Consider the following 71,373-nt stretch of genomic DNA (forward strand, 5'->3'; position numbering starts at 1 on the left):
TTTAAATTGATTTGGGGTAGGGGTGGGGATGCAATTCGCCTGCTTTGCCTAGGGCACCAAAATAACTCATCGCAGCCCTGGGGCGACATGTCAGGCAGGAGCAGATAGTCTGGCTGTCCATAGAGCCCTGGCTGAGAAGATCAAAGGACTTTGTTGAGGAGAGAAGTGTGTCGGGGAAGTGTGTCCAGGTGACAATACACACTTCTATATGATTAGTTTGGGGTCAGAGGCTAGGAGACACATGAAGAGGAACTGAAGATGAGACTGTTGATGAGTCGTTCTTCTTTGGACACATCACCACAAAAATGGTTGAACATTTACATATCAGATGAGGAGGTTTGAAAACCAGCAATTGGAAGACCTCATGATACATCAAGTGGCAAGTCTAAATCTAATGGGTGCGTGTTCGTATCATGTCAGGGTCAGCTGTCCTTCCGGTTTATTCCTTTATGTGCAGATTATTCAGAAATTGCACCATCCTAGTTAGCAGGTTGTGTCTGATATTGCTGGTCAGCCCTGTTTTAGTATTTCCTATTGTAATTTCTGGTTTATTTTCTGTTAAATAAAAAAAAAAAACTGTGAAAGTCAAAAATTCTGGGAAAATAGAAGAGATTAATGGGGGGGGGGTAATTACTCACTAAAGTATTCAATGTATATTAAATATAGAATATCTCTACGTTTCTATATTCTTGTGAAGAAGAAGAAAAGAAAGAGAAGTGTCCTGTGAAGTGAGTCCAGGTGGCGATGGAGACGTAATGTAGCCAGCCTGGTTACTTTACAGCTGAAGGTCTGGAGTCACAGAAAGAAGACATGGAGACAGGGGTGGACTGGACAATTATTTTGACCCGAGCCCCCTGCTTGCTCCCAGCCGGCTACATAACTATCTAATGCTGGGAGCGTCAGGTAACTATGTACCAGCGGGTGGCCACAAACCCCCCTCCTGAATCCAACTGTATTGCAGCCCATGACCAGAGAAGGGGAGACGATGGCTTCCTGCACCACAGTTCAACCTCATAGGCTTCAGGCTAAGTGGCCTGAAGCCTATGTGGCAATATAATAGACTACAGGCAGTCGTGAGGCAATGATGATATCATGACCGCCTGTGCCTGGCCGCATACGGCACAATGACATCATCACAACCGCATGAACCAGAACAAAGACCTGTAAGGTAGCAGAATGGAAGAGTTTGCAGCCTGCACTGCAGAAGATGAAATGTAATGGAACAGATGAGTATCCGATTCTTTTTTGTACTTGCTATGTGGGCATTACTAAGAGTACTATAGGGGGCATTACTAGCAGCACTATAGCAAACATAGGACAGTGGGGTAAATATAGGGGGACATTACTGTTTTACTAGTCAATGGGGTCACTATAGGGGCATTACTAACAGTACTATGGCAACATTACTTGGCAACTATAGGGGCATTACTAGCATGAGTATAGCAGGCATAGCTCATTGGGGGCACTATAGGGGGCATTACTCACAGTACTATGGGGACAATACTGGGCAACTATAAGTGGCATGAAAAAGAAGCGATCAGCGTCCATTTTATGGCCACAAGACCCGGACGCTCCCATTGTTCTATGTACAGAATGTAATGTAGACCTTTTTATTCAGTAGAACAATAAGTCTCCAGACGTATGACCTCAAGTTAGTAATAAAATGCAGCCAAATTATGGATTATCTGTCCAGCAGGAGAATCATTTAAAATGGCTCTTAATTGTAGAAAAGTGCAAAATATTTTATTACAGTAGACATCTTGGACATGGTTTCAGTAGTTTGAGATTGCGTTGACCCGTCCATGTTATTTATACGTTCGGAAGCCTATACCACTTGTAAAAACTGAACACAATATAATTTGTGACTATATGTAGTCACAAAACCAGAAGAAATGCCAAGCAAACTTGGCCCAGGACTTTTATCGCATAATTGGGGAGGGTGTTATTTCAGTAGGAGGGACAAATGGCAGAAGCTGTTGAACTGTGATGTTATGTTGACACTTCTCCATTCTTCTATCACCTCTCCATGCCTCCACAAAGTGTGACTAAGAGACAATGAGAGGCAACATCATGGATGGGACAGCAAAAGGTCTGCAGGTTCAAGAGGATGTTCCTAAAATTGTGATCTTGGTTGGAAAGTTTCTTGAAGATCCATCCATATGAGGATATAGATGGGTATATAAATTGATGGCAGATGGGCACCAACTAGCCCATGATTCCTTGTCAATATAAAAAATACAGACCAGGATTTATTTTTATTATTTTACTTATTTTTTTTATTATTGTATTCCTTTTCTATATAATGGAGCCAACCTACACCTTTGGAATCATATATGCAAAGACATGTGAAGCCATTGAATGTATGGCTTGGTGAATGGTGTCTGAACCAAGGGTTTGGCTTTGTGTCTCATGTTAGCTCTCGTTGGAATGGAAAAGAACTGTACAAGAAAGATGGTTTGCATCTTTCTCTCAAGGGAACGAATGTCCTCAGTGAACAGTACCAAGTATTTGCTTAGGAGCATTTAAACTAGGAAAGGGGGGCAAAAGAGTGATAATCCAGCAGTCCGACTGCCCCCCGGAACAATGCCAGAAGATGCCAGTAGCACAAAGGTTAAGAAATGACAAGCTCAGATTCTTGTCTACAAATGCTCGCAGTTTAGGGAATAAGATCAATGAACTTGAGGCTATAATGGCATCTGAGAATATAGATGTAGTGGCTGTTACTGAGACGTGGATCAATGGGAGTAATGACTGGGATATAACAATATCAGGGTTCTCTCTATACAGGAAAAACAGAGAAGGCAAGAAGGGGGAGGGGTGGCCCTGTATGTGAAAGAAAGCATTAAATCTAATTTGATACAAGTTAGCGAGACCAATTTAGAGTCAGTTTGGGTTACCTTGCAGCTTAATAATCATAAGGTAACTCGTGTAAGTGTGATATATAGACCACCTAGCCAAGTCAAAGAATTAGATGATCTTGACCCCCAAGAGTGCTCCACCCTTTTGACGTCTCTAATACTTTTCATGAAACTTTGATGTCAACATGTCCTTCCGAGGTCTGTCTGAAGCCAATTAATGGAGATATCACTTACGGTTATATATTGAGATGCAAAAGATTTCCGTAGGACGTTCATTCTCATTGGACGCCTTCTCAACATATTGAAATATTTTTTTAATTTTCCTTATAAGTAAAATATTAAATATTCATAAGGCTACATACACACGACGGCCGTTGAAAATGGACACAATGACCATTCTGCATCCATGTGTGCATCCATTTTCTGGCTGTTTGCACCTGTATTTCATGGTCTTTATTTATTAATTTTTTCGCATCCAAACTTCCTCTGTACATCTCACAGTGACCCCAGTATGTAAAGGGTGGCCCACGAAACAGTAGCCTGCCTCTAATATCTCCAAATCAAACTGTAATAGTAAATATGTCTTAGTTGTCCATAGGAACCAATCAGAGCTCATCTTTCCTTTTTTCAGAGCCCTGTAGGAACTGAAAGCTGAGCTCTGATTGGTTGCTATGGGCAGCTAAGACTGATTTATTATTCAGTTTTATAAAAGTGGCCTATTGTGTCAGAAAGAGGGTGTTCTCCCTGGAACAGTGAATAGTGAGTGTGGAAGGCCATATGAGAAGCAGATCGATTAAGGAAACGCAAGAGACCTTTGCCGACAAGTACCCAGGAAGAAAACCACCAGCTAGCCGTTGTATTCAGGGTCTGGTTAGGAAATGGCAGCAAACATGAAGAAACAGAGGCTTCCATCAGGATGGATGAAGTTGTGCATGAAATTGCAGCAGATTGCAAGTAGACCCGCAAAAATCAACTAAAAGACTGTCTCGGCAAGTTGGTGTATCAGGAACAAGGTGTCAGCGAGCGCTGAAATCTCTGAACCTGAAACCGTACCGAATAACGCATGTGCAGGAACCGAAGGAGTCTGACAATTACTGGACCTGGTTGCTGACTATAACACCACTTCACCTCCAGAAAATTGGCATTTGGAGTGCAGTGTCAGAAACACAAACAGTTTTCTTTAAATCAGCTGGGAATTGGGAATACCGCAATTTACCTGGACATCTCCGAACAGTTTTATAACCAACTAACACCAGAAGAAAAAATGTCCTGCTTTTTCCAACAAGATGGGGTACCATGTCGCACCTCACGGAACTCAATGGCACGGGTTGAGTGAATTTCCAGTAAAACTGAGCAAATAGGAAGAAAAAGATGTACACAATTATGTCAACTGCATAGTGAGACTTAAAAGATTATCTCATTGCATTGGCCGGGAATCAAACCCGGGCCTCCCGCGTGGCAGGCGAGAATTCTACCACTGAACCACCAATGCCCTGAATGAATGTTCTCTTCTCCTTTGAGGAGTTCAGGACATTAGTAAGATGTTACAGCACAAACGATATGTGCTCTTCATAGCATAGGACGGACCTTGAGGTTCAAATGTACATGATGTGCTCCTTATGTCCCCTGTCAGCCCCTTAAGATATACCGTAATAACTGTGTTCTTTATATGGTATTTTACATACTGTGGGCTCTGTGTTATAGTAGTTATATCCTAATACATAGGAGGCAGTATTATAGTAGTTACATTATTGTACATAGGAGCAGTATTATAGTAGTTATATCCTTGTACATAGGAGCAGTATTATAGTAGTTATATTCTTGTACATAGGAGCAGTATTATAGTAGTTATTTTCCTGTACATAGGGGCAGTATTATAGTAGTTATATTCTTGTACATAGGAGGCAGTATTATAGTAGTTACATTATTGTACATAGGAGCAGTATTATAGTAGTTATATCCTTGTACATAGGATGCAGTATTATAGTCGTTATATTCTTGTACATAGGAGCAGTATTATAGTAGTTATATTCTTGTACATAGGAGCAGTATTATAGTAGTTATATTATTGCACATATGAGCAGTATTATAGTAGTTATATTCTTGCACATAGGAGCAGTATTATAGTAGTTATATCCTTGTACATAGGAGGTAGTATTATAGTAGTTATATTCTTGTACATAGGAGCAGTATTATAGTAGTTATATTATTGCACATATGAGCAGTATTATAGTAGTTATATTCTTGTACATAGGAGCAGTATTATAGTAGTTATATTCTTGTACATAGGAGCAGTATTATAGTAGTTATATCCTTGTACATAGGAGCAGTATTATAGTAGTTATATTCTTGTACATAGGAGCAGTATTATAGTAGTTTTACTCTTGCACATAGGAGCAGTATTATAGTAGTTATATTCTTGTACATAGGAGGCAGTATTATAGTAGTTATATTCTTGTACATAGGAGCAGTATTATAGTAGTTATATTCTTGCACATAGGAGCAGTATTATAGTAGTTATATCCTTGTACATAGGAGGTAGTATTATAGTAGTTATATTCTTGTACATAGGAGCAGTATTATAGTAGTTATATTATTGCACATATGAGCAGTATTATAGTAGTTATATTCTTGTACATAGGAGCAGTATTATAGTAGTTATATCCTTGTACATAGGAGCAGTATTATAGTAGTTATATTCTTGTACATAGGAGCAGTATTATAGTAGTTTTACTCTTGCACATAGGAGCAGTATTATAGTAGTTATATTCTTGTACATAGGAGGCAGTATTATAGTAGTTATATTCTTGTACATAGGAGCAGTATTATAGTAGTTATATTCTTGTACATAGGAGGCAGTATTATAGTAGTTATATTCTTGTACATAGGAGCAGTATTATAGTAGTTATATTCTTGTACATAGGAGCAGTATTATAGTAGTTATATTATTGCACATATGAGCAGTATTATAGTAGTTATATTCTTGTAAATAGGAGGCAGTATTATAGTAGTTATATTCTTATACATAGGAGCAGTATTATAGTAGTTATATTCTTGTACATAGGAGCAGTATTATAGTAGTTATATTCCTGTACATAGGAGCAGTATTATAGTAGTTATATTCTTATACAAAGGAGGCAGTATTAAAGAAGTTATATGCCCTGAATGAAAGTTCACTTCTCCTTTAAGGAGTTCAGGACATATGTGAGACGATACAGGACAAACGATGTGTGCTCTAAATAGCACATGAAGGATCTTGAGGTTCAAATGTACATGATGTGCTCTCTATGTCCCCTGCCAGCCCCTCAAGGTACATACCGTAATAGCTGTGTTCTTTGTATGGTATTCTACATACTGTGGGCTCTGTGTTATAGTAGTTATATCCTTGTACATAGGAGCAGTATTATAGTAGTTATATTCTTGTACATAGGAGCAGTATTATAGTAGTTATATTCTTGTACATAGGAGCAGTATTATAGTAGTTATATTCTTGTACATAGGAGCAGTATTATAGTAGTTATATTCTTGTACATAGGAGCAGTGTTATAGTAGCTATATTCTTGTACATAGGAGGCAGTATTATAGCAGTTATATTCTTGTACATAGGAGCAGTATTATAGTAGTTATATTCTTGTACATAGGGGCAGTATTATAGTAGTTATATTCTTGTACATAGGAGCAGTATTATAACAGTTATATTCTTGTACATAGAAGCAGTATTATAGTAGTTATATTCTTGTACATAGGAGCAGTATTATAACAGTTATATTCTTGTACATAGGAGCAGTATTATAGTAGTTATATTCTTGTACATAGAAGCAGTATTATAGTAGTTATATTCTTGTACATAGGAGCAGTATTATAACAGTTATATTCTTGTACATAGGAGCAGTATTATAGTAGTTATATTCTTGTACGTAGGAGCAGTATTATAGTAGTTATATTCTTGTACATAGGAGCAGTATTATAGTAGTTATATTCTTGTACATAGGAGCAGTATTATAGTAGTTATATTCTTGTACATAGGAGGCAGTATAATAGTAGTTATATTCTTGTACATAGGAGCAGTATAATAGTAGTTATATTCTTGTACATAGGAGCAGTATTATAGTAGTTATATTCTTGTACATAGGAGTAGATCTGAAATAGTCTAAATCCTAGGTCTGCAGTCTGCAGGGTGGGGGAAACAGACTCCTGTGTATCATCCTGAAACGCTTTAACTGTTACAGTAACATATAAAGTGACGCTGAGATAAAAAAAATATAGCTATTTCTATTATGTAGGGAGGTATTATTTTGTGGATGCTGTATGTCTTATATTTTATTTCCTGGACGTCCTACGGCAGCACAATAACAAATGGGATGTTAGTCCCCTAGATACAACCGAAGAGACAGATTTCTTAGCAATAACACTTAATTAGTCAATTACTCAATTATACCTCCTATACAGGTCAGACTCAGTGAACCACACATTGTATTTAGTTTATCCCTCTAGGTACTGAAGAGACAAAGCCTCTGGGTGCTTGCATCCGATTTGTTTTTCAAACGTTTCCCAGGTTGTACACATGGGGAGTTCCCTGTCCCTCGACCTGAGGCTTTACCAAGTGGTTGTTTTGCACCCTGGTCACACAATATAGCTGTGGCTGTGGTTATATTCCAGTCTACTGGTAAAATACCGGCCTGTAAACAGCTTGTACAAGCGCTCCAAGGATGAGGCCGGACGGATCAGCTGGCCCTCTGCTCGCGATCCGACGCACGCGTCTCACGGTCAGAAGAGCTGGAGCCGTGCGCAGAGTGACGCCGCACGCCACCGGGGTTTCCCAGGCTATAAACCTCTGGCACGCTTTACCACTAGCACGCTCTGCTAGTCTGCCATCCCCTCTGTCTTCTCCTAATGATGCCAGCAGGAAAAGAAAGAGACTGACTATGTTTAAAGTGCCAGCAACCCCTGCCTGATGAAAGCTCCTCTGGTTTATGCACTGATTGTAAAAGCCAATCATCATCTATACAGTCTCAAGCTGGAGATTTTCTCACCTGGTTTCAAGGCCAATTAGTTGAGATTTTTGAATATTTTGTACACATAAATCTAGAAAAAAAATCAGCAGTTTCCCCCAGTTTCTGTGTCTGATCCTTCATCTGTCCCTGAAGGGGAAATAGTTTCAGAGAATTCGGATTGTGACGACTCTGAGGAATATTATTTATTGCATAAAGAGAAAGTTAATGCCCAATAAAAGCTGTTAAAGAGACTGTAGAATCAGACAAAAATGTTGATAATAAGACAAAAAGAGAAAAACTTTTATTTTTCCACACTGCAGTAACAAGGTTTTCCCTAGTCACCCTGTGCTGAAGGAATTGCTCCAGCAAGATTGGGATAGGCCTAAAAAGAAATCTGACACAGGCGCAAGATTTAAAAATGTGTATAAATTGGATGAGAAATTCAGAGGATTGGGCTAAAACCCCTAAAGTAGACCTTGCCATTTCAAGGCTTTCAAAAAAAGTGTTTTTTCCTTCTGAAGAAGCATGTTTATTAAAAGATCCTATGGATAGAAAGGCAGAGTCCATGTTGAAAAAAAACTTACGCTTCCTCAGCCGCCAGTTGTCAAGCAGCATAAGCTTCTATCGCAGTGGCCAGAGCACTTTGTATCTGGATCAGTCAGCTTAATCTTGATTTGGAGGAAGGGGTTTCTAGAGAAAATATTTTAGCAAATATTCTATTAATCAAATCAGCCTCTGAGTTCCTGTGTGATACACTATTAGATGTGTCAAAATTCGCCTCAAGATCTATGGCCTTGTCTAACGGGGCCAGAAGGGCCTTATGGATAAAACTGTGGCCTAGGGATGTCCTGTCCAAAAATCACTTCTGCGACCTACCTTTTCAGTCTGGTTCATTGTTTGGACCTCAGCTGGAAAAAATATTGGAATCTCTAAGCGAAGGGAAAGGTGTTACATTTCCAGAGTACAAGAGGAAGTTTATCCATTTCAGATCCTTTCGTAATCAAAGGAGAAGATCCCCGAGATGCAGAAGAAATAGAGAGGCTGATCATCAGAGAAGATTCAGAGGAAGAGATCAAGGAACCTCCTTCAAAAAGAAGGGTGCTGGCCAGAAACCTGCTGTCCTATGACGCCAGAAGAAAACCAGTATGAGTAGGCGCAAGACTACAAACATTTTTTTCCCCAGTGGTCAAAAACCTCATCAGACGGCTGGGTAACTTCAATCATACAGAGAGGATATTCTCTAGAATTCAGAAAGTTTCCTCCAGATCATTTTTTACTCAACAGGACACAAGATCCTGTTATTCCTATACTAATTCAAGAATTTGTAAAAAAAAAAAAAGGGGGGCATTGGAAGATCTTCCCATTTTGCAAAAAGGAAAAGGAGTCTTCTCAAAAGTATTTGCTATTCCGAAGCCAGGAAACAAATGGAGATTAGTCATAGATCTGACCTTTCTCAACAAATACCTTGTGAAACGGAAGTTCAAGATGGAGACGATCCAGACAGTAATAGACCTCCTACAAAAAGAAGACTACCTAGCAACGATAGACTTGAAGGACGCCTATCTACATGTACCTATACTCCCCAAGCTTCGGAAGTATCTGAGAGTAGCATTATGTTCACACAAAGGGAAAAGACACCTTCAGTTTACATGTCTCCCCTTTGGGATATCATCGGCACCTTGTGTGTTTACAAAGATTACAGTAGTCCTGTAAGCAGCCCTCAGACTGAGGGGAATCTCAGTAGTTCCATATCTAGACGACTGGCTAATAAGAGCATCCTCCAGAGATCATCTGAGGAAAGACCTGCAAGCAACCACTTCTCTGATACAACAGTACGGGTTCCTGATAAATCACAAAAAGTCCCACCTGGAGCCGACTCAAACAATAACTTTTTGGGGTTTTGTGATAGATTCTTGCAAGATGAACATCAGATTGTCCACTCCAAGGATACAAAAGATTATCCAGGAAATTTCTCTTCTCATTACTCATCCAAAGATGTCTGTCAGGAATGCCATGAAAATTTTGGGTCTCTTGACCTCATCAATAGACGCTGTTCCTTGGGCCAAAGCTCATATCAGGTCCCTACAAAACAATATCTTGTCAGTATGAAACAAGTCACAAAACACTCTGGACAAAGCTCTACTCCAGCCACTCGACAAGATCTAAAGTGGTGGCTCATGCCATCTCGCCTAACCAGTGGGAAGAGTCTGACATTCCAATGTCATCCAATATGAAGGAAATGAGAGCTGTCAGACTGTCTCTCTTACATTTTCAAGATCACCTAAGCAGTTGTCACATTCAAGTACAATCTGACAATCTGACAACCATCTATTATATTTCAACAAACAAGGCGGTACCAGGAGTCCCCAGTTAACGGCAGAGTGCAGGCAATTGATGAATTGAGCAGAGACTTATATGGCAGGCATATCAGCCATACACATCAAAGGGACTCTCAACATAATGGCAGATTGCCTCAGCAGAGGGAAAGTCTATGGTTTTCAAACAAGTGGTCAAGCAGATGGGTCAGCCGACCCTGGATGCTATGGCAACACAACACAATGCCAAGGTAAAAAGGTTCTGTGCCCTCTACCAATCTCACCAGTCGGTGGGAATAGATGGTCTCTCTAGCCATGACCCTCTCAGGGGGCAGATTGTGGAAACTACCGTTACTGCAAAACCTTCTAACTCACATATAACTGACACATCCTAATCCACAAACATTACATTTTACGGCTTGGAGGCTGAGCAGAAAAAACTACTCGACTTAGGCCTCTCCACAGAGGTGATCTATACAATCTTTATCAGCTAAAAAGCCTAATACAGTAAAAGTTTGCAACAGAGTTTGGAAAATTTATAATAACCGGTGCTCGGTCAATTCAGCAGACACAGAAACAGTCCTTCAGTTCCTACAGGATGGTGTAAAAAAATGTCTCAAACTAAACACCTTAAAGGTACATTTTACCACTATTAATGCACAGCTGCAAGGAAGATTCTCTAATCACAGTCTAATTAGATCTTTCTTCAGAGCCTTGAACATCCTAAATCTTACAGTCCAACCTCCTCTTCCATCCTGGGACTTATCTGTAGTTGTTACAGCATTGACCAAACCTCCATTTGAACCTTTGCAAGAGGCCCAAATACACTGGTTCTCCCTAAAAACATTCTTTTTAGTCGCTATCACCTCAGCCAGGAGAATTAGTGAGCTACACACATTATCTTACAAAGAGCCTTATCTGAGAGATCAAGGTGACTGTCTGGTACTTCGTACAATGCCAGTGTCACAACCAGACAGCTGAGAAGCTCTGACAGAGGCCTTTCAGAACCCCCTCCTTGAGTTTCTGTGTTGTGGTATTCAGTTCCTCCTCTCGTTAGCCTCTCTCAGCTGTCATGTGTTGGACTAATTGCTTCCCTTTAAATTCCTCCCCAAAATGCTTTTCTGGGCGGCTTATACTACTTCCTGGAGTGTGTGTGCATGCTGACTTTGTTCTCCTGTTTGCTACAAAGCTAAGTGTTGTACCTTTATCTGTTATTTTCTGTTTGCTGGATCCCAGGTGACCCTGACTCCCTCCGTATCTTGTGTAGGGAGCCGGTGGTCGTGTCCCCTCTCTATTGTAGGGTGCTCAGGGCTTTATAGTCAAGGTTCCTGGATATGCAAACCTCCACCATTAGGATCTTTGCATAGGCTGAGCAGCCAGGGAAAGTGCCAGGTCTTCTGCAGGGGTCTCCCTTGGTTCCTTAGCTTTTGGATCCAGCGAGTCATATATGCATGTTGCTTTGTCCTTGTTTCCTGTACACCGTCCGTGACATTATAAGCCGCCATAACCGTCTCAAGCATGGATCCGGTTTCACTTTTGGCTGAACGCTTCCAGGGTCTTTCATTGGAGGTAGCTGATCTCCGTAAGACTTTTTCTCAGCTTCAAGTGACCGGTTCAGCTTGCGTTCATGGAGTTTGCTTCTGAGCCTAAGATCTCGCTCCCGGATACGTTCTCCGGGGGTAGTGAGAATTTTGTGCGTTTTAGAGAGGCTTGCAAACTCCATTTTCGCCTTCTTCCCCACTCCTCTGGTGATGAGGAACGGAGGGTGGGGATCATTATATCGCTGCTCAGGGGTAACGCTCAGTCCTGGGCCTTTTCGCTGCCGGAGGGGGCACGGCCTCTCCGTTCAGTGGATGAATTCTTTTTAGCCCTGGGTCAGATATATGATGATCCGGATCGTATTGCTCTGGCTGAGTCTAGACTACGTCTATTATGCCAGGGTAAACAATCCGCAGAAATATACTGTTCAGAATTTCGGAGATGGGCAGCTGATACTGGTTGGAATGATGCTGCGCTCCGAAGTCAATTTTGCCATGGTCTTTCAGAGGGATTGAAAGATGCATTTGCCTTTCATGAGAGGCCTATTTCTTTGGACTCTGCTATGTCTCAGGCCGTTCGTATTGACAGGCGTCTTAGAGAGAGAGGAGAGATGTCCCCTTCCTGTCATACTCAGTCCCAGGACAGTGCAGCGGTCCCATTCTGTGCGCAGGGGTCTCAGTCGCTGTCAGCCCCTTCTGAGCAGGAGCCCATGCAGCTGGGGTTGATTGCTTCTTACAATAGAAGATTCAGCCCGCATGGGAGGGTTTGTTTTTGTTGTGGAGGTATAAATCATTTGGCAAATATTTGTCCCTCTAGGAGATTCAGGCAGTTTTCTGGGAGTAATAAAGAAACAAACAGGAAAAAATCTTTTAAAAATGTTCCGTCTGTTACTATTGGCAGGGTTGAGGCGGAAATTGAAGGTTTTCCATTTGCTTGTAGTTCCCGTTTTGTCCTGCCGGCTAGGGTGGCGCTAGAGAGCAAGAACATTTTTTGTGAGATTTTTGTGGATAGTGGAGCAGCGGTCAATCTCATTGATAATCAATTTGCGATAACTCATGGTTTCCAGGTGCGCACTTTGGGAAAGGATATTCCTGTTTTTGCTATCGATTCCGCTCCACTTTCTCAAAAATCATTAAAGGGCATAGTTCACAATATCCGTTTAATTGTGAGTGATGCTCATGTTGAGGATGTGTCATGTTTCGTTCTTAGCGGTTTACCTACCCCTCTGGTGTTGGGGCTGCCCTGGCTCACTAAGCATAACCCCACCATTGATTGGCAAGCGAGGCAAATTAATGGTTGGAGTGACTTTTGCAGAGAGAATTGCCTCATGACATCTGTTTCTGAGGTGGCTACTAAGACTGTACCATCTTTTCTCTCTGAATTTTTGGATGTCTTCTCTGAGAGTGGAGTTCAGGATTTGCCCCCGCACAGGGAGTACGATTGCCCTATTAATCTCATCCCAGACGCCAAGCTGCCTAAATCTTGTTTATACAATCTTTCCCAACCTGAGAGGATCGCTATGCGTGCTTATATCTCTGAGAGTCTGAGAAAAGGACACATACGACCCTCGAAGTCACCTGTTGCCGCTGGTTTTTTCTTTGTTAAGAAAAAAGATGGTTCTTTAAGACCTTGTCTGGATTTCAGGGAGCTGAACAATATCACAATTCGTGACCCTTATCCGCTTCCTCTGATCCCGGACCTGTTTAACCAGGTTGTTGGGGCTAAAGTCTTTTCCAAATTAGATCTAAGAGGGGCATACAACCTGGTCAGGGTCAGAGAAGGGGACGAATGGAAGACGGCCTTCAATACCCCTGAGGGCCATTTTGAAAATTTGGTTATGCCTTTTGGTTTGATGAATGCCCCAGCCGTTTTTCAGCATTTCGTGAACAGCATTTTTTATCATTTGATGGGAAAATTTGTATTGGTGTATTTGGATGACATTTTGATTTTTTTCTCCCGATTTCAAAACTCATAAGGAACATTTATGTCAGGTCTTGCTCATCCTGCGGGAGAATAAATTATATGCGAAACTGGAAAAATGTGTGTTTGCGGTTCCAGAAATTCAATTTCTGGGGTTTCTTTCTCTCCGCTTCTGGTTTTCGCATGGACCCCGAGAAGGTCCGCGCTGTGCTTGAGTGGGAGCTTACTGAGAATCAGAAGGCGCTGATGCGTTTTTTGGGCTTTGCCAATTATTACAGGAAGTTAATTTTGAATTATTCTTCTATTGTTAAACCACTCACTGATATGACCAGAAAGGGGGTAGATTTTTCTTCTTGGTCAGTAGAGGCGCGTAAGGCTTTTTCTGATATCAAGGAGAGTTTTGCTTCCGCTCCCATCTTGGTGCAACCTGATGTTTCTTTACCCTTCATAGTTGAGGTTGATGCTTCTGAGGTGGGTGTGGGGGCGGTCTTGTCTCAGGGTTCCTCTCCTGCCAATTGGCGACCGTGTGCCTTTTTCTCAAGAAAACTCTCCTCCGCAGAGAGAAATTACGATGTGGGAGATAGGGAATTGTTGGCCATCAAGTTGGCATTTGAGGAATGGCGCCATTGGCTAGAGGGAGCCAGACACCCTATTACCGTATTTACTGACCATAAAAATCTGGCCTACTTGGAGTCAGCCAAGCGTCTGAACCCGAGACAGGCCAGATGGTCTTTGTTCTTTTCTAGGTTTAATTTTGTTGTCACGTTCCGCCCTGGAGTTAAGAATGTGAAGGCAGATGCCCTGTCACGTTGTTTTCCGGGAGGCGGGAATTTTGAAGACCCGGGTCCCATTTTGGCTGAAGGTGTGGTGGTCTCTGCTCTTTTTCCTGAATTGGAGGCAGAGGTGCAGGCAGCCCAGTCAGAGGCTCCTGATCTTTGTCCTCCTGGGAGGTTGTTTGTGCCTCTCGCTTTAAGACACAAGATTTTTAAAGAACACCACGATACGGTCCTTGCTGGGCACCCGGGGGTAAGAGCCACACTGGATCTCATCACTCGGAGATTCTGGTGGCCTGCACTTCGTAAGTCGGTTGAGGGTTTTGTGGCAGCCTGCGAGACTTGCGCTCGTGCCAAAGTCCCTCATTCACGGCCATCAGGTCCTCTCCTTCCCTTACCCATTCCTTCCCGTCCTTGGACACATCTGTCCATGGACTTCATAACGGACCTGCCTCGTTCCTCGGGGAAGACCGTGATTCTGGTGGTGGTGGACCGTTTTAGCAAAATGGTGCATTTCATCCCTTTTCCTGGTTTGCCCAATGCTAAGACGCTGGCGCAGGCATTTATTGATCACATTGTCAAATTGCACGGTATTCCTTCAGACATAGTCTCTGATAGGGGCACGCAGTTTGTTTCCAGATTCTGGAAGTCTTTCTGTTCTCGCTTGGGGGTTCGGTTGTCATTCTCTTCTGCTTTCCACCCACAGTCGAATGGCCAGACAGAGCGCGTCAATCAGAATCTGGAGACATATCTGCGCTGTTTTGTGGTGGAGAATCAAGAGGATTGGTGTTCTTTTTTGTCCCTTGCTGAGTTTGCTTTAAATAACCGTCGTCAGGAGTCCTCTGATAAGTCACCATTTTTTGGTGCATATGGGTTTCATCCGCAGTTTGGGACTTTCTCGGGAGAGGGGTCTTCTGGTTTACCTGATGAGGACAGATTCTCCTCCTCTTTGTCATCTATTTGGCAAAAGATTCAGGATAATCTAAAGAGCATGAGTGAGAGATATAAGCGTGTGGCAGATAAGAGACGTGTGCTTGGTCCGGACCTGAATGTTGGTGATCTGGTGTGGTTGTCTACCAAGAATATCAAATTGAAGGTTCCCTCCTGGAAGTTGGGTCCTAGGTTTATTGGGCCTTACAAAATCCTGTACTGTCATCAATCCTGTTGCATACCGTCTTGATCTTCCTCAGACTTGGAAGATCCATAATGTTTTTCATAAGTCCTTATTGAAACCTTATGTTCAACCCATTGTACCCTCGTCCTTTGCCTCCTCCTCCGATTATGGTTGATGGGAATCTTGAATTTCAGGTCTCTAGGATTGTGGATTCTCGTCTTGTCCGCGGTTCTCTTCAGTACCTTGTTCATTGGGAGGGGTATGGTCCTGAGGAGAGGATGTGGGTCCCAGTGACGGACATTAAGGCCTCTCGTCTCATCAGGGCTTTCCATAGGTCCCATCCTGAGAAGGTGGGTTCTGAGTGTCCAGAGTCCACTCGTAGAGGGAGGGGTACTGTCACAACCAGACAGCTGAGAAGCTCTGACAGAGGCCTTTCAGAACCTCCTCCTTGAGTTTCTGTGTTGTGGTATTCAGTTCCTCCTCTCGTTAGCCTCTCTCAGCTGTCATGTGTTGGACTAATTGCTTCCCTTTAAATTCCTCCCCAAAATGCTTTTCTGGGCGGCTTATACTACTTCCTGGAGTGTGTGTGCATGCTGACTTTGTTCTCCTGTTTGCTACAAAGCTAAGTGTTGTACCTTTATCTGTTTTTTTCTGTTTGCTGGATCCCAGGTGACCCTGACTCCCTCCGTATCTTGTGTAGGGAGCCGGTGGTCGTGTCCCCTCACTATTGTAGGGTGCTCAGGGCTTTATAGTCAAGGTTCCTGGATATGCAAACCTCCACCATTAGGATCTTTGCATAGGCTGAGCAGCCAGGGAAAGTGCCAGGTCTTCTGCAGGGGTCTCCCTTGGTTCCTTAGCTTTTGGATCCAGTGAGTCATATATGCATGTTGCTTTGTCTTGTTTCCTGTACACCGTCCGTGACATTATAAGCCGCCATAACCGTCTCAAGCATGGATCCGGTTTCACTTTTGGCTGAACGTTTCCAGGGTCTTTCATTGGAGGTAGCTGATCTCCGTAAGACTTTTTCTCAGCTTCAAGTGACCGGTTCAGCTTGCGTTCATGGAGTTTGCTCTGAGCCTAAGATCTCGCTCCCGGATACGTTCTCCGGGGGTAGTGAGAATTTTGTGCGTTTTAGAGAGGCTTGCAAACTCCATTTTCGCCTTCTTCCCCACTCCTCTGGTGATGAGGAACGGAGGGTGGGGATCATTATATCGCTGCTCAGGGGTAACGCTCAGTCCTGGGCCTTTTCGCTGCCGGAGGGGGCACGGCCTCTCCGTTCAGTGGATGAATTCTTTTTAGCCCTGGGTCAGATATATGATGATCCGGATCGTATTGCTCTGGCTGAGTCTAGACTACGTCTATTATGCCAGGGTAAACAATCCGCAGAAATATACTGTTCAGAATTTCGGAGATGGGCAGCTGATACTGGTTGGAATGATGCTGCGCTCCGAAGTCAATTTTGCCATGGTCTTTCAGAGGGATTGAAAGATGCATTTGCCTTTCATGAGAGGCCTATTTCTTTGGACTCTGCTATGTCTCAGGCCGTTCGTATTGACAGGCGTCTTAGAGAGAGAGGAGAGATGTCCCCTTCCTGTCATACTCAGTCCCAGGACAGTGCAGCGGTCCCATTCTGTGCGCAGGGGTCTCAGTCGCTGTCAGCCCCTTCTGAGCAGGAGCCCATGCAGCTGGGGTTGATTGCTTCTTACAATAGAAGATTCAGCCCGCATGGGAGGGTTTGTTTTTGTTGTGGAGGTATAAATCATTTGGCAAATATTTGTCCCTCTAGGAGATTCAGGCAGTTTTCTGGGAGTAATAAAGAAACAAACAGGAAAAAATCTTTTAAAAATGTTCCGTCTGTTACTATTGGCAGGGTTGAGGCGGAAATTGAAGGTTTTCCATTTGCTTGTAGTTCCCGTTTTGTCCTGCCGGCTAGGGTGGCGCTAGAGAGCAAGAACATTTTTTGTGAGATTTTTGTGGATAGTGGAGCAGCGGTCAATCTCATTGATAATCAATTTGCGATAACTCATGGTTTCCAGGTGCGCACTTTGGGAAAGGATATTCCTGTTTTTGCTATCGATTCCGCTCCACTTTCTCAAAAATCATTAAAGGGCATAGTTCACAATATCCATTTAATTGTGAGTGATGCTCATGTTGAGGATGTGTCATGTTTCGTTCTTAGCGGTTTACCTACCCCTCTGGTGTTGGGGCTGCCCTGGCTCACTAAGCATAACCCCACCATTGATTGGCAAGCGAGGCAAATTAATGGTTGGAGTGACTTTTGCAGAGAGAATTGCCTCATGACATCTGTTTCTGAGGTGGCTACTAAGACTGTACCATCTTTTCTCTCTGAATTTTCGGATGTCTTCTCTGAGAGTGGAGTTCAGGATTTGCCCCCGCACAGGGAGTACGATTGCCCTATTAATCTCATCCCAGACGCCAAGCTGCCTAAATCTTGTTTATACAATCTTTCCCAACCTGAGAGGATCGCTATGCGTGCTTATATCTCTGAGAGTCTGAGAAAAGGACACATACGACCCTCGAAGTCACCTGTTGCCGCTGGTTTTTTCTTTGTTAAGAAAAAAGATGGTTCTTTAAGACCTTGTCTGGATTTCAGGGAGCTGAACAATATCACAATTCGTGACCCTTATCCGCTTCCTCTGATCCCGGACCTGTTTAACCAGGTTGTTGGGGCTAAAGTCTTTTCCAAATTAGATCTAAGAGGGGCATACAACCTGGTCAGGGTCAGAGAAGGGGACGAATGGAAGACGGCCTTCAATACCCCTGAGGGCCATTTTGAAAATTTGGTTATGCCTTTTGGTTTGATGAATGCCCCAGCCGTTTTTCAGCATTTCGTGAACAGCATTTTTTATCATTTGATGGGAAAATTTGTATTGGTGTATTTGGATGACATTTTGATTTTTTTCTCCCGATTTCAAAACTCATAAGGAACATTTATGTCAGGTCTTGCTCATCCTGCGGGAGAATAAATTATATGCGAAACTGGAAAAATGTGTGTTTGCGGTTCCAGAAATTCAATTTCTGGGGTTTCTTTTCTCCGCTTCTGGTTTTCGCATGGACCCCGAGAAGGTCCGCGCTGTGCTTGAGTGGGAGCTTACTGAGAATCAGAAGGCGCTGATGCGTTTTTTGGGCTTTGCCAATTATTACAGGAAGTTAATTTTGAATTATTCTTCTATTGTTAAACCACTCACTGATATGACCAGAAAGGGGGTAGATTTTTCTTCTTGGTCAGTAGAGGCGCGTAAGGCTTTTTCTGATATCAAGGAGAGTTTTGCTTCCGCTCCCATCTTGGTGCAACCTGATGTTTCTTTACCCTTCATAGTTGAGGTTGATGCTTCTGAGGTGGGTGTGGGGGCGGTCTTGTCTCAGGGTTCCTCTCCTGCCAATTGGCGACCGTGTGCCTTTTTCTCAAGAAAACTCTCCTCCGCAGAGAGAAATTACGATGTGGGAGATAGGGAATTGTTGGCCATCAAGTTGGCATTTGAGGAATGGCGCCATTGGCTAGAGGGAGCCAGACACCCTATTACCGTATTTACTGACCATAAAAATCTGGCCTACTTGGAGTCAGCCAAGCGTCTGAACCCGAGACAGGCCAGATGGTCTTTGTTCTTTTCTAGGTTTAATTTTGTTGTCACGTTCCGCCCTGGAGTTAAGAATGTGAAGGCAGATGCCCTGTCACGTTGTTTTCCGGGAGGCGGGAATTTTGAAGACCCGGGTCCCATTTTGGCTGAAGGTGTGGTGGTCTCTGCTCTTTTTCCTGAATTGGAGGCAGAGGTGCAGGCAGCCCAGTCAGAGGCTCCTGATCTTTGTCCTCCTGGGAGGTTGTTTGTGCCTCTCGCTTTAAGACACAAGATTTTTAAAGAACACCACGATACGGTCCTTGCTGGGCACCCGGGGGTAAGAGCCACACTGGATCTCATCACTCGGAGATTCTGGTGGCCTGCACTTCGTAAGTCGGTTGAGGGTTTTGTGGCAGCCTGCGAGACTTGCGCTCGTGCCAAAGTCCCTCATTCACGGCCATCAGGTCCTCTCCTTCCCTTACCCATTCCTTCCCGTCCTTGGACACATCTGTCCATGGACTTCATAACGGACCTGCCTCGTTCCTCGGGGAAGACCGTGATTCTGGTGGTGGTGGACCGTTTTAGCAAAATGGTGCATTTCATCCCTTTTCCTGGTTTGCCCAATGCTAAGACGCTGGCGCAGGCATTTATTGATCACATTGTCAAATTGCACGGTATTCCTTCAGACATAGTCTCTGATAGGGGCACGCAGTTTGTTTCCAGATTCTGGAAGTCTTTCTGTTCTCGCTTGGGGGTTCGGTTGTCATTCTCTTCTGCTTTCCACCCACAGTCGAATGGCCAGACAGAGCGCGTCAATCAGAATCTGGAGACATATCTGCGCTGTTTTGTGGTGGAGAATCAAGAGGATTGGTGTTCTTTTTTGTCCCTTGCTGAGTTTGCTTTAAATAACCGTCGTCAGGAGTCCTCTGATAAGTCACCATTTTTTGGTGCATATGGGTTTCATCCGCAGTTTGGGACTTTCTCGGGAGAGGGGTCTTCTGGTTTACCTGATGAGGACAGATTCTCCTCCTCTTTGTCATCTATTTGGCAAAAGATTCAGGATAATCTAAAGAGCATGAGTGAGAGATATAAGCGTGTGGCAGATAAGAGACGTGTGCTTGGTCCGGACCTGAATGTTGGTGATCTGGTGTGGTTGTCTACCAAGAATATCAAATTGAAGGTTCCCTCCTGGAAGTTGGGTCCTAGGTTTATTGGGCCTTACAAAATCCTGACTGTCATCAATCCTGTTGCATACCGTCTTGATCTTCCTCAGACTTGGAAGATCCATAATGTTTTTCATAAGTCCTTATTGAAACCTTATGTTCAACCCATTGTACCCTCGTCTTTGCCTCCTCCTCCGATTATGGTTGATGGGAATCTTGAATTTCAGGTCTCTAGGATTGTGGATTCTCGTCTTGTCCGCGGTTCTCTTCAGTACCTTGTTCATTGGGAGGGGTATGGTCCTGAGGAGAGGATGTGGGTCCCAGTGACGGACATTAAGGCCTCTCGTCTCATCAGGGCTTTCCATAGGTCCCATCCTGAGAAGGTGGGTTCTGAGTGTCCAGAGTCCACTCGTAGAGGGAGGGGTACTGTCACAACCAGACAGCTGAGAAGCTCTGACAGAGGCCTTTCAGAACCTCCTCCTTGAGTTTCTGTGTTGTGGTATTCAGTTCCTCCTCTCGTTAGCCTCTCTCAGCTGTCATGTGTTGGACTAATTGCTTCCCTTTAAATTCCTCCCCAAAATGCTTTTCTGGGCGGCTTATACTACTTCCTGGAGTGTGTGTGCATGCTGACTTTGTTCTCCTGTTTGCTACAAAGCTAAGTGTTGTACCTTTATCTGTTTTTTTCTGTTTGCTGGATCCCAGGTGACCCTGACTCCCTCCGTATCTTGTGTAGGGAGCCGGTGGTCGTGTCCCCTCACTATTGTAGGGTGCTCAGGGCTTTATAGTCAAGGTTCCTGGATATGCAAACCTCCACCATTAGGATCTTTGCATAGGCTGAGCAGCCAGGGAAAGTGCCAGGTCTTCTGCAGGGGTCTCCCTTGGTTCCTTAGCTTTTGGATCCAGTGAGTCATATATGCATGTTGCTTTGTCTTGTTTCCTGTACACCGTCCGTGACAGCCAGGTTTTATTCCGAAGGTGGCATCCAGTGCCAACCTTAACCAGGAAATCACTATACCTGTTCTATATCCTGATCCTCAGGACATGGAGCAAGAGACTCTGCACACTCTGGATGTAAGGAGAACAGTCCTGATGTACTGTATGTGGAAAAAACTAAGCCCTTCAGATCCACAGAGAGTCTGTTTGTTCAGCATCTAGGCCCAAACAAAGCGACCGTATTACGATGGATATGATCCACCATCCAAAATGTTATGCTCTCAGTGATCGTATGTGCCCTCTAAAAATAAAGGAACACTCTACTCGCTTAACCGCCACATCCTGGGTGGAATTGGGCCAAGTATCTATCCATCAAATCTGTTCAGCAGCTACCTGGTCTTCAAGTTCAGCATTCATGAAGCACTACAGACTGGATATGCTACAAGCAGAAGGGGCTTTTTGGGGGAAAAGAGTGTTAGAGCTGGCTTCTCCTCTCTCCCTCCCTGATCTCATTGCTGTACAAATCCCATATGTTATTGTGCTGCCAAAGGACGTCCAGGAAAACAAAAATTTACTCACCGAAATGTTCATTTCCTGTAGTCCGTAGGCAGCACAGCTTTCCCACCCTTAATACACCTTTATTGCTGCATACAAATACAATGTGTGGTTCACTGGGTCTAACCTTTATAGGAGGTATAATTGAGTAATTGACTAATTAAGTGTTATGGTTAATAAATATGTCTCTTCGGTTGTACCTAGGGGACTAATATCCCATTTGTTATTGTGCTGCCTACGGACTACAGGAAATGAAAATTTTGGTGAGTACATTTTTGTTTTATGCACATATTTAAACTGAGAAAAATTGGTTAGAAAAGTGGCCTTGTTGCCCACAACCCTATTTTCTACACAAAGGCCCTGAGACTAAGCCTCACGCACCCGACCATATTTGTAGGCTGCATACATCTGCTGTCCACATCCATGTGGCTGTTCTGCAAATTATAGAGCAAGTCGTATTCTTGTCTGTTTTGCAGATAAGAATAGTCATTTCTATAATAGGGATATAGGAAAGTGCGGGATGCACACAGCCAGTATCCGTATTTCGTAGATCCACGGTTTGTTGACTGCAAAATACGTACAGTATATGTCTGAGTATGTCTGAGGCCTGAATATGACTGATTTTATTAACATGGAGATTCCAGGGATATTAGGGCCACCCAGGACCTGGACGATGGATAGACAAGGGTAGGCGTCCACCTAGGGTGCCACCTCGCTACCTGTAAGGGACAATCAGAGCCGCATCTGCGGTCTCTCAGCCTCATAGGCCTCAGGCTTATGTAGCAGTAGAACAATTCAAGAGGTCACATCGCAGAATGTGGCAAGGAACGGGAGTGAGGTCAGGTTTTTTAACTATTAACCATCTGGGGCACCATGGAAGAGGGGTGCATTATATACTGGCACTACAGGGGGAACATTATATACAAGTACTACAGGGGAGTATTATATACTGGCACTAGGGGGAGCATTATATACTGGCACTACAGGGGGAGCATTATATACTGGTACTACAGATGGGAGTGTTATATACTGGCACTACAGAGGGGGCACAATATAGCTAGCACCACAGAAGGGGGCATTATATACACATTTACCATGTGCCATATATTAATACTGGTCTTCTTATGTGGCAGAGGGTCCTGCACACCTCTGACCTCTGCCTGTGATGATCTGGGCCAAATTTGAGAAGAAAAGTTGTGGAGACGTCACCTGTAAGTCACTGGATCTGCCCTTTTTTTTGCCTCTTTTAAAATATGTTTTAATCTTTTTATTAGAAGATAAGGTCACTTTAAATTGATTTGGGGTAGGGGTGGGGATGCAAGTTGCCTGCTTTGCCTAGGGCACCAAAATAACTCATCGCAGCCCTGGGGCAACATGTCAGGCAGGAGCAGATAGTCTGGCTGTCCATAGAGCCCTGGCTGAGAGGATCAAAGGACTTTGTTGAGGAGAGAAGTGTGTCGGGGAAGTGTGTCCAGGTGACAATCCACACTTCTATATGATTAGTTTGGGGTCAGAGGCTAGGAGACACATGAAGAGGAACTGAAGATGAGACTGTTGATAAGTCATTCTTCTTTGGACATATCACCACAAAAATGGTTGAACATTTACATATCAGATGAGGAGGTTTGAAAACCAGCAATAGGAAGACCTCATGATACATCAAGTGACAAGTCTAAATCTAATGGGTGCGTGTTCGTATCATGTCAGGGTCAGCTGTCCTTCCGGTTTATTCCTTTATGTGCAGATTATTCAGAAATTGCACCATCCTAGTTAGCAGGTTGGATCTGATATTGCTGGTCAGCCCTGTTTTAGTATTTCCTATTGTAATTTCTGGTTTATTTTCTGTTAAATAAAATAAAAAAACAGTGAAAGTCAAAAATTCAGGGAAAATACAAGAGATTAATGGGGGGGTTAATTACTCACTAAAGTATTCAATGTATATTAAATATAGAATATCTCTACGTTTCTATATTCTTGTGAAGAAGAAAAGAAAGAGAAGTGTCCTGTGAAGTGTGTCCAGGTGGCGATGGAGTCGTAATGTAGCCAGCCTGGTTACTTTACAGCTGAAGGTCTGGAGTCACAGAAGGAAGACATGGAGACAGGGGTGGACTGGACAATTATCTTTGGGCCAATGCCCAGTGGGCAACCCGAGCCCCCTGCATGCTTCCGGCCGGCTACATAACTATCTAATGCTGGGAGCGTCAGGTAACTATGTACCAGCGGGTGGCCACAAACCCCCCTCCTGAATCCAACTGTATTGCAGCCCATGACCAGAGAAGGGGAGACGATGGCTTCCTGCACCACAGTTCAACCTCATAGGCTTCAGGCTAAGTGGCCTGAAGCCTATGTGGCAATATAATAGACTACAGGCAGTCGTGAGGCAATGATGATATCATGACCGCCTGTGCTGGGCCGCATACGGCACAATGACATCATCACAACCACATGAGCCAGAACAAAGGCCTGTAAGGCTGCAGAATGGAAGAGTTTGCAGCCTGCACTGCAGAAGATGAAATGTAATGGAACAAGTATCCGATTCTTTTTTGTACTTGCTATGTGGGCATTACTAAGAGTACTATAGGGGGCATTACTAGCAGCACTATAGCAAACATAGGACAGTGGGGGAAATATAGGGGGACATTACTGTTTTACTAGTCAATGGGGTCACTATAGGGGCATTAATAACAGTACTATGGCAACATTACTGGGCAACTATAGGGGCATTACTAGCATGAGTATAGCAGGCATAGCTCATTGGGGGCACTATAGGGGGCATTACTCATAGTACTATGGGGACATTACTGGGCAACTATAAGTGGCATGAAAATGAAGCGATCAGCGTCCATTTTATGGCCACAAGACCCGGACGCTCCTATTGTTCTATGTACAGAATGTAATGTAGACCTTTTGATTCAGTAGAACAATAAGTCTCCAGACGTATGACCTCAAGTTAGTAATAAAATGCAGCCAAATTATGGCTTATCTGTCCAGCAGGAGAATCATTTAAAATGGCTCTTAATTGTAGAAAAGTGCAAAATATTTTATTACAGTAGTCATCTTGGAGATGGTTTCAGTAGTTTGAGATTGCGTTGACCCGTCCATGTTATTTATACGTTCGGAAGCCTATACCACTTGTAAAAACTGAACACAATATAATTTGTGACTATATGTAGATCAAAAAGTCACAGGAATCCAACAAAACCAGAAGAAATGCCAAGCAAACTTGGCCCAGGACTTTTATCGCATAATTGGGGAGGGTGTTAGTTCAGTAGGAGGGACAAATGGCAGAAGCTGTTGAACTGTGATGTTATGTTGACACTTCTCCATTCTTCTATCACCTCTCCATGCCTCCACAAAGTGTGACTAAGAGACAATGAGAGGCAACATCATGGATGGGACAGCAAAAGGTCTGCAGGTTCAAGAGGATGTTCCTAAAATTGTGATCTTGGTTGGAAAGTTTCTTGAAAATCCATCCATATGAGGATATAGATGGGTATATAAATTGATGGCAGATGGGCACCAACTAGCCCATGATTCCTTGTCAATATAAAAAATACAGACCAGGATTTATTTTTATTATTTTACTTCTTTTTTTTTATTATTGTATTCCTTTTCTATATAATGGAGCCAACCTACACCTTTGGAATCATATATGCAAAGACATGTGAAGCCATTGAATGTATGGCTTGGTGAATGGTGTCTGAACCAAGGGTTTGGCTTTGTGTCTCATGTTAGCTCTCGTTGGAATGGAAAAGAACTGTACAAGAAATATGGTTTGCATCTTTCTCTCAAGGGAACGAATGTCCTCAGTGAACAGTACCAAGTATTTGCTTAGGAGCATTTAAACTAGGAAAGGGGGGCAAAAGAGTGATAATCCAGCAGTCCGACTGCCCCCCGGGAACAATGCCAGAAGATGCCAGTAGCACAAAGGTTAAGAAATGACAAGCTCAGATTCTTGTCTACAAATGCTCGCAGTTTAGGGAATAAGATCAATGAACTTGAGGCTATAATGGCATCTGAGAATATAGATGTAGTGGCTGTTACTGAGACGTGGATCAATGGGAGTAATGACTGGGATATAACAATATCAGGGTTCTCTCTATACAGGAAAAACAGAGAAGGCAAGAAGGGGGAGGGGTGGCCCTGTATGTGAAAGAAAGCATTAAATCTAATTTGATACAAGTTAGCGAGACCAATTTAGAGTCAGTTTGGGTTACCTTGCAGCTTAATAATCATAAGGTAACTCGTGTAGGTGTGATATATAGACCACCTAGTCAAGTCAAAGAATTAGATGATCTACTAGTTGAGGAAATAGCTAAAATGACATTGAAAGGGGAAGTTATCATTATGGGAGACTTTAATCTTCCTGATGTAAACTGGAAAACCAAAATAGCTAGTTCTGCCAGGAGTACAGATATTCTAAATTCCCTACTGGGATTATCTCTACAGCAAGTAGTGGAGGAGCCAACCCGGAAGGAGGCCATTTTAGATTTAGTATTCACAAATGGGAATTTGGTATCTGATATTACTGTAGGGGAAAGCTTGGGATCTAGTGATCACCAATCAGTGTGGTTTACTATAAGTAACATAAGCCAGGCTATGAGCTGAGCGCTGCGATTGGCCAGCGCTACAGCATAGGAGAAAGAGACGCCGGCAGGTTCCCCTGGGTGGAGCCTAAGTTCCCCTGGGTGGAGCCTAACTAGGAACAGACCGGAGGCTATAACCGGAGAACGCAGCGGCGGCCGGGGATAACAGTAAGTGCAGGGGGATCCCTGGGCGCCGCTCTACACGTCGGTATAGTCAGTTTACATACTTTTTGTGATGAAAGGTCCTCTTTAAGCATGCATGGGATAAGGCCATCCTTCATATACTGTAAGATAGGGCCAGGGGCTATTCATAGTATTCAGTATATTGGGCAGACTAGATGGGCCAAATGGTTCTTATCTGCCGACACATTCTATGTTTCAATGTTTCTATGTTGTTCAAAGAAATCAGAAAAAAACTAATCAAGAAAAATGTAGTCTATCGAACAGTCAACGTATATTTACAATGAGTGTAAAACAGTCAACGAGAACATGCCATCCCAGATGAGGACTCCTGTGTCCGGGAGTTGGAGAGCTGAGAATTTCCCACAGTGCTGTGTGAAAATAGCAAAGAACCTCAAATTGTGGAGATAGTGTCACCTTTTTATTGTGAAGTGTGTTCTTAGGAAAGACACTTCTTGACCCCCAAGAGTGCTCCACCCTTTTGACGTCTCTAATACTTTTCATGAAACTTTGATGTCAACATGTCCTTCCGAGGTCTGTCTGAAGCCAATTAATGGAGATATCACTTTCGGTTATATATTGAGATGCAAAAGATTTCCGAAGGACGTTCATTCTCATTGGACGCCTTCTCAACATATTGAAATATTTTTTTAATTTTCCTTATAAGTAAAATATTAAATATTCATAAGGCTACATACACACGACGGCCGTTGAAAATGGACACAATGACCATTCTGCATCCATGTGTGCATCCATTTTCTGGCTGTTTGCACCTGTATTTCATGGTCTTTATTTATTAATTTTTTTCGCATCCCAACTTCCTCTGTACATCTCACAGTGATCCCAGTATGTAAAGGGTGGCCCACGAAACAGTAGCCTGCCTCTAATATCTCCAAATCAAACTGTAATAGTAAATATGTCTTAGTTGTCCATAGGAACCAATCAGAGCTCATCTTTCCTTTTTTCAGAGCCCTGTAGGAACTGAAAGCTGAGCTCTGATTGGTTGCTATGGGCAGCTAAGACTGATTTATTATTCAGTTTTATAAAAGTGGCCTATTGTGTCAGAAAGAGGGTGTTCTCCCTGGAACAGTGAATAGTGAGTGTGGAAGGCCATATGAGAAGCAGATCGATTAAGGAAACGCAAGAGACCTTTGCCGACAAGTACCCAGGAAGAAAACCACCAGCTAGACGTTGTATTCAGGGTCTGGTTAGGAAATGGCATCAAACATGAAGAAACAGAGGCTTCCATCAGGATGGCTGAAGTTGTGCATGAAATTGCAGCAGATTGCAAGTAGACCCGCAAAAATCAACTAAAAGACTGTCTCGGCAAGTTGGTGTACCAGGAACAAGGTGTCAGCGAGCGCTGAAATCTCTGAACCTGAAACCGTACCGAATAACGCATGTGCAGGAACCGAAGGAGTCTGACAATTACTGGACCTGGTTGCTGACTATAACACCACTTCACCTCCAGAAAATTGGCATTTGGAGTGCAGTGTCAGAAACACAAACAGTTTTCTTTAAATCAGCTGGGAATTGGGAATACCGCAATTTACCTGGACATCTCTGAACAGTTTTATAACCAACTAACACCAGAAGAAAAAATGTCCTGTTTTTTCCAACAAGATGGGGCACCATGTCGCACCTCACGGAACTCAATGGCACGGGTTGAGTGAATTTCCAGTAAAACTGAGCAAATAGGAAGAAAAAGATGTACACAATTATGTCAACTGCATAGTGAGACTTAAAAGATTATCTCATTGCATTGGCCGGGAATCGAACCCGGGCCTCCCGCGTGGCAGGCGAGAATTCTACCACTGAACCACCAATGCCCTGAATGAATGTTCTCTTCTCCTTTAAGGAGTTCAGGACATTGGTAAGATGTTACAGCACAAACGATATGTGCTCTTCATAGCATAGGACGGACCTTGAGGTTCAAATGTACATGATGTGCTCCTTATGTCCCCTGTCAGCCCCTTAAGATATACCGTAATAACTGTGTTCTTTATATGGTATTTTACATACTGTGGGCTCTGTGTTATAGTAGTTATATCCTTGTACATAGGAGGCTGTATTATAGTAGTTATATCCTTGTACATAGGAGCAGTATTATAGTAGTTATATTATTGCACATAGGAGCAGTATTATAGTAGTTATATTCTTGTACATAGGAGCAGTATTATAGTAGTTATATTATTGCACATATGAGCAGTATTATAGTAGTTATATTCTTGTACATAGGAGGCAGTATTATAGTAGTTATATTCTTGTATATAGGAGCAGTATTATAGTAGTTATATTCTAGTACATAGGAGGCAGTATTATAGTAGTTATATTCTTGTACATAGGAGCAGTATTATAGTAGTTATATTCTTGTACATAGGAGGCAGTGTTATAGTTGTTATATTCTTGTACATAGGAGCAGTATTATAGTAGTTATATTCCTGTACATAGGAGCAGTATTATAGTAGTTATATTCTTATACAAAGGAGGCAGTATTATAGAAGTTATATGCCCTGAATGAAAGTTCACTTCTCCTTTAAGGAGTTCAGGACATATGTGAGACATTACAGGACAAACGATATGTGCTCTAAATAGCACATGAAGGATCTTGAGGTTCAAATGTACATGATGTGCTCTCTATGTCCCCTGCCAGCCCCTCAAGGTACATACCGTAATAGCTTTGTATGGTATTCTACATACTGTGGGCTCTGTGTTATAGTAGTTATATTCTTGTACATAGGAGCAGTATTATAGTAGTTATATTCTTGTACATAGGAGCAGTATTATAGTAGTTATATTCTTGTACATAGGAGCAGTATTATAGTAGTTATATTCTTGTACATAGGAGCAGTATTATAGTAGTTATATTCTTGTACATAGGAGCAGTATTATAGTAGTTATATTCTTGTACATAGGAGCAGTATTATAGTAGTTATATTCTTGTACATAGGAGCAGTATTATAGTAGTTATATTCTTGTACATAGGGGCAGTAATATAGTAGTTATATCCTTGTACATAGGAGGCAGTATTATAGTAGTTATATTCCTGTACATAGGAGCAGTATTTTAGTAGTTATATTCTTATACAAAGGAGGCAGTATTATAGTAGTTATATTCTTGTACATAGAAGGCAGTATTATAGTAGTTATATTCTTGTACATAGGAGGCAGTATTATAGTAGTTATATTCTTGTACATAGAAGGCAGTATTATAGTAGTTATATTCTTGTACATAGGAGGCAGTATTATAGTAGTTATATTCTTGTACATAGGAGGCAGTATTATAGTAGTTATATTCTTGTACATAAGAGACAGTATTATAGAAGTTATATTCTTGTACATAGAAGCAGTATTATAGTAGTTATATTCTTGTACATAGGAGCAGTATTATAGTAGTTATATTATTGTACATGGGAGGCAGTATTATAGTAGTTATATTCTTGTACATAGAAGCAGTATTATAGTAGTTATATTCTTGTACATAGGAGCAGTATTATAGTAGTTATATTATTGTACATGGGAGGCAGTATTATAGTAGTTATATTCTTGTACATAGAAGCAGTATTATAGTAGTTATATTCTTGTACATAGGAGGAGTATTATAGTAGTTATATTCTTGTACATAGCAGTATTATAGTAGTTATATTCTTGTACATAGGAGGCAGTATTATAGTAGTTATATTCTTTTACATAGGAGGCAGTATTATAGTAGTTATATTCTTGTACATAGGAGGCAATTTTTATTAGTATAAACAAACATAACAATACATTCAATCTGAATGAACAGAAACAATGGTCATTTACCAGAAATCATACATATCCAACAGTATAAATAATAATAATGATGATAACTTTAACTTAACAATAGTCCATTGCTGTTAAAGGAAAATATAGTAAATAGATCAGTAATAAACACAATTCCATTATGAAGATCAGTCCACATCCACCATATGTACCTTCCTCCATAACGTCCTGTTTCTCTCCTTTTTCCTACATTCTAAGTTCTTTATCCACCTCAGCTCTGACAGGATCAGGATCACCGCTTGCCTGTGATGGAACGGCTCGCTATGTACGGAGACTTTTGTTCTAGTATGCCAGTGGTAGTATTTAATGACTGTTATAATCAGGTACATGGTCCCCAGGTCAATGTCATGTATACTGGCTGGTACCCCATAGATGATGTCTGGGTATGTAAGATGCCGCAGTCTAGGGATCTTTAACCTAGAGGATACCTCCTGCCATATTTTCTGCCCCTCCTCGCACTCAGATAGAAATGTGCCATTGTCTCCTCCTGTTGACATCCTAAGGGACACTTACGCTCTGTCACACTCAGATGTTTTAGATTCCCCTTAACATAAAGCTTTCCATGCAAGGACAGCCAGGCTATGTCAAAAAAATTTGCGGGGAGCCTGACTCCATTAAGAAACCTCAGACTTTCTTTTAAGGTTACTGTTGTACAGTCTTTTAATGCGGGCTGTATATAAAAGAAAGTCCTACATATGGTCAGGTACAGCTCTTTCCTGGTCTTACTCTCAATACACCCTTTATCAATCCGCCAGTTTCTCAAGCATCGGAGACCATATTCCAGGTACTGGGGGAGGAAGCCCCGAGTCAACCGACCCCTCTTGAGACTGCCGCCTCGCACCCAAGACTCTGCAAAAGGCAATATCCAGTCCCTGACACTGTTCACCCACAGGGAGCTGTTCTCTGAGTCCAGGTCACCAAAATTGACTTTTAGGAACAAGGAGTCAAAGAACACCCTTGGATTTAACATATCCAGCCCACCCTCTCTCCTCTGTAGGTAGGTGATCCCTCTTTTTACTGGGTTTAACCTGTTCCCCCAAAGAAGCTGGAAGAACAGGCTAAAGAGCCTAGCTGAGAAAGATTCTGGCAAAGGAAAAACGACAGAGACATACAAGAAGACAGGGACCAGGTAAGTCTTCAGCATTTTAACCCGTTCTCTATAGGTCAGCCTCCAGTTCTTCCATCGCTGAACCTTTGCATTTCCAGCTTCCAACTTCTCCTCCCAATTTATCCTGGCGTTATCGTCCCTCCCAAATTTAACCCCTAAGATCTTAATATAGGTGGAGGCTTTCGCAAATTGTGGCAGGTCAAAGTCTGGATCAGAATCCAGTGTCCAGAAAGCTTGACTCTTCTCAAGGTTGACCAGAGACCCTGAGCCCTTCGAGTAGCTTCTGATGGCTGCCGACAACATCTGCACCTCACGAGGCCCAGATATCACCACAGTCACATCATCCGCATAGGCAACAACACTCAGAGGCAAGCAGTGGGGGACCGGTACCCCCCGAAAATCACACTCCTGCAGCGACCTCAGGAACGGGTCTAGGGCAAACACATACAGCAGTGGACTCAACGGGCAACCCTGTCTCACCCCTGCCTCAACCCTGAACGTGCCACCCTGCCAACCATTGACCAGAGGAAAGCTCTCTGCCTCTCTATATAAGGTTTTCAGCCAATCAATAAATTGCCCCGGAATACCGTACTTTGACAAAGTGGCCCATAGATACTCGTGGTCTACTCTGTCGAAGGCTTTAGCCTGGTCAAGACCAACAACATATCTCCCACACCTCAGAGCTTTACATCTCTCAAACATCTCCCTTATCGAGATGACTGCTCCAGAGATGTTCCGCCCTTTTACTGTGCCAAACTGACAGCCTGCCAACAGTGCCCGGGACAAACAGACTAATCTAGAGAAAAGGATTTTTGCCATAATTTTCCTGTCGACATTCAAGAGGGCAATCGGCCTCCAGTTCTTGATGTCGCTAGGCTCCTTACCTTTAGAAAGCAGAATTAGCGATGACACCCTCATGGACGGAGGCATCAGGTGATTTTCTAGACAATTTTTATATACGTCCACGAGGATTGGAGCCAAGTGGTCTCTGAATTTCTTATAGAATTCTGCGGTAATACCGTCCGGACCTGGTGCCTTCTTCAGATGTAATTTATCAATGGCCACTTTAACCTCCTCCACCGTTAATTCTGCTGTTAAAGTAGAGAAGTCCAAATCATTAGTATCAGGGCCTGGAGTTGCCTCCAAGAATTGTGTCATCTTCTCTTTATCCAAAACCTTCTTCTGAAATAAGTCAGTATAGTAAGATCTCACCACCCCCAGGATACCCTCCCGAGATTCCTGCAAACCACCCTGGGAGTCAGTGAGACCTGTGACCACCTTGTTTACTACACGCTCCCGGCAGTTCTCAAAGGGATCAGGTGACCCTAAGGAACCATAATCTCGTTCCAGAACCAGGGAGGTGTACCTGCTGTACTGATACTGCCTTATCTCAGATTTCAGTCGGTTTATCTTTTGCTGGTCCCCCCCATCTGCCGAATACAGTGACTCCAATTCTTTCCGCTGCTTGAGATACTGGCTGTACTTACTCTTCCCCTTCTTAAATGACAGTCTCCTCAAGAGGGATCTGATCTCCTCCTTGACGTCCTCCCACCAGTCAGCCATGCTATCATAAAAGTCCACTCTCTCTAGTTGTTGCTGAAAAAGAAAGTGGACACAATCCTGGGCAAAAGGATCCTCCAGGAGACTGGAGTTAAGTCTCCATAGCCCTCTACCAACATCTGGACGCTTCATGGATCCCAAACAGAATGACAAGGCCAAGTGATCAGAGAAAGGGACAATTTTCTCACACATCCCACTAACCACTTCTGTAGGGTTTACAAAAGCCATATCAATGCGACTGTTCCTGTCAGCACAGGAGTATGTAAATTTTGGCTTCCTACCACCCTGTGTGAACACATCGCTGAGGCCTGCCTGCTGGATCATACTATTTAGGAACTTGGAGTCCCTGGTCACTGCTCGGCCAGAGGATCTGTCACCCGATGTCCTAGTGACATTGAAATCTCCAGCCAACACCACTGGGACAGAGGTAAAAAGATACGGCTTAACCTCGCTAAATAACTGGACCCTTTCCGCCACTGACTGTGGACCATAGATATTAATGAGCCGGAGTCGTCTACCATGGATTGTGACCTCCAGGACCAGACACCGACCCATAATAACTTCTGTCAGTCTGTGTACAGTCACATCATTGGTGGTGAACAATATAGCAACCCCGGCATAAGGCTCCACAGCCAGTGACCAGAAAGAAGGACCCGACCTCCATTCCCCCTCAGCCTCACGTAGAAGTCCAGATGTGGTCAGACGCGTCTCCTGTAAGAAGATGACATCTGCATCAATAGATCTCAGGTGGTCATACACTATGTGCCTTGTCTTTCTTACTTTAATACTGTTGACATTGCTGGAAAGCACTTTTAAAGAGAACCCGGCCATCATTACACAACACAAAAGGAAGAGCAGCGAGGTAATACCCATCATCATAGGTCGGAGTCGGAGTTGCCCTGCTTACCACCTGTCTCCATGTCTGATTCTACCTGGGACTCTACAGCATAGGGTTTCCTTTTGGTCGGTGGATCCTCAGTGTCCCCTTCACATTCATCATCTATTTTCTTCAGTTCTTTCTCATAATCTCCCTCAGACTCTGACAGGACTTCATACCTGTTGGATATGACCATAACCTCTGCCCCCTTATGGACTTTCTTCTTGACACTCTCTGCCATGCTGTACTCACCCTCAGGCTTACGGGAGGACTTGTCTTTTTTCCTCCTCTTGTTGCTCTTATTTTCCTCAAATACTGCTGGTGATGAAGAAGAAGCTACCCCTGACTGTTGCTGGCCCTCAGGGACAACCTCCATACTCCCCTGTGCAGCATCTGGGACCTCATGTTCTGGAGCTGCAGTACCTGATCCCTGCTGGACTTCTTGTCTGGTCAGAATTGACCCTGACATTAAGGCCTCCTCCTCTACAGCATCTACCTCTAACAATTCCTCATCAGGAAGCTCCTTACAGATATTGTGCCATGCGTCCGGACAATCTCTGTGAGGGTGACCCATCGCACCACATAGATTACATCTGATGTTCTGACAGTTTGCACTTATGTGGCCAACCTCACTGCACAGATTGCACTTGACCACAGTGCACACACTTGCGACATGACCGGCTCTGCCACATTTAAAACACTTCCTGGGCTGACCTGGGTAGAAGCAGACGCCTTTCTCTCTCCCAATGAAGAAGGAGTTTGGTAGATGCCACGTGACACTATTATGCTGTCGCAGCTTCACCAAAACCTTCCACCCTCCAGTCCAGATACCATCATCATCTCGGTTCTTGGTGAGATCAGAGACCATGTCACAGTGTCTCCTGAGCCACACAACAATGTCCTGGGGAGGGACGGCTTCATTCCAGAACAGGATATTAACCGTGACGGTATCTGGCTTGGATATTGGAATAAAAATAAATTTACTCCAATCGTCAGTGTCTCTGAACCTGGGGAAAGTAGCCCAAAATCTATCCAGATTAGACATGACCTTGAAGCTGACGTCATAGCCCTGTCTATCTGGTAGATTAATGACTGCCAAGATGTCCGCTGGCACGAACCCTATCTGGCGACACAGGAGTTCTCGGACCACAAGCCTCCGATCTGAGAGGTCTTCTTTGGCGCCTCGGTGTTTAAACCTCACTACATTTCTCCTTTTAAAGGCCTGACCTGTATAGTGAGCGCCGGAGGAAAAAGATGGAGCACCGCGGCTCCAGGCATTACTGGGGGGGACCTGGCGGGGTTCAGGGCCCTGACTTATTGGGGGGGTGTCTGCACTAGGGGGGCCACTCACACCTTCTGTGCTTGAGGGTAAAGGTGGAAAATCACCCTCATTACTCTGTGGAGATTCCTCCAGCTCGTCCACCTCTATGCCATCATCAGATATCTCCCATACAGACTGTACATTCCCCCCAGACACTGACCCCTCAGGTACATGTCCACCATCACCCCCAGTCTCTGCCCCAGCAGTAGAGATCTGCTCTGCCACCCCATCACCTGGATGTACGGATGCATGTCCATTGTCCTGCTGCACTGTGCCTCCTGGGACTTGTAGTGCTGGTGTCTGAGGTCCATGTGTCTCCTCAGGGATAGCTGCAGATCCTTGTGGCCGCTGTTGCAAACTGTCCTGTTTATAAATCTCTCCTTTTTTAAAGGAAAACTTTGCGGCTTGTAGCACAGGTCTTGTCGCTTGCTGGGCCTCCTCAGGGGTAACACTGGAATCCAGTTCAGCAAGAGAAAATCCAGATTCAAGGTTCAGGCCTTGGCTGGCAAAACGCTCCTGGTGCCTATAGGACTCAGCAAGTGGTCCCATCCTGTCCAGGACAATGTCCATCTGCTTTACCAGGTCACCAAGTTCCAAGCTGAGTGAGTGTAGCTTACGGTCGTACACGGCTGCACAGTTTGGATTTGCAGTCTTTAGCTTGTATACACAGTCAATCTCAATTTGCAGCATTTGTTTGTGTCCCTTCAGCTCCTCCATTTTCCTCACCAGGGCAGGGATCTCCTCTGCTAGCTGCAGCTCAGGTGCACGGGTCTCTCTCGTTTGGTGTCCAGTCTTGGGCAGCTTCTCAGGCTGTTTGAACTCAGCAGACCTGGAGCCTCCATCAGATTTCTCTGAGGATATCTCTTGTGCCACAGCCACAGATCCTTCAGCATTTTTGCTGCTGCCACCTCCAGACTGAGACCTGGTGCGGCCTAAGCGTGCCATGGTCACCACCTCACACTGCTGCAGGTTCTGCTGTAATGTCAGCCTCTCCAGAGATGTCCTCCGCTGCCTGTGTGCTGGAGGGGTGAGCTGCACACCTGATGCATGTGCTGCGCCCGGTCTCACCTCCTGTGCATCCTGCACGCTTGGATTGCCACTTCTCACAGAAGATACCTTTTGGGGGTCACTATGCTGTACTGGACGCTGCATGCCTGGGCTGGAGGTCTGCTTCTCTGCACCATTCTTAGCTGTACTCACTGCTGCTGAATCCTTCTTTCCTTCTGGAATCACAACTGTTACTCCATCTTTCTTACTTGCACTTAATGCTCTGGTGTTCCCTCCATTCTGGCCATTCCTTGTCACAGGATTCACTTTTGGACTTGTATCCATACTAGAGAAAGCCTGGGAGTTTCCTCCCAGTGGAGGCCTGGAAGCCTGGGCCTTGCTTGGGGAAGTTCCCCGCCCAGGGAGGCCCTTCCCTGGGCTAGCTCCAGACATGAGGAGAACCACCTACACATGTCCTCACAGCTAGGAGGCAGTATTATAGTAGTTATATTCTTGTACATAGGAGCAGTATTATAGTAGTTATATTCTTGTACATAGGAGCAGTATTATAGTAGTTATATTCTTGTACATAGGAGCAGTATTATAGTAGTTATATAGTAGCCACGTTGTAGCCACGTTGTAGCCACGTTGTGGAGTACTTGGACGCGTGTGATGGAGCATTGTTCTGCATGAAAATCATGTTTTTCTTACCTTGCAGACTTCTTCTTGTACCACTGCTTGAAGAAGGTGTCTTCCAGAAACTGGCAGTAGGACTGGGAGTTGAGCTTGACTCCATCCTCAACCCAAAAAGGCCCCACAAGCTCATCTTTGATGATACCAGCCCAAACCAGTACTCCACCTCCACCTTGCTGGCGTCTGAGTCGGACTGGAGCTCTCTGCCCTTTACCAATCCAGCCATCTGGCCCATCAAGACTCACTCTCATTTCATCAGTCCATAAAACCTTAGAAAAATCAGTCTTGAGATATTTCTTGGCCCAGTCTTGACGTTTCAGCTTGTGTGTCTTGTTCAGTGGTGGTCGTCTTTCAGCCTTTCTTACCTTGGCCATGTCTCTGAGTATTGCCCACCTTGTGCTTTTGGGCACTCCAGTGATGTTGCAGCTCTGAAATATGGCCAAACTGGTGGCAAGTGGCATCTTGGCAGCTGCACGCTTGACTTTTCTCAGTTCATGGGCAGTTATTTTGCGCCTTGGTTTTTCCACACGCTTCTTGCGACCCTGTTGACTATTTTGAATGAAACGCTTGATTGTTCGATGATCACGCTTCAGAAGCTTTGCAATTTTAAGAGTGCTGCATCCCTCTGCAAGATATCTCACTATTTTTGACTTTTCTGAGCCTGTCAAGTCCTTCTTTTGACCCATTTTGCCAAAGGAAAGGAAGTTGCCTAATAATTATGCACACCTGATATAGGGTGTTGATGTCATTAGACCACACCCCTTCTCATTACAGAGATGCACATCACCTAATATGCTTAATTGGTAGTAGGCTTTCGAGCCTATACAGCTTGGAGTAAGACAACATGCATAAAGAGGATGATGTGGTCAAAATACTCATTTGCCTAATAATTCTGTACGTAGTGTATAGTAGTTATATTCTTGTACATAGGAGCAGTATTATAGTAGTTATATCCTTGTACATAGGAGCAGTATTATAATAGTTATATTCTTGTACATAGGAGCAGTATTATAGTAGTTATATTCTTGTACATAGGAGCAGTATTATAGTAGTTATATTCTTGTACATAGGAGCAGTATTATAGTAGTTATATTCTTGTACATAGGAGCAGTATTATAGTAGTTATATTCTTGTACATAGGAGCAGTATTATAGTAGTTATATTCTTGCCCATAGGAGCAGTATTATAGTAGTTATATTCTTGTACATAGGGGCAGTATTATAGTAGTTATATTCCTGTACATAGGAGCAGTATTATAGTAGTTATATTCCTGTACATAGGAGCAGTATTATAGTAGTTATATTCTTGTACATAGGAGGCAGTATTATAGTAGTTATATTCTTGTACATAGGGGCAGTATTATAGTAGTTATATTCTTGTACATAGGAGCAGTATTATAGTAGTTATATTCTTGTACATAGGAGCAGTATTATAGTAGTTATATTCTTGTACATAGGAGCAGTATTATAGTAGTTATATTCTTGCCCATAGGAGCAGTACTATAGTAGTTATATTCTTGTACATAGGGGCAGTATTATAGTAGTTATATTCCTGTACATAGGAGCAGTATTATAGTAGTTATATTCCTGTACATAGGAGCAGTATTATAGTAGTTATATTCTTGTACATAGGAGGCAGTATTATAGTAGTTATATTCTTGTACATAGGGGCAGTATTATAGTAGTTATATTCTTGTACATAGGAGCAGTATTATAGTAGTTATATTCTTGTACATAGGAGCAGTATTATAGTAGTTATATTCTTGTACATAGGAGCAGTATTATAGTAGTTATATTCTTGTACATAAGAGCAGTATTATAGTAGTTATATTCTTGTACATAGGGGCAGTATTATAGTAGTTATATTCTTGTACATAGGGGCAGTATTATAGTAGTTATATTCTTGTACATAGGGGCAGTATTATAGTAGTTATATTCCTGTACATAGGAGCAGTATTATAGTAGTTATATTCTTGTACATAGGAGCAGTATTATAGTAGTTATATTCCTGTACATAGGAGCAGTATTATAGTAGTTATATTCTTGTACATAGGAGCAGTATTATAGTAGTTATATTCTTGTACATAGGGGCAGTATTATAGTAGTTATATTCCTGTACATAGGAGACAGTATTATAGTAGTTATATTCCTGTACATAGGAGCAGTATTATAGTAGTTATATTCCTGTACATAGGAGCAGTATTATAGTAGTTATATTCTTGTACATAGGAGCAGTATTATAGTAGTTATATTCTTGTACATAGGAGGCAGTATTATAGTAGTTATATTCTTGTACATAGGAGCAGTATTATAGTAGTTATATTCTTGTACATAGGAGGCAGTATTATAATAGTTATATTCCTGTACATAGGAGGCAGTATTATAGTAGTTATATTCTTGTACATAGGAGCAGTATTATAGCAGCTATATTCTTGTACATAGGAGCAGTATTATAGTAGTTATATTCTAGTACATAGGAGGCAGTATTATAGTAGTTATATTCTTGTACATAGGAGCAGTATTATAGTAGTTATATTCTTGTACATAGGAAGCAGTATTATAGTAGTTATATTCTTGTACATAGGAGCAGTATTATAGTAGTTATATTCTTGTACATAGGAGCAGTATTATAGTAGTTATATTCTTGTACATAGAAGGCAGTATTATACTAGTTATATTCTTGTACATAGGAGCAGTATTATAGTAGTTATATTCTTGTACATAGGAGCAGTATTATAGTAGTTATATTCTTGTACATAGGAGCAGTATTATAGTAGTTATATTCTTGTACATAGGAGCAGTATTATAGTAGATATATTCTTGTATATAGGAGCAGTATTATAGTAGTTATATTCTTGTACATAGGAGCAGTATTATAGTAGTTATATTCTTGTACATAGGAGCAGTATTATAGTAGTTATATTCTTGCCCATAGGAGCAGTATTATAGTAGTTATATTCTTGTACATAGGGGCAGTATTATAGTAGTTATATTCCTGTACATAGGAGCAGTATTATAGTAGTTATATTCCTGTACATAGGAGCAGTATTATAGTAGTTATATTCTTGTACATAGGAGGCAGTATTATAGTAGTTATATTCTTGTACATAGGGGCAGTATTATAGTAGTTATATTCTTGTACATAGGAGCAGTATTATAGTAGTTATATTCTTGTACATAGGAGCAGTATTATAGTAGTTATATTCTTGTACATAGGAGCAGTATTATAGTAGTTATATTCTTGCCCATAGGAGCAGTACTATAGTAGTTATATTCTTGTACATAGGGGCAGTATTATAGTAGTTATATTCCTGTACATAGGAGCAGTATTATAGTAGTTATATTCCTGTACATAGGAGCAGTATTATAGTAGTTATATTCTTGTACATAGGAGGCAGTATTATAGTAGTTATATTCTTGTACATAGGGGCAGTATTATAGTAGTTATATTCTTGTACATAGGAGCAGTATTATAGTAGCTATATTCTTGTACATAGGAGCAGTATTATAGTAGATACATTCTTGTACATAGGAGCAGTATTATAGTAGCTATATTCTTGTACATAGGAGCAGTATTATAGTAGTTATATTCTTGTACATAGGAGGCAGTATTATAGTAGTTATATTCTTGTACATAGGAGGCAGTATTATAGTAGTTATATTCTTGTACATAGGAGCAGTATTATAGTAGTTATATTCTTGTACATAGGAGCAGTATTATAGTAGTTATATTCTTGTACATAGGAGCAGTATAATAGTAGTTATATTCTTGTACATAGGAGCAGTATTATAGTAGTTATATTCTTGTACATAGGAGTAGATATGAAATAGTCTAAATCCTAGGTCTGCAGTCTGCAGGGTGGGGGAAACAGACTCCTGTGTATCATCCTGAAACGCTTTAACTGTTACAGTAACATATAAAGTGACGCTGAGATAAAAAAAAATATAGCTATTTCTATTATGTAGGGAGGTATTATTTTGTGGATGCTGTATGTCTTATATTTTATTTCCTGGACGTCCTACGGCAGCACAATAACAAATGGGATGTTAGTCCCCTAGATACAACCGAAGAGACAGATTTCTTAGCAATAACACTTAATTAGTCAATTACTCAATTATACCTCCTATACAGGTCAGACTCAGTGAACCACACATTGTATTTAGTTTATCCCTCTAGGTACTGAAGAGACAAAGCCTCTGGGCGCTTGCATCCGATTTGTTTTTCAAACGTTTCCCAGGTTGTACACATGGGGAGTTCCCTGTCCCTCGACCTGAAGCTTTACCAAGTGGTTGTTTTGCACCCTGGTCACACAATATAGCTGTGGCTGTGGTTATATTCCAGTCTACTGGTAAAATACCGGCCTGTAAACAGCTTGTACAAGCGCTCCAAGGATGAGGCCGGACGGATCAGCTGGCCCTCTGCTCGCGATCCGACGCACGCGTATCACGGTCAGAAGAGCTGGAGCCGTGCGCAGAGTGACGCCGCACGCCACCGGGGTTTCCCAGGCTATAAACGCTCTGCTAGTCTGCCATCCCCTCTGTCTTCTCCTAATGATGCCAGCAGGAAAAGAAAGAGACTGACTATGTTTAAAGTGCCAGCAACCCCTGCCTGATGAAAGCTCCTCTGGTTTATGCACTGATTGTAAAAGCCAATCATCATCTATACAGTCTCAAGCTGGAGATTTTCTCACCTGGTTTCAAGGCCAATTAGCTGAGATTTTTGAACATTTTGTACAAATAAATCTAGAAAAAAAATCAGCAGTTTCCCCCAGTTTCTGTGTCTGATCCTTCATCTGTCCCTGAAGGGGAAATAGTTTCAGAGAATTCGGATTGTGACGACTCTGAGGAATATTATTTATTGCATAAAGAGAAAGTTAATGCCCAATAAATGCTGTTAAAGAGACTGTAGAATCAGACAAAAATGTTGATAAAAAGACAAAAAGAGAAAAACTTTTATTTTTCCACACTGCAGTAACAAGGTTTTCCCTAGTCACCCTGTGCTGAAGGAATGGCTCCAGCAAGATTGGGATAGGCCTAAAAAGCCAGTATCCGTATTTCGTAGATCCACGGTTTGTTGACTGCAAAATACGTACAGTCATATGTCTGAGGCCTGAATATGACTGATTTTATTAACATGGAGATTCCAGGGATATTAGGGCCACCCAGGACCTGGACGATGGATAGACAAGGGTAGGCGTCCACCTAGGGTGCCACCTCGCTACCTGTAAGGGACAATCAGAGCCGCATCTGCGGTCTCTCAGCCTCATAGGCCTCAGGCTTATGTAGCAGTAGAACAATTCAAGAGGTCACATCGCAGAATGTGGCAAGGAACGGGAGTAAGGTCAGTTTTTTTTTTTTACTATTAACCATCTGGGGCACCATGGAATAGGGGTGCATTATATACTGGCACTACAGGGGGAACATTATATACAAGTACTACAGGGGAGTATTATATACTGGCACTAGGGGGAGCATTATATATTGGCCCTACAGGGGGAGCATTATATACTGGTACTACAGATGGGAGTGTTATATACTGGCACTACATAGGGGGTACAATATAGCTAGCACCACAGAAGGGGGCATTATATACACATTTACCATGTGCCGTATATTAATACTGGTCTTCTTATGTGGCAGAGGGTCCTGCACACCTCTGACCTCTGCCTGTGATGATCTGGACCAAATTTGAGAAGAAAAGTTGTGGAGACATCACCTGTAAGTCACTGGATCTGCCCTTTTTTTTGCCTCTTTTAAAATATGTTTTCATCTTTTTATTAGAAGGTAAGGTCACTTTAAATTGATTTGGGGTAGGGGTGGGGATGCAATTTGCCTGCTTTGCCTAGGGCACCAAAATAACTCATCGCAGCCCTGGGGCAACATGTCAGGCAGGAGTAGATAGTCTGGCTGTCCATAGAGCCCTGGCTGAGAAGATCAAAGGACTTTGTTGAGGAGAGAAGTGTGTCGGGGAAGTGTGTCCAGGTGACAATCCACACTTCTATATGATTAGTTTGGGGTCAGAGGCTAGGAGACACATGAAGAGGAACTGAAGATGAGACTGTTGATAAGTTGTTCTTCTTTGGACACATCACCACAAAAATGGTTGAACATTTACATATCAGATGAGGAGGTTTGAAAACCAACAATTGGAAGACCTCATGATACATCAAGTGGCAAGTCTAAATCTAATGGGCGCGTGTTCGTATCATGTCAGGGTCAGCTGTCCTTCCGGTTTATTCCTTTATGTGCAGATTATTCAGAAATTGCACCATCCTAGTTAGCAGGTTGGGTCTGATATTGCTGGTCAGCCCTGTTTTAGTATTTCCTATTGTAATTTCTGGTTTATTTTCTGTTAAATAAAATAAAAAAACAGTGAGAGTCAAAAATTCTGGAAAAATAGAAGAGATTAATGGGGGGGGGGGTAATTACTCACTAAAGTATTCAATGTATATTAAATATAGAATATCTCTACGTTTCTATATTCTTGTGAAGAAGAAGAAGAAAAGAAAGAGAAGTGTCCTGTGAAGTGTGTCCAGGTGGCGATGGAGTCGTAATGTAGCCAGCCTGGTTACTTTACAGCTGAAGGTCTGGAGTCACAGAAAGAAGACATGGAGACAGGGGTGGACTGGACAATTATCTTTGGGCCAATGCCCAGTGGGCCGCACGAGCCCCCTGCTTGCTCCCGGACGGCTACATAACTATCTAATGCTGGGAGTGTCAGGTAACTATGTACCAGCGGGTGGCCACAAACCCCCCTCCCGAATACAACTGTATTGCAGCCCATGACCAGAGAAGGGGAGATGATGGCTTCCTGCACCATAGTTCAACCTCATAGGCTTCAGGCTAAGTGGCCTGAAGCCTATGTGGCAATATAATAGACCACAGGCAGTCGTGAGGCAATGATGATATCATGACCGCCTGTGCCGGGCCGCATACGGCACAATAACATCATCACAACCGCATGAGCCAGAACAAAGGCCTGTAAGGTAGTAGAATAGAAAAGACTTGCAGCCTGCACTGCAGAAGATGAAATGTAATGGAACAGATGAGTATCCGATTCTTTTGTGTACTTGCTGTGTGGGCATTACTAAGAGTACTATAGGGGGCACTATAGCAGACATAGGACAGTGGGGGAAATATAGGGGGACATTACTGTTTTACTAGTCAATGGGGTCCCTACAGGGGCATTAATAACAGTACTATGGCAACATTACTGGGCAACTATAGGGGCATTACTAGCATGAGTATAGCAGGCATAGCTCATTGGGGGCACTACTCACAGTACTATGGGGACATTACTGGGCAACTATAAGTGGCATCAAAAATAAGCAATCAGTGTCAATTTTATGGCCACAAGACCCAGACCCTCCCATTTTACTATGTACAGAATGTAATGTAGACCTTTTGATTCAATAGAACAATTAATAATAAAATGCAGCTAAGTTATGGATTATCTGTCCAGCAGGAGAATCAATGGCTCTAAATTGTAGAAAAGTGCTAAATATTTTATTACAGTAGTCATCTTGGAGATGGTTTCAGTAGTTTGAGATTGTGTTGACCCGTCCATGTTATTTACACGTTTGGAAGCCTATACCACTAGTTAAAACTGAACACAATATAATTTGTGACTATATGTAGATCAAAAAGTCACAGGAATCCAACAAAACAAGAAGAAATGCCAAGCTTGGCCCAGGGCTTTTATCGCATAATTGGGGAGAGTGTTAGTTCAGTAGGAGGGACAAATGGCAGAAGCCGTTCAACTGTGATGTTTTGTTGACACTTCTCCATTCTTCTATCACCTCTCCATACCTCCACCAAGTGTGACCAAGGCACAATGAGAGGCAACATTTTGGATGGGACAGCAAAAGGTCTCCAGGTTCAAGAGGATGTTCCTAAAATTGTGATCTTGTTTGAAAAGTTTCTTGAAAATCCATCCATATGTACATATAGATGGGTATATACATTGATGGTAGATGGGCACCAACTAGCCCATGATTCCTTGTCAATATGAAAAATACAAACAAGGATTTATTTTTATTATTTATTATTTTACTTCTTTTTTATTATTGTATTCTTTTGCTATATAATGGAGCCAACCTACACCTTTGGAATCATCTATGCAAAAACATGTGAAGTCATGTTCTTCAAAGAAATCAGAAAAAATTATGAAGAAAAATGTAGTTTATCAAACAGTCAACGTATATATACAATGAGTGTAAAGCAGTCAACGAGAACATGTCATCCCAGATGAGGACTCCTGTGTCTGGGAGTTGGAGAGCTGAGAATTTCCCACAGTGTTGTGTGAAAATAGCAAAGAACCTCAAATTATGGAGATAGTGTCACCTTTTTTATTGTGAAGTGTGTTCTTGGGAAAGACACTTCTTGACCCCCAAGAGTGCTCCACCCTTTTGACGTCTCTAATACGTTTCATGAAACTTTGATGTCAACATGTCCTTCCGAGGTCTGCCTGAAGCCAATTAATGGGTTCTATTGAGATATCATTTTCGGTTACATAACACATGTGCAGGAACTGAAGGAGTCTGACAATTACTGGACCTGGTTTCTGACTATAACACCACTTTACCTCCAGAAAATTGGCATTTGGCGTGCAGTGTCAGGAACGCGAACAGTTTTCTTCAAATCAGCTTTGAATACCATAATTTACCTGGACATCTCTGAACAGTTTTACAACCAACTAACACTAGAAGAAAAATGTCCTGCTATTTCCAACAAGATGGGGTACCATGCCGCACCTCATGGAACTCAATGGCACGGGATGAGTGAATTTCCAGTAAAACAGAGTAAATGGCAAGAAAAATTATGTCAACTGCATAGTGGGACTTAAAGAGGACCTTTCATCAGTTTTGACATAAGCTAATTATGGTATTACCTTGTAGGGCGGCCCCCACCAATGCCATGGGTGTATATATTTTTTTCAAACCCCCCCCCCCCTTTAGTCCGGTTATTTGAAGCATTGTATTATAATGAGCATTAAACTCACAATGGGGAGGAGACGCAGTCTTCTGCTGTGGGCGACTCCTTCTCCCTGGCTGTGAGCGCGATCCAACCAGAGCGGACAGAGCTCACAGCTAGGGAGAAGGAGCCTCCAGCACTCCGTTATGAACTGTTATATGGTCTCCTCATGTGGACATCCCAGGGGACACTTCCTATCTGACTGTGACAAGTACTTTAAATTACCTCTGACAAAGAGCCTCCTATGTAGTGACAGCCAGGCAATGTCATAGAGTTTAGCGGGGAGTCGCTTCCCATTAAGGAACCTCAGACTTTCCTGCATAGTGGTGGTCGGACAGTCCCTCAGAGCAAGTGGAGAGCAAAAGAAATCCCTACATATCTTAATGTACAGTTCTTTCCTTGTCTTACTCCCTATGAAAGACTTCTCTAGCCTCCACTTTCTAACACACTTCAGGGCAGAGTCCAGATACTGGGGGAGGTAGTCCGGCGTCCATCTCTTCCTCCTGAGACTGTCGTCTCGTACCCAAGATTCTGCAAAAGGCAATATCCAGTCCCTGACACTGTTCACCCACAGAGGACTATTATTTGAGTCCAGGTCACCAAAATTAACTTTAGAAACATAGAATCAAAGAACACCCTTGGATTTATCATATCCAGCCCACCCTCTGTCCTCTGTAGATACGTTATACCTCTCTTTATCAGGTTCAACCTGTTCCCCCAAAACATTTGGAGGATCAGGCTAAAGACCCTAGCCGAGAAAGATTCTGGCAAAAGGAAAATTACAGATACATACAAGAAGACAGGAACCAGGTAAATCTTCAACATTTTAACCCTTTTTCTATAGGTCAGCTTTTAGTTCTTTCATCGCCGAACCTTTGCATTTCTGGGTTTCAATTTATCTTCCCAATTTATCCTGGCGTTATCGACTCCCGAATTTAACCCCTAAAATCTTAATATAGGTGGAGGCTTTCGTAAATTGTGGCAGATCAAAATCAGGATCAGTACTTAAAGTCCAGAAAGCTTGACTCTTCTCAAGGTTGACCAGAGACCCTGAGTCCTCTGAGTAGCTTCTGATGGATGCCGACAACATCTGCACCTCGTGAGGCTCAGATGCCACCACAGTCACATCATCTGCGTAGGCAACAACTTTCAAGAGGCAAGCAGTGGGGGACCTGCACCTCCGAAAATCACACTCCTGCAGTGACCTCAGGAAAGCATCTAAGGCAAACACATACAGCAGTGGACTCAACAGACAACCCACTTGTACTGCTGCTCACTTCTTGTTTGAAAAAGGCACCTGTGAGTGCCGAAGCGCCATGCGTCATATGAGTGACCAATAAATCCATCACCAGCAAAGATTTTTTGGGGAGTGCCGGTTTTCTTTCATTCTTCTGATTTTGGGATTACCTCCACACAAACCGAGCACCCCTCAACCAGTACGCAGTGCTGCCTGACTTCATTACACAGTAACCCTGTCTCAACCCCTCCTCAACCCTGAACGTATCACTCTGCCAACCATTGACCAGGACGTATCATCTCTGCCAAAGTTTTCAGCCAATCAACAAATTGTCCCGGAATACCGTACTTTGACAAAGTGGCCCATCGATACTTGTGGTCTACTCTGTCAAAATCTTTAGCCTGGTCAAGACCAACAACATATCTCCCACACCATAGAGCTTTACATCTCTTAAATATCTCCCTTATCGATATTCTGCCCTTTTACTGTGCCGAACTGACAGACTGCCAACAGTGCCTGGGACAAACAGACTAATCTAGAGAAAAGGATTTTTGCCAGAATCTTCCTGTCAACATTCAAGAGGGCAATCGGCCTCCAGTTCTTGATGTCACTAGGCTCCTTACCTTCAGACAGCAGAATTGATTGGGACACCCTCATGGACAGAGGCATCAGATGATTTTCTAGACAATTTTTATACACATGCACGAGGATTGGACCTGTCTTCTCTAAATTTCTTATAAAATTCTACTGTTATACCATCTGGACCTGGTGCCTTCTTCAGATGTAATTGATCAATGGCCACTTTAACCTCCTCCAGGGTCAATTCTGCTGTTAAAGGAGAAAAGTCCAAATCATTAGTATCAGGGCCTGGAGTTGCCTCCAAGAATTTAGTCATCTTCCCTTTATCCAAAACCTTCTTCTGAAATAAGTCAGCATAGTAAGATCTCATCACACCCAGGATACCCTCCCGAGATTCCTGCAAAACACCCTGGGAGTCAGTGAGACCTGTGACCATTTTGATTGCCACACGCTCCCGGCAGTTCTGAAAGGGATCCGGTGACTCTAAGTTCCCATAATCCCGTTCAAGAACCAGGGAGGTGTACCTGCTGTACTGATACTGCCTTATCTCAGATTTCAGTTGATCTTTTGACCCCCCCCCCCCCCTATTTTCCGAAAATAGCGACTCCAATTCTTCCCGCAGCTTGAGATACTGGCTATATTTACTCTTCCCTTTCTTAAAGGGGTTGTCCGGGTTCAGAGCTGAACCCGGACATACCCTTATTTTCACCCCGGCAGCCCTCCTGAGCCTGGCATCGGAGCATCTCATGCTCCGATGCGCTCCCGTGCCCTGCGCTAGATCGCGCAGGGCACAGGCTCTTGTGTTTTCAATAACACACTGCCGGGTGGTAACTTCCGCCCAGCAGTGTGTTCGGTGACGTCACCGGCTCTGAGGGGCGGGCTTTAGCTCTGCCCTAGCCGTTTTACTGGCTAGGGCAGAGCCAAATCCCGCCCATCAGTGCCGGTGATGTCACCGGGCTGCCTGTTAGCCTCATAGAGAGCCCGGTATGTCACCGGAACTCAGAAAAATGCCTTTGCCCTGCGCGATTTAGCGCAGGGCAAAGGAGAGCATCGGAGCATGAACTGCTCCGATGCTCATGTCAGGGGGGCTGCCGGGGTGAAAATGGAGGGATGTCCAGGTTCAGCTCTGAACCTGGACAACCCCTTTAAAAGGCAGTCTCCTTAAGAGGGATTAGATCATATCCTTGACATCCTCTCGCCATTCAGCCATGATGTCATAAAAATCAACTCTGTCTAGCTGTCCCCTATTTTATATGGGGGGCTCTGTATAGGATACTATAGGTGTCACGGTGAGAAGTGTAGAAAAAACCGCACAGTACAATGTCAGGTATAAAAGAGAAGCAACTAGGCCAGGACGCAGGAATCAGGGAGCAGGTCACCTCCTAAAGCGTCCCTAATCCTCACCCTAACTCCTCACCGTATGAGTGAACCTGGATGGTAGGACGGCTCATACCAGGATACCTTTGGCCCTGAGTCGCCCTGATAATCCCTCACATAGGAGCATGGGATAGACTACCTGTTCTTCCCAGACACGGATGAACAGGAGTCTCAAATGGCCATATGCAGCAACAGAGTCGGCAGGTAAGAACACAGCAAAGGCCGTGACAATAGGGGTATTTTATACTGGGGCACATTATGGTGGGTAGTATGGGGAAGGGGAGAGAGGAGTACTATGGGCTCATCTATGGGGGGGCACTAAGAAGGGGTATTTCATACTTGCAAATTATGCGGGACACTGAGGGTATCTACTGGGGCACTATATATGTAGCATTTTATACTGGTACATTATGGGGACACTAGGAAGAAGGGGGGGGGAGAACTATGGGGAATTTACTGGGGGTACTACATAGGGGTATTTTATACTGGCACATTATGGGGCACTATAGGGACATTAGCTCAACTGGGGGCATTAAAAGGGGGTATTTTTTGCACTGGCAAATTATAAGGAGAATTATTACTATTGGGGGGCATTATGATGGGCTTTATTACTACTGGGGTCTATGGGGAACATGATTACTAGTATGGGCACTATGGGAGCATTATTACTTCTGGGGCACAGTGGGGACATGTTGGGGGCACTGTAGGAGCACTATTACTACCAAGTGTGCTCTAGCAGAGAATTATTCCTATTGGTGGGACTTTTGGGAGCACTATTACTGTGGGGGCACCTTGGCACAGTATCAGCTTACCACAATTATTTTTGGGGGACGTTATGTTTACACTATTAGTGTCAGGGGCACTATTTGCTGGGCGCAGTCATTTTAGGGCACTGTTATTGGGCAATAATTATTGAAGGGCACTATCTGCATGGTACTAGTATTATCAGGGGGTTTATCTGTTTCTGCAGTATAGTATTGGGGAGCTCAGTGGCACAGTATTGGGGGTGGTAAGATGATTTGTCCAGGATGATGGAAAAGTAGTAAACTAAGATTTTGTTTGTCAAACTGCAGAGATGAGAAATGGCTGAAAAATGGTCTCTGGTCTGAAGGTCTGAAAGGAGAAGATGAGGAAAGAGAACATCTACATCAAAGGAGACATCACTGGATGTAAGAGGTATGTGGGGCTGTATTACCCGGTATGTAGGGTGGATGGAGGGGGTAGTATTACAGTACTATCTGCACATTGCAAAAAAGTTATCTGCAAAATACTATATATTTGTGTCAGAAGTTGTGTTTTTTTTAATTTTTAGAGTAATGATACAGCCATTTTATTTGATACTTTTGTGCTGATTCATTTTTTTCCTCTATATTAAGGGACACAATAGTCACCAGAACCACAACAGCTGAACGTCGTAGTTCCGGTGTCTATAGCATGTCTCTGCAAGCTTTCTAATGTAAACACTGCCAAGGAACACCTCAAGTGGCCACTCATCATTACTAAAGTTTACTACTCTACCAGGTGTGTGGATTTGTGTGTGTGTTGTGGTGAAGGGCGTGATTGCATTCTAGGGTGTGGGAAGGAGGGATCCAGGGGGCCCAAGTAAATTCTTGCCCAGGGTCCAATCAATATTAAAGACGGCCCTGAGTACAGTGGCGATCTGTCAGTTTTGCCAAACTGAAAGTACTGCCTATGCTGCCCACCCGCTTAACTACGGTCTCCTCGGCAGTCAGCAGCCAAGTGAATCTTCCCCCGTCCACCTCAGCTGCTATTGGCTGGGAGGGAGAGGGCAGCACTGCCATTGGCTGCCTGTGTATTTCAGCCTAGCAGGGCCTGCAGAGGCAGAAAAGAATGCGGCTTGGGGATTTAACATCAGGAAACATCATTGTGCACCCCTTCCCCTGCCACCATGCCTAGAGGAAGAAGGCAGGAGGACAGAGCACATCAGAACTGTAAGTACCTTTTCTATCTGTGATGCACCCCTGACCAGTGCCCCCTGCGTTACATGCACCCCTGACCAGCGCCCCCTGCGTTACATGCACCCCTGACCAGCGCACCCTGCATTACATGCACCCCTGACTAGCGCACCTTGCGTTACATGCACCCCTGACCAGCGCTCTCTGCGTTACATGCACCCCTGACCAGCGCCCCCTGCGTTACATGCACCCCTGACTAGCGCACCTTGCGTTACATGCACCCCTGACCAGCGCCCCCTGCGTTACATGCACCCCTGACCAGCACCCACTGCGTTACATGCACCCCTGACCAGCGCCCCTTACGTTACATGCACCCCTGACCAGCGCCCCCTGCGATAGATGCACCCCTGACCAGCGCCCCCTGCGTTACATGCACCCCTGACCAGCGCCCCCTGCGTTACATGCAGCCCTGACCAGCGCTCCCTGCGTTACTTGCACCCCTGACCAGCGCCCCCTGCATTATATGCACCCCTGACCAGCGCCCCCTGCGTTACATGCACCCCTGACCAGCGCCCCCTGCATTACATGCACCCCTGACCAGCGCACCCTGCATTACATGCACCCCTGACTAGCGCACCTTGCGTTACATGCACCCCTGACCAGCGCTCTCTGCGTTACATGCACCCCTGACCAGCGCCCCCTGCGTTACATGCACCCCTGACTAGCGCACCTTGCGTTACATGCACCCCTGACTAGCGCACCTTGCGTTACATGCACCCCTGACCAGCGCCCCCTGCGTTACATGCACCCCTGACCAGCACCCACTGCGTTACATGCACCCCTGACCAGCGCCCCTTGCGTTACATGCACCCCTGACCAGCGCCCCCTGCGATAGATGCACCCCTGACCAGCGCCCCCTGCGTTACATGCACCCCTGACCAGCGCCCCCTGCGTTACATGCATCCCTGACCAGCGCTCCCTGCGTTACTTGCACCCCTGACCAGCGCCCCCTGCATTATATGCACCCCTGACCAGCGCCCCCTGCGTTACATGCACCCCTGACCAGCGCCCCCTGCATTACATGCACCCCTGACCAGCGCCCCCCTGCATTACATGCACCCCTGACCAGCGCCCCCTGAGTTACATGCACCCCTGACCAGCGCCACCTGCGTTACATGCACTTCCGACCAGCGCCCCCTGCGTTACATGCCCCCCTGACCAGCGCCCCCTGCGTTACATGCACCCCTGACCAGCGCACCTTGCATTACATGCACCCCTGACCAGCGCCCCCTGCGTTACATGCACCCCTGACTAGCGCACCTTGTGTTACATGCACCCCTGACCAGCGCCCCCTGCGTTACATGCACCCCTGACCAGCGCCCTCTGCGTTACATGCACCCCTGACCAGCGCCCCCTGCGTTACATGCACCCCTGACCAGCGCCCCCTGCGTTACATGCACCCTTGACCAGCACCCCCTGCGTTACATGCACCCCTGACCAGCACCCACTGCGTTACATGCACCCCTGACCAGCGCCCCCTGCGTTACATGCACTTCTGACCAGCGCCCCCTGCGTTACATGCACCGCTGGCCAGCGCCCCCTGCGTTAAGAGCACCGCTGACTAGTGCACCCTGAGTTACACGCACCCCTGACCAGCGCACCCTGCGTTACATGCACCCCTGACCGCTGCATTCTCCATTACAAGCAGAATAAGTAGTATTAGTTGCACACACCAACAACACCCACAACACAGGGTTATTTCACAAAAGGGTGAAGAGTTTGGAGAAGCGAACAATATAGGACAACATGGCTGATTTGAAAGAAATTCTCCAGTTCAGCTCACTGTCCTATTCAGTTCTGTTGTCCTAGATTGTTCCCTTCTCCTCACTCTTCACCTTCTGTGAATAATCCTGTGAGCGTCGGTTCGTTGGTCTTCTTCAGGGACATGTTTAACACATGGGATTATTACACCGCCCTGGTGTTTGCTGAAACTGCCTTAAACTATAAAGAAAAGTTTTGGAGAGCGTTTGTTTCTCTCTTTCTCAGGTCTGAAGCAAAACCGAGGAAGGAAGGAGAACTCCTGAAATCTTGTCTTTATAGTATTAGGTGAGTACAATAAAAAGCTATCCCCGCAGACCGCAATACTCTCGGATTTTGTAATCTTATTTATATATACTTATTAAGGTTTTTTTCAGTAGTATGATTAAGTGGTGAAAATTATTACTGCCCCCCCCCCCCCCATTTTTGACTGTGGTATCTTATGAGCCACTCCAATATACAGTCCCATGTAAATAACATCCCACTCTATCTACACCCCCTCCAATATACAGTCCCATGTAAATAACATCACCCCCTCCCTAGCCGCCTTCCACATACAGTCCCATGTAAATAACATCACCTACTCCATATTCAGTCCCATATAAATAACATCACTCCATCCCCCAGACACCTTTAACATACAGTCCCATGTAAATAAAATCACCCCCCTCCCCAGGCACCTCCAACATGCAGCTCCATGTAAATAACATTACCCCTTAACATTCAATTCCATGTAAATAATATCACTCCCTCACATAGCTTCCTTCAACATGCAGCCCCATATAAATAACATCACCCCTCAACATACAGTCCCATGTAAATAAAATCACCCTACCCCAGCCACGTCCAAATTTCAATCCCATGTAATTAACATCACTTCACCTCACTGTCCAATGTAAATAACTTCCCTCCCTTCAGCCCTAACATACAGTCTCAGTTAAATAAGTACAACTCCCAACATTGCTCTGCCTCTCACACTGTGCCGTCCTCTCCTGCACTAGTCACATGATGGTGACATCATCCCAGGTCCTTTTCAGCTACTGCATTTAGAACTGATCACATGACCTGTGATGTCATCATAGGTCCTTCAGCTCTTGCAGTGTATTAGATTTAATTGTATTGCCATCCTGAGGACGGCAATACAGTTGTATCAAGCAGGCAGGACATTCGGGGCCTGGGACAAAACATCAGGGGCCCAGGCCCTGAATGTTTTGACCTAGCAGTACCCCTGAATGATACACTATATAAAAAGTAGCAGCAGCGGGCACAGTTCATCGGGTAAGGCTAGATAATCACTTGCGATCAGATTTTGGTATTCTGTTCCAGCATACCAGCAGAATATCAGAATCACCAGATCCGGCATATGCCAAACACTGCTGGCACCTGCCGGAATCCCATTCATAATCATGGGGTCATTCGAAACCCCGCATGCAGCTGTGTTTTGCCCTTTGCTTTTGCCAGAATCTGCAACTGAGGCTTCTGCTGGAACCTCAGCAGTAGATGTGCACGTACCCTAAGGGGTGCGATGGGTCACTCACAAGGAGGCCCAATTCAGATTCTTGCCATGGGGCCCAGTGATTTCTATGTACACCCCTGGTTAAACACTATGGAGACCCCGGGAAATGGTTCCACAACCAGTCACCAGAAGGAAGGACCAGACCGCCATGCACTCTCTGCCTCTCGTACAAGTCCCAAAGTATTTAGATTGGTCTCCTGCAAGAAGAATGTGAAGAAAAGGTTGAACGGCACTCCTCGTGTGTAGGGAGGTGCACTGTGGTATGCAAGGTTCATGTATTTGAAGGAAAGACCACGGCACTTTTCGCTGTTACGTCAAATGCTTATTTTTATTAATATTGACTTATTGTATCCATCCAAAAGTTTTTGAGCCACTGGCCAACGTTTCGGTCAACAATAGACCTTGATCACGGCCGTAGTCATGGTGCTATGTGGTGGAGTCGGATGGCCTGCAAGAAGAAGACATCAGCATTCAAGTACTTTAGATGTTCATACACAACATGCATTGTTCTCCTTACTTTGATACTATTCACATTACTTGAGAGGATTTTAAACGTCAGGGTTAGACAAAGAAGCAGTAACACAAAGATTAAAGAGTCATCATAAATCAGAATCTGAGCATACCCGCTGACAGCCAGTTTCCATGTCCGAATCTGACTGTCTGTAAACTCGAATGGGTCTCTTTTTTTAGGGAGGATCATCATCTGGGTCCCCATCATACTCAGCCATCATAGGCGTTAACTCATTTAATCCATTTCTACCTCTGTGTCTGACTCAGATAAGACACTGAATCTAAACTTTCACCTTACAAGGTTCTTGGACAGTGGTCCACTCAATCCACATGCTTATGGTTGGTCTTTTTTCCTTCTCTTAGTCTGTTTATTCTCTCCAGTGATGGATGCTGGAGCAGAAAAAGAGACAGACCCTGAGTCTATATCCTGTGTGACCACCTCCATGTTCCCCTCAAAGATATCCTACTAGGGTTGGGATTGTGCTGGATCACTGTGCCATATGTCCTGTTGAGGCTCTGGTCCTGTCGGCACTGACCTTGGAAACAATGCCTACTCCCCCTGGTCCCTCCTCCTGGTCATCTGTTTCTGCTAGTCATAGCCAGGAGAGTTTTTGCTGATGTTATGCCAGGTTCCAGGACAATCCCTGTGGGGATGACCAATCTTACCACACAAATTACATCTAATGACCTGGCAATTGGCACTGACATGATCAAACTCCCCATACAGGCTGCACTTCACCATGGTGTATGCCCTCACCAAGTGACCAGTCTTCCCACACTTAAGCACTGCCCTGGCTGACCTAACCATAGAAACACACACCCATCTCCTGGCCAGTGAAGAAAGAACTGGGCAGATGTTGGGTTATATTTTGGCGTTGATGGAGCTTCACCAAAACCCTCAACTCACCAGTCCAGATACTGTCTTCATCCCTGGTTTTAGAGAGTTCTGACATAAGGTCACAATGTCTTCTGAGTCAGACTACAATGTCCTGGTTGGGAACCGACTCATTTCAGAAGATGCACTGCTGGTAAGCAAACTGGTGGCTTTGGACATGTTGCTACTGTCGTCACTGTGGTGGGTGCACAATCTCCAGATTGGGGACTGGCTCCCAGGTTTTTTCCAGTGACTGCAGGTAGAAGCCTTCCTGCTTTTCCACCTTTGGTCTCCTTCACAATTGTTGCAACTCTTTTGCTGCTGCTGCAAACCAGATCTTTTACGGTCAGGACATTTCAGGTTTTGCTGTATGGTCTGTCTTTCCAAATATGTTCTTATCTGTCTGCATGGAGTAGGGGTGGGTTGCACACCTGCAGTCTGCAATGGAGTCTGCTTCACCTCCTGCAAACTTTGGTGGCCTCTTGCTTCTGAGTATTTTTGAGATTTGGTTCTGCTGTCAATTATTCATTCAGGACGCAACTCATTCACACTGGTAGGTGGGTTTATCAAACTCTTACTTACTGCAGCTTTTTTCTTCTCTGCAATTACATTCTTTATATCCTGGCTTCTTACTGCACTGGGTCTGCTGAAAATATGATTGGGACTGCTGACACCATGACCATTGACACTGGGACTTCTGACATTCTGCTCATTCACTTTCTTTAGAAGGACTTTGGGATTTTATTACATGACACGGAGGCGAGTATTGCTATCTCTCTCTTTACTAAAACAACCAATAGCAGCAAAGAAAACATATCCATCACAAGTAACCATGGTGACAAGTCCCTCCCCTATATGACCCGGTATAATAGTCCTGGTCCCTTTAGACTCTTCCTCTTTCTTTGCTGCTGCCACCCAGTTAAGTACTATTTTCTGTGTAATTGTATTTTATATCTATACCAGGTTAAGCCTTTTTGATATATATATATTCTAGGTCTTCCCCTGTACTTATTTATATATATTCTAGCATTCTCTTTTCTGCCTCTTTAGGCTTTAGGGCTTCCCCTCCCTTCTTTCCTCTCGTCCTCCCGTTTCTCCATTACCTTTTCTTCTTGTCCTCTTGTCCTGTCTCCGCAGCTTTGTGCCTGCTGCAGTGCGGCCGAAGTCTCGCGCAACTTCGGCCGCCATCCTTTCTTCATCCTTTAGTGTGAGATTACTTCTCCACCCGCCCACTTCCCGCTTCTCACAGGGGTATTCACTCTAGGGAGCAGTGTGTTTTTTTCTCTCCGACACCAGCGATTGGAAATTAGCCGTGAAATTTTTTTCTACCATATCATCTCTTTGGGGACCGTTTTATATAGATCTCTTTGCGTCCCGTTTGAACACCAAGCTTCCCAGGTTCTACAGCTGGCGCCCGGACCCAGACGCAGAAGCAGTCAACGCCTTTCTTCAGGACTGGGCCGGCCATCTCATGTATGCGTTTCCCCCATTCTCGATGATCTCTCGCGTTTTAGCCCAGATCCGCCAGCAGTGGGCCAAACTGGTCTTGTTAGTCCCCTTTTGGACCACTCAGTCGTGGTTTCCCCAGTTGCTGGAATGCCTGGTCCAGTATCCGCCTCTTCTCCCAGTCTTCCCAGGCCTCTTACTAGGCCCGTCCGGTCTGCAACACCCTCTCGTCCTAGAGGAGTCTCTGCAGCTCTTAGCCTGCAGGGTTTCGGGGAATCCTGGGGCGTCCCGGGAGTTTTGGACTCAACTAGACGCCTTTTGGAGGAAGCATGGGCTCCCGGCACCAGACGCTCCTATCGGGCAGCCTGGAAATCTCGGATGTCCGAGCTTTGGACTACGACGCGCGGTCATTTACCCCAGAAGGCGTTGTGTTCAATATTTTGCGTCGAACCAAAACCAACATTCGTTCTCTCTCATACCCTGGTTTCCCTGTTTTTCTGGCTCTCTGCCCTGTCGCCTGTCTGCGGGAGTATGAGTCTCGCACATCTCCGCATCGCTCCTCTGCGTGTCCTCAGCTCTTCCTCTCGTACCATAGTCCCTTTGCCCCTGTCACCAACATCACTCTGGCCAGATGGATAAAGTGGACTATGACCTTAGCGGGAGTGGATACTTCAGTTTTCACTGCGCACTCCACAAGAGGAGCTTTAACGACCTCTATGGCAGTTGCGGGAGCGCGGTTGGAAGACATTATGCGCTTGGCTGATTGGTCCCGAGTTTCCACTTTTTGTGAGTTCTATTTTCGTTCCCCTTCTCATGCTTTTTCCTCCGTTGTGAGTCAGCTTTAAATAGGAGCCTCCGTGTCATGTAATAAAATTGCAGGATTTTCCTAAGTTGTGACGTAAAGTCATGATTTTTTTAAGGACACGGAGGCGAGTATTGCCCCTCCCTGGTTCCCCCCCCCCCTTTTTTTCTGCACGCTTTACCTATGATCTTGTATGTTATTTAAACTTGTATTTCCTATTTATTCTTCAGCAGGTTGCCGGTTATTTGTATGCAGTTTTGTGCGGTTTAGGACCTTGTCCACACTCCTAACAGTAATGCATGCGTGTTTGTTCTTTTTCTTCTGTGTTCACAGGATGAAGGGTCTCCATCATGTGGAGCCTGAAATCGGGAGTTGTGTTTTTTCTCCAGCTTCGTTCTTCAGTTTGGAGAGTTCATGTTCCGTTGAAGGTACATCGCAGTTCGTCTTCGGTTAGAGATTGGTTCTTATCCGTTCAACAGTCCCGAAGAGGTGTCATCTTCAAAGAAAGAGGAAGAGTCTAAAGGGTCAAGGACTATTATACCGGGTCACATAGGGAAGGGACTTGTCACCATGGTTACTTGTGATGGATATGTTTTTCTTTGCTGCTATTGGTTATTTCAGTAAAGAGAGAGATAGCAATACTCGCCTCTGTGTCCTTAAAACAATCATGAATTTACGTCACAAGTTAGGAAAATCATGCAATTTTCATCCACAGATTAAGTAATCTAGAAGTTGTTTCCCAAAATAAGATGGAGCCTGGGCCTTTCTGGGGGAGCATTCCTGCCCATGGTGGCCCCTCCCTGGGCTTACTCCAGACATAAGTAGAGCTGCTGACACACAACCTCACAGCTAGAAGGCAGTATTATAGGAGTTATATTCTTGTACATAGGAGCAGTATTATAGTAGTTATATTCTTGTACATAGGAGCAGTATTATAGTAGTTATATTATTGTACATAGGAGCAGTATTATAGTAGTTATATTCCTGTACATAGGAGGCAGTATTATAGTAGTTATATTCTTGTACATAGGAGGCAGTATTATAGTAGTTATATTCTTGTACATAGGAGGCAGTATTATAGTAGTTATATTCTTGTACATAGGAGCAGTATTATAGTAGGTATATTCTTGTACATAGGAGGCAGTATTATAGGAGTTATATTCTTGTACATAGGAGGCAGTATTATAGTAGTTATATTCTTGTACATAGGAGCAGTATTATAGTAGTTATATTCTTGTACATAGGAGCAGTATTATAGTAGTTATATTCTTGTACATAGGAGCAGTATTATAGTAGTTATATTCTTGTACATAGGAGGCAGTATTATAGTAGTTATGTTCTTGTATATAGGAGGCAGTATTATAGTAGGTATATTCTTGTACACAGGGGCAGTATTATAGTAGTTATATTCTTGTACATAGGAGCAGTATAATAGTAGTTATATTCTTGTACATAGGAGGCAGTATTATAGTAGTTATATTCTTGTACATAGGAGCAGTATTATAGTAGTTATATTCTTGTACATAGGAGCAGTATTATAGTAGTTATATTCTTGTACATAGGAGCAGTATTATAGTAGCTATATTCTTGTACATAGGAGCAGTATTATAGTAGTTATATTCTTGTACATAGGAGCAGTATTATAGTAGTTATATTCTTGTACACAGGAGGCAGTATTATAGTAGTTATATTCTTGTACACAGGAGGCAGTATTATAGTAGTTATATACTTGTACATAGGAGCAGTATTATAGTAGTTATATTCTTGTACATAGGAGCAGTATTATAGAAGTTATAGTCCTGTACATAGGAGCAGTATTATAGTAGTTATATTCTTGTACACAGGAGGCAGTATTATAGTAGTTATATTCTTGTACATAGGAGCAGTATTATAGTAGTTATATTCTTGTACACAGGAGCACTATTATAGTAGTTATATTCCTGTACATAGGAGCAGTATTATAGTAGTTATATTCTTGTACATAGGAGACAGAACTATAGTAGTTATATTCTTGTACATAGGATGCAGTATTATAGTAGTTATATTCTTGTACATAGGAGCAGTATTATAGTAGTTATATTCTTGTACATAGGAGCAGTATTATAGTAGTTATATTCTTGTACATAGGAGCAGTATTATAGTAGTTATATTGTTGTACATAGGAGCAGTATAATAGTAGTTATATTCTTGTACATAGGAGCAGTATTATAGTAGTTATATTGTTGTACATAGGGTCAGTATTATAGTAGTTATATTCTTGTACACAGGGGCAGTATTATAGTAGTTATATTATTGTACATAGGAGCAGTATTATAGCAGTTATTTTCTTGTACATAGGAGAAGATCTGACATAATCTCAATCCTAGTTCTGCAGTCTTATGTATATTACATCAGCCTGTGAATCCTTCATCCACTGTTCCAATACAGAGCACTGATACAACTTAGAGTTTGCTCCAAAAGCACAAGATATAAATTGTCTTTATGTTTGCACAATTATGTGAACTGCATAGTGGGGCTTAAAAAGTAGTTTCATTGCATTGGCCGGGAATCGAACCCGGGCCTCCCGCGTGGCAGGCGAGAATTCTACCACTGAACCACCAATGCCCTGAATGAATGTTCTCTTCTCCTTTAAGGAGTTCAGGACATTAGTAAGATGTTACCGCACAAACGATATGTGCTCTTCATAGCATAGGACGGACCTTGAGGTTCAAATGTACATGATATGCTCCTTATGTCCCCTGTCAGCCCCTTAAGATATACCGTAATAACTGTGTTCTTTATATGGTATTTTACATACTGTGGGCTCTGTGTTATAGTAGTTACATTCTTAACCATATTTCTTTTTATTGAGGTAAAATACAAGGCCACATGCCCACACATGACATCAGTACAGTGACATTAAGAATCAAAATAGTCATCCAGTGCACATACCATGTGTAAACAATACAAGCGATTGTCATCTCCATCAGAGATATACATCAAAAGGAAAAGAAAGGGTATAGGGGGGGAGGGGACAGTCGGGGAGGTAGGGGTAGAAAACCAGGAAAGGGAGGATTCCTGCTCTATCATGCAAAATTCCTATGTAACTTCCACGGGGACCATAGCTTTAGGAAGCAGTGGCGTGAGTTAGTCTCCCAGTGCGCTAATTCCTCAAAGCGGTAGATTTGATCCACCTTGTCCGTCCACATAGGGAGAGTCGGAGGGGAATCAGTTTTCCATAAAAAGGGGACTAGTAATTTAGCTGCTGTAATCAACATCGTTGGGAGGTTATTCTTGGCGGGAGTTAGCGTGCTATTAGGGCACCATAATAGGATAAGTTTGGCATCCAAGATGATCTTGGGTTTTGCATACACTATTGATCATGGATTCTATCAGCTTCCAAAACGGCTGGATCTTATGGCAGAGCCACCAGATATGTGACAGTGATCCAGTTTCTATGCCACACCTCCAGCACGCTACGGGGATTTCAGGGTTAAGTTTGTGTAAGAATTCAGGAGTTTTATACCATCTACTTAGTAGCTTAAAAGAATTCTCCTGAATCCTCACACAACGGCTGAAGCCGTGTGAGTGGGCCAGGACAAAGGCCTTCTCCGGTTCCGTAAGGGTTAAAGAAAGCTCTCGTTCCCATGAGGTCACATATCCGAGCTCCGGTGGCAAGGAGGAAAGCATTTCCTTATACATCTGGGATAATGGCCTAAGGGGGGCTTAGGAGCCAGGACCTTCTTCTCAAGCCAAGAAGGGGAGCTGCTACCAGCGACGGGTCCAACACACAACTTAGCATCCCTTTTGAAATCCGCCAAATGGAAAAAGGGATCCGCCTTAACCTCGGGGCTGTCCATTATTAAGTCCCACTGCAAACTACCGTCTGGGAGAAGGACATCCCGCAGGGACAAGTCAGCGAGCCTAGACCAAATCCCAGAGGGGTTTGACACAGAAGGGTGAATATAGCTTTGCAATAATTTGAGAGGCATACAGGGATTAGGAAAGCTAAACAACTGGGATTGGACCATTTTGGACCATTCTACTAGCATTCCTTTCCAGACCAGGGAGGAGGCGTAATGATTGGCTGAGAAGGGCCTGACACCCCATAAAGTAAGCTGGTCTTGGTTGGTGAGCAGTACAGACTCAAGACGTGAGCAAAGGGAGCTAGATTGGCGGGATAGAGTAGCCACACATCTACATAATTGAACAGCAGTATAATATGACTTTACATCTGGCATCCCAAAGCCTCCGAACCTCCTGTCCCTGGTGAGGATAGAATAGGCAATACGCGGCGATTTGCCATTCCAGAGGAAGCGTGTGAACACTCGGCGGACTTCTGTGAAGTATGAATTTGGTAGCCAAATAGGAAGGGTTTGCAGCAAATACAGAAATTTGGGGAGGATAAAAGTTTTAAGGTAATTCTTTCTCCCAATCCATGAAACAAACGGGAGTTTCAGGTTCTGTAGATGGGTGCGGACATTTTGCAAGAGCGGCACATAGTTAAGGGAGGCTAGGTCTTGGACATTAGCCGAAACATGCGTCCCCAAGAACGTAATGTCTCTGGAGGCCCAGGTAAATGGGGTGGTACGTTTAAGATTATTGACCACAGTTTGGGGGCAAGAGATATTAAGTGCCATGGATTTCCCATAATTTATTTTAAAATTGGATACAAATCCAAAATCCTCAAATATATTCAACAATTTGGGCAAGGCCTCTGCAGGGTTGGAGGTCATGACTAAAAGGTCATCCGCGAATGCTGCAGTAACATGAGTATAGGGGCCAATCTGAAGGCCTCTAATGACCGGGTCTGCTCTAATTTTACACAAAAGGGTCTCCATCACTAATATAAGTAGTGCAGGAGAGAGGGGACATCCTTGCCTCGTCCCATTGGTCATGTGAAATGGTGGGGATAATGCTCCATTGACTTTGACCATGGCAGAGGGGGCCGAATATAGGGTGTTAATGGCACTAATAAACTGGTCTGGGAGGCCAAACTTCGACAGGGTCCGCGACATAAACAGCCAGCTGACCCTGTCGAATTCCTTCTCTGCATCCGTACTCACCAAGACCAAAAGCCTAGAGGATCTCTTGGCCCAATTGACAAGATGCAGAAGACGCACCGTGTTTTCCGACCCCTGTCTGCCATTGACAAAACCTACTTGTTCCTCATGAACAATGTCAGGGAGAACATCCTGAAGCCTGGTAGCCAAGATCTTCGCCAACCACTTCACATTATTATTAAGCAAAGATATCGGCCTGTAGTTACTGCAGCTAGTCGGGTCCTTGTTTTCCTTATGGAGGACAGTAATGTGCGCCAATAAGGAGTGAGGAGCAAGGGAGCCCCCAGTCAGAAGGTAGTTGCACAAATTCTTGAAACGTAGGATTAAAACATCCTGAAAGGATTTATAATACGCAATGGAAAATCCGTCGGGGCCGGGGCTTTTACCTGATGGGATAGACATGAGAACCTTACGAACCTCTGAATCCGAGATGGGCCTAGTCAGAATGGAAGCTTTGGATGAGGATATGGAAGGGAGGTTCAGGGTCTGCAAAAATTTGTCTGTGGCTTCAGAGAGATCCCCGGGGGTAGTCCCATTGGGAGGGGGTAAATTATATAAAGCCTCATAAAAGGTGCAAAATGCCTTGGCGACATCTGGGGTGGACTTATGTATCTTACCCTTGGAGTCCTTAATAGAGGAAACAAAGGAGTCAGAAAACTGCTTCTTTGCAATGGCCGACATCAGTCTGTTTCCTCTATTCCCATGGGCATAGGCCTTAAAACGTGAGCGCAGGACCAACTTTGCAGAAGTGACATTCAATAAATTTTTTAAGCGCGTTCTGGCTTCAGTTAGCTCTGCTAGGGTGCGTATAGCCTGTGATTCCTTGTGGGAGGATTCAAGGCGAGCAATGGTCGCCAGTAAGGCTTCCAAAGCTTGTGTCCTTTGCTTTTTCACAAAAGCCCCCAAAGCGATAAGTTCCCCCCTCAGGACCACCTTGTGGGATTCCCATAGTATGGAAGGAGAAGGAGGGGAGTCTGGGGTGTCATTAAGCGCAAAAAATTCAGATATCGAGGCCCTAATTTTGCAAGCGTGTTTAGGGTCTAAAATCAAAGTATCATTGAGACGCCATAAGCGCTCCTTTCTCTGTGGACCGGACAAGGAGAAGTGAACAATAACAGGGGCAAGGTCAGATAATGCGATGTTACCTATCCGGGCTCCAGAGACATTACTTATATGCGAATCAGACAGGAACAGATAATCCAGTCTGTGAAAGGACAGCTTAGCATGAGAGTAGAATGTATAATCTCGGCCATTGGGGTTCAGGGTCCGCCAAACATCCAAGACTTTAAGTTTTCTCAGGGAGATTTCTAGCCTTTTCAAGAGCTTATAAGACACAGAAGGTCTGCCCGCCGAGGTGTCCACCGCTGGCTCCAGGGCAACGTTAAAGTCGCCCCCTAAAACTAATAAACCATCTGAGAAGGAGGATAATAAAGCAAGGGACTGAACGAGCCATGGTACTTGGCCTTTATTGGGAGCGTATAAATTGGCAAAAGTCACTGGGGAATCACCTAGAATACCCTTCACGAAAATGTACCTACCCTCGGGGTCTGCTGATGTAGCTGCGTGCTTAAAGGGAAGGCTCTTATGCACAGCTATACTAACTCCCCTACTAGCAGAATCATGTGTACTGTGAAACCACTGAGCAAATTTCTTAGGGGGTAAAAATTTTGAATTTTGCCCGTTCTGAAATGGGTCTCTTGCAGAAAAGCCACTGAGACTTTATCCCTCAGAAGGAGAGACAGTGTTTGAGACCTTTTGCATGGCTCGTTCAGCCCATGTGCATTTAGTGAGGCGACTACTATAGAGGACATTCCAGCATACAGTCAGATGAATAAGAGCACATGATACCCATGGATGTGTGGAGAAGCGCACAGTTGCTATGAGCAGAAGGAAGGGAAGGGAGAGAGGGGAACACAGAACAAAACATAGGGGAGAGAACATTAAACATGTTAAACTGACAAGTGATCACCTCGGACAAAGTACCCATCCGAGGTGGGGTTAGTACTTTACTTATCACCAGCCAAGACAGGGTTGGACTAGCGAGGGGGCAAGTAAAGCACCTATGGTCTATAACAAAAGAGACCAAAAACAAAAATACGTCCAGCACTAGTATCCGTCCGGTCTTTACCTTGCTAATGAGAAACACAGTTCGCCGCCCTAGAGGTAGTGTCCAGTAACAGCATTGAGACGTCACAACTCTGGTATGCCATCATATGAAAAACAATAAGCCAAAATAAGAGATAGGCCGGAAAAATAAAAAATTTAAAATGAGAAAAGGCCATCCAGGATAACAGGAGGATGAAAAACAGTAATCTCCAAGTTTGGAGAAGTAAAATAGCAGCGATTTATGCTTACAAACTCAGCCGCCGCCGCCGCGGCTCAAATCAGGTGAGGGCCCTGTCCATCTTGCTGCGTCCCGAACGATCCGGCCTGCCCGCGGGTGCCGTCTGCCAGGCGGACACACGAGGTGGTATGGGCAGGGGGCCATCTTGGTCGGCCGGTAGCCATGAGGGGATTTCCACCGGAGGGACATCCAGGGACCTCCATACAGAGTCCAGATCTGATGGTGAGCGCACGGTGAGTAGTTTACCATTCCTGGAAACCGCCAGCCCAAAAGGGATACAGCCATCCTCAGGACATCCAGGAGAGGCTTGAATAGGTGCCGCTTGGCCAATGTGGATGGCGCGAGATCCTGGAACATCTGGATCGGAGTGTTCTCATACTCCAGTACCTCCATCTCTCGTTGTCTCTTCAGGAGGGCTGCGGTGTTGATGTAGCTCAATAGGCCACAAATCACATCACAAGGCGGATCTTGCGGCTTAGGCCTAGGGCGCAATGCCCTGTGTATGCGTTCCACCACGATTCCCGCCGCTCTGTCAGGTTCAAGCATCATGGAGAATAGTTCACGTGCCACTGTCGGCAAGGCCTCCGCTGCAATCGACTCAGGTAGGCCGCGAATGCGGATATTGCGCCGGCGACTACGGTTCTCCTGGTCTTCCAACTTCAGGAAGGCATCATTCAATAAGGCCTTGTGAGACGCCAGTACCTCCGACGCTTTACCTTCATAGGTCATGATGGCTTCCTGCGTGGTTTCAAGTGTGACCACTCTCTGGCCCAGGTGCTTCATGTCGTCCTTGATGTCGGACAGATCTTGTTTTAAAGGCGAGAGGGCAGATTCAAGGACACGGCGGAGTGTCCGCTCTGATAGAGGCGGGTCTCTGGGCCTCCTGTCCGATATATCGGAACCGCTACCCGCGTCTGAAAGTTCTCCTGCATCGGAGTCATGAGCGACAGATGCCGCCATATTGGGGCCTTTCTGCGCAGCAATCCTCTGCGTTTTCCGAAGGAACTTCTCCATCTCAGGTTGTTTGGAGTGCAGTGGGGTAGACTCTGAGCTTCCTCTGTTCTTTTCTCTGCCAGGTTTCCCCATAATCAGGCAAATTGTAAGCTTATATAGGGCAAAGGAGCCGGAATGCTGGAGGAGCTCAAGCTCGTGCGGCCATTCAGCAGCGTGGCTAGGCTCCGCCCCCAGTAGTTACATTCTTGTACATAGTAGCAGTATTATAGTAGTTATATTCTTGTACATAGGAGGCAGTATTATAGTAGTTATATTCTTGTACATAGGAGCAGTATTATAGTAGTTATATTCTTGTACATAGGAGCAGTATTATAGTAGTTATATTCTTGTAAATAGGAGCAGTATTATAGTAGTTATATTCTTGTACATAGGAGCAGTATTATAGTAGTTATATTCTTGTACATAGGAGCAGTATTATAGTAGTTATATTCTTGTACATAGGAGGCAGTATTATAGTAGTTATATTCTTGTACATAGGAGCAGTATTATAGTAGTTATATTCTTGTACATAGGAGGCAGTATTATAGCAGTTATATTCTTGTACATAGGCGCAGTATTATTGTAGTTATATTCTTGTACATAAGAGCAGTATTATAGAAGTTATATTCTTGTACAAAGGAGGCAGTAATATAGTAGTTATATCCTTGTACTGTCACGGATGGTGTAACAGAAAACAAGAAGTTACAAATAACGATCCGACTGGCTTGATCCGAAACTAAGGAACAAAAGGGTGACCCCTATTTAAACCCTGAAACTCTCCCTGTCTTCTCAGCCCATGCAAAGATCTCTATGATAGAAAATTGCATGCCCTCGTGCCTCGACTGTATGACACCTGAACACCCTATAATAGTGAGGGGACACGACCACCGGCTCCCTACACTTAATACGGAGGGAGTCAGGGTCACCTAGGATCAAGCAAACAGGAAACAAATCAATGAACAGACTTATCTGTAGAAGGATCAGTTGTAGCATCCAGCATGTACACACTCTAGGAAGTTGTATAAACTGCAAAGTGATGCAGTATGGGAGGGGATTTAAAGGGAGTCTTTCACCTAATCTGAGCGTTTTAGACCGCTCAGATCAGGTTATAGACTCTTTAACCCTCATTACGATCATACCTTTCTCTTATGTGTCCCTCGACCAGATAATGAAAATAACACTTTTTAAACTTATGCAAATTACCTTCTGAAGGTGCCCAGGGGCGGCGTTACTGGGCGATGTGCCCAGAAAAACACACCTCCAGCCGGCGGACGTCACGAGCGGCACCAGAGGACGGCGGGCTGGGAACTGGCCCGCACCTGCGCACTGCTCTGCCCATTATGGGCAGATGAACAGCTTTTCATATTGCGCATGCGCCGGCCAACTAAAGACAGCCGGCCAGCGCATGCGCAATATGAAAGGATGTTCCTCTGCCCAAAATGGGCAGAGCAGTGCGCAGGTGCGGGCCAGTTCCCAGCCCGCCGTCCTCTGGTGCCGCTCGTGACGTCCGCCGGCTGGAGGTGTGTTTTTCTGGGCACATCGCCCAGTAACGCCGCCCCTGGGCACCTTCAGAAGGTAATTTGCATAAGTTTAAAAAGTGTTATTTTCATTATCTGGGCGAGGGACACATAAGAGAAAGGTATGATCGTAATGAGGGTTAAAGAGTCTATAACCTGATCTGAGCGGTCTAAAACGCTCAGATTAGGTGAAAGACTCCCTTTAAAGGGATGCAATCAGTGCAACTAGATGACAGCTGAGAGAGGCTAACGAGATGACAAAACGAAAGCAAAAGAAAATAACCTCAAGCAGGAGGTTCTGAAGAACGTTTGTCAGAGCTTCTCAGATGTCTGGCGGTGACATGTACATAGGAGGCAGCATTATAGTAGTTATATTCTTGTACATAGGATCCGTATTATAGTAGGTATATTCTTGTACATAGGAGCAGTATTATAGCAGTTATTTTTTTTGTACATAGGAGAAGATCTGAAATAGTCTAAATCCTAGTTTTGCAGTAACATAGTACATAAGGCCGAAAAAATACATTTGTCGATCCAGTTCGGCCTGTCATCCTGCAATATCACGACATTAGGAAAGCTCTAACAGGCGGTACTAAGTCCTGATGGCATTGGGATGAGTCTAGAAGAGGGTGACTGGTTAGTTTGCATCTCTAACACCCATGAGACCCGAAGAGTCCACTCGCTGGTTCCTGAATGTCCTGAAAGCCATGGGTTCCAGATTTTTTAATATTTCTCGTGCTGTCTGGCTTCCCAGCCGGCCAGCTCCTCCAATCTGCATATCTGATCCACTTTTATCTCCCAATGCGGAAGTGCCGGCGGATCTTCACTGAGCCACTTCTGTGGTATGAGTAGCCTCGCCGCCTGTATCAAATGCGTGGTTAAGTTCATTTTAGATGGGAACAAGGTCGGCGTGGGGAGCCAGAGAAGCACCAGTTCTGGTGACAGCTGAATATGAGTATCCATTACCTTATCTATTATGGCTGATACCCCGTCCCAATACGGGCGGAGCCTTGGGCAGGACCAAAATATGTGGGTTTGTGATCCAGTTGCCTCCTTACACCTCCAGCACAGGTCCGACTTGCTAAGACCTTTAGATAATAATTGTTTAGGGGTCTGATACCACCGAGTAAGCACCTTATATGAGTGCTCCTGCACCTTCACACATCTCGAGAATCCGTGGGAATGTGCATGTATGCGCAGTATGTCTGTTTCCGAGAATTCTAAGTCAAGCTCAGTAGCCCAAGTTTTCAAATATTGTAGGATCCTTATAGGGGTTTGGACATTAAGTGCTAAATACAGCTTTGATATTATTTTACTGGGGGAGGACTCCAAATGCATCAACTTCTCAAAACAAGTAGTTTCTGAGGCGTGTTGCCTAGTATCCAGCAGTGGCTTGCTGATTGTCACCACCAGACATCTGAGAAGCTCTGACAGACGTCCTTCAGAACCTCCTCCTTGAGGTTCCTTTAGTTTTGCTTTCATTTTCTCAACTCGTTAGCCTCTCTCAGCTGTCATGTAGTTGCACTAATTGCATCCCTTTAAATCCCTTCCCATACTGCATCACTTTTCAGTTTATACAACTTCCTGGAGTGTATGCATGCTGGATGCTACTACTGAGTCTTCTACAGATAAGTTTTGTTCATTCATTTGTATTTTCCTGTTTGCTGGATCCCAGGTGACCCTGACTCCTTCCGTATCAAGTGTAGGGAGCCGGTGGTCGTGTCCCCTCACTATTATAGGGTGTTCAGGTGTTATACAGTCGAGGTACAAGGATATGCGATCATCTACCATTGAGATTTTTGCATGGGCTGAGCAGTTAGGGAGAGAGCCAGGTCTGTTGCAGGGCTCTCCCTTTTGTTCCTTAGTTTTGGATCCAGTCAGTCGGATCTTCATTTTGTGTCTTCTAGTTTTCTGTACACCTTCCGTGACACTGATAGAATTAAATTCAATGGTGTCTAGAAATTTGCTAGAAGACAGAACATGGTTTAGGGGGTGTTGGTCGGGGAGAGCACCGGATGCCCCATCTAAGAATTCTGTGATGGTGTAACTGTGCAGTTTGTTCCATGCTGGTGATACAGTGTCTGCAGTGGGTCTAGTAATGAATGGTGCAAGGTCAGCTGGCATCAGTGGTGACGGGGCATGTAGTAAGCCTTTATCTTTGTTCAGTTGTCTGATAACGGCCACTGTGCCTTTAAGCAGCACATGTGAGTGAAGTGAAGAGGAGTTCAGGCCCCATAACCCTGCTCTCTGTTTCTTGTCAAGTTGGGAGATCTCAAGTTCCCTACCTAAGATGTGAGACCGGGGGGGTGAATGTGCAACCACCTCTTCAGGTGTATGGCCTTGTAATATAGTTGGGCATCAGGTAGAGCCATGCCTCCCTGGGCTCTCCTTAGTATCAACGTGCGATGCGCCAGTCTCGCTCCCCTCCCCCCCAAAGAAATATGCAAAAAAGCCATCTGATTTGCGTGAAGAAGGAGGAGGGAAGAAAGACAGGCAGCATCTGCATGGTATAATAACCTAGGCATAATAATTTTAGCAGATTTTTTCGGCCCATCCACGAAACATATGGGATTCGCAGTGTGTGCAGCTGTTGTTGAGTGTGTTTTAGTAATGTAGCGTAGTTTAGTTGGAAAAGTTTATCTAATTTACAAGGGATCTTGATACCCAGGTAGGACAGGTGAGATGTTTGCCATATGAAAGGAGTTTTTGATTTCAGTAAGTGAATTTGTTTGGCCGGTGCTGACACATTCATGGCTTCTGACTTTGAATAATTCACTTTGAAATTGGACACTTGTCCATACTGTTCAAACAGGGATAATAGATGCGGGAAGGCCTCGACCGGGTTGGAGACCATGACCAGAAGGTCATCTGCATAAGCTGCGTTAAGATATTCAGTGGGGCTATTCTCCAGCTTGAGACCCTTGATGCCAGGGTGTTCCCTAATAGCTTGGAGCAAGGTTTCCATTACTAAGATGTACAGGGCGGGTGACAGGGGGCAACCCTGCCTCGTCCCATTTCTTATAGGGAAGGGAGGTGATAAGGTGCCATTAACTCTGATCCGGGCGCTAGGGTCACCATACAGTGACATAATAGCGTTTTGGAACTGAGCAGGGAAGCCAAACTTTTGCAAGGTTTTTGTCATATAGGCCCAGTTCACCCGGTCAAAGGCCTTCTCCGCATCTATACCCAGCAGAACCAGGGGGAGGCGTTTTTTCACCGCCAGCTGTATGGTAGACAGAATTCTGCAGGAGTTGTGACTACCTTCCCTGCCAGGGACAAAACCTGCTTGTTCAGGGTTTATGAGTTTCGGAAGGAAGACACTTATCCTAGTTGCAAGTAGTTTCGCCCAGACCTTGAAGTCGACATTTAAAAGCGAAATTGGTCTGTAGCTGCCACATAACTTAGGGTCTTTCCCGGGTTTGGGGAGAATAGTGACTGTGGCCTCGAGGGACTGTTTGTGTAACTGGGAACCGTTCAGGAGCTCATTGCACCAGGCAGCCAAGTGGGGAGCCAATACATTTGAGAATTTATTTTAATATCCCACTGAGAAGTCGTCAGGGCCTGGGCTCTTCC

At 44.1% G+C, this 71,373-nt stretch overlaps 3 non-coding genes across 3 annotated transcripts; all 3 read right to left on the reverse strand.

The window, feature by feature from the left end:
• Nucleotides 1–4,279: 4,279 nt before the first annotated feature.
• TRNAG-GCC lies at nt 4,280–4,350 on the reverse strand. Its single transcript has one exon. It is a non-coding gene; the product is annotated as a tRNA-Gly (tRNA).
• Nucleotides 4,351–28,266: 23,916 nt separating this feature from the next.
• TRNAG-GCC lies at nt 28,267–28,337 on the reverse strand. The gene has a single exon. It is a non-coding gene; the product is annotated as a tRNA-Gly (tRNA).
• A 32,100-nt stretch (nt 28,338–60,437) lies between these two features.
• Nucleotides 60,438–60,508, reverse strand: TRNAG-GCC. Its single transcript has one exon. It is a non-coding gene; the product is annotated as a tRNA-Gly (tRNA).
• Between the last annotated feature and the right edge of the window lie 10,865 nt (nt 60,509–71,373).

The sequence above is a fragment of the Bufo gargarizans genome, chromosome 2 (assembly GCF_014858855.1).
Source record: "Bufo gargarizans isolate SCDJY-AF-19 chromosome 2, ASM1485885v1, whole genome shotgun sequence".
Lineage (NCBI taxonomy): Eukaryota > Metazoa > Chordata > Amphibia > Anura > Bufonidae > Bufo > Bufo gargarizans.